The 60,948-nt window shown below is 43.1% G+C and overlaps 5 protein-coding genes and 1 non-coding gene across 8 annotated transcripts; 1 reads left to right on the plus strand and 5 right to left on the minus strand.

The window, feature by feature from the left end:
- Window positions 1-2,487: 2,487 nt before the first annotated feature.
- LOC110535565 (CKLF-like MARVEL transmembrane domain-containing protein 6) lies at window positions 2,488-13,551 on the minus strand. Its single transcript, XM_036966773.1, has 5 exons — window positions 13,322-13,551; window positions 12,787-12,916; window positions 4,490-4,666; window positions 4,202-4,300; window positions 2,488-4,011 (listed from the first exon to the last, which is right to left on the minus strand). The coding sequence occupies exons 2-5, from the start codon at window positions 12,907-12,909 to the stop codon at window positions 3,847-3,849; spliced, it is 564 nt and encodes a 187-aa protein (XP_036822668.1). The 5' UTR covers window positions 12,910-12,916; window positions 13,322-13,551; the 3' UTR covers window positions 2,488-3,846.
- A 12,696-nt stretch (window positions 13,552-26,247) lies between these two features.
- On the minus strand, window positions 26,248-37,787 carry LOC110535576 (cytoplasmic dynein 1 light intermediate chain 1). The gene is made up of 13 exons (XM_036966782.1): window positions 37,633-37,787; window positions 37,390-37,463; window positions 33,838-33,954; window positions 33,426-33,656; window positions 33,037-33,206; window positions 32,691-32,784; window positions 32,309-32,444; window positions 32,071-32,182; window positions 31,540-31,599; window positions 31,294-31,338; window positions 31,004-31,094; window positions 29,085-29,195; window positions 26,248-27,158 (listed from the first exon to the last, which is right to left on the minus strand). Exons 1-13 carry the CDS (start codon window positions 37,719-37,721, stop codon window positions 27,076-27,078), a joined length of 1,413 nt encoding a protein of 470 aa, XP_036822677.1. The 5' UTR covers window positions 37,722-37,787; the 3' UTR covers window positions 26,248-27,075.
- A 107-nt stretch (window positions 37,788-37,894) lies between these two features.
- Window positions 37,895-44,676, minus strand: LOC110535585 (H-2 class II histocompatibility antigen, E-S beta chain-like). Of its 3 annotated transcripts, none has more exons than XM_036966801.1 (4): window positions 44,574-44,676; window positions 40,139-40,411; window positions 39,731-40,012; window positions 37,895-39,616 (listed from the first exon to the last, which is right to left on the minus strand). In XM_036966801.1, the coding sequence occupies exons 2-4, from the start codon at window positions 40,386-40,388 to the stop codon at window positions 39,354-39,356; spliced, it is 795 nt and encodes a 264-aa protein (XP_036822696.1). In that variant the 5' UTR covers window positions 40,389-40,411; window positions 44,574-44,676; the 3' UTR covers window positions 37,895-39,353. The 3 variants fall into 3 exon arrangements, with proteins under 3 accessions (XP_036822696.1, XP_036822689.1, XP_036822687.1); XM_036966794.1 differs by lacking the exon at window positions 44,574-44,676 and adding an exon at window positions 42,830-43,408; XM_036966792.1 differs by lacking the exon at window positions 44,574-44,676 and adding an exon at window positions 42,603-42,789.
- LOC110490516 (H-2 class II histocompatibility antigen, A-Q alpha chain) lies at window positions 44,346-46,444 on the minus strand. The gene is made up of 5 exons (XM_036966803.1): window positions 46,229-46,444; window positions 45,743-45,913; window positions 45,266-45,529; window positions 44,865-45,146; window positions 44,346-44,676 (listed from the first exon to the last, which is right to left on the minus strand). The coding sequence occupies exons 2-5, from the start codon at window positions 45,798-45,800 to the stop codon at window positions 44,546-44,548; spliced, it is 735 nt and encodes a 244-aa protein (XP_036822698.1). The 5' UTR covers window positions 45,801-45,913; window positions 46,229-46,444; the 3' UTR covers window positions 44,346-44,545.
- A 1,860-nt stretch (window positions 46,445-48,304) lies between these two features.
- Window positions 48,305-48,377, plus strand: trnat-ugu. The gene has a single exon. It is a non-coding gene; the product is annotated as a tRNA-Thr (tRNA).
- A 231-nt stretch (window positions 48,378-48,608) lies between these two features.
- Window positions 48,609-54,388, minus strand: LOC110490524 (INO80 complex subunit C). Its single transcript, XM_036966808.1, has 6 exons — window positions 54,075-54,388; window positions 51,399-51,621; window positions 50,089-50,205; window positions 49,868-49,979; window positions 49,587-49,654; window positions 48,609-49,400 (listed from the first exon to the last, which is right to left on the minus strand). Exons 2-6 carry the CDS (start codon window positions 51,615-51,617, stop codon window positions 49,269-49,271), a joined length of 648 nt encoding a protein of 215 aa, XP_036822703.1. The 5' UTR covers window positions 51,618-51,621; window positions 54,075-54,388; the 3' UTR covers window positions 48,609-49,268.
- Window positions 54,389-60,948: the final 6,560 nt, after the last annotated feature.

Genomic DNA, 60,948 nt, shown 5'->3' on the forward strand with positions numbered 1-60,948 from the left:
CCAGAGTGATCATGGGCCTCTTGGCTGCATCTCTGATCAGTCTTCTCCTTGTATGAGCTGAAAGTTTAGAGGGACGGCCAGGTCTTGGTAGATTTGCAGTGGTCTGATACTCCTTCCATTTCAATATTATCGCTTGCACAGTGCTCCTTGGGTTGTTTAAAGCTTGGGAAATCTTTTTGTATCCAAATCCGGCTTTAAACTTCTTCACAACAGTATCTCGGACCTGCCTGGTGTGTTCCTTGTTCTTCATGATGCTCTCTGAGCTTTTAACGGACCTCTGAGACTATCACAGTGCAGGTGCATTTATACGGAGACTTGATTACACACAGGTGGATTGTATTTATCATCATTAGTCATTTAGGTCAACATTGGATCATTCAGAGATCCTCACTGAACTTCTGGAGAGAGTTTGCTGCACTGAAAGTAAAGGGGCTGAATAATTTTGCACGCCCAATTTTTCAGTTTTTGATTTGTTGAAAAAGTTTGAAATATCCAATAAATGTCGTTCCACTTCATGATTGTGTCCCACTTGTTGTTGATTCTTCACAAAAAAATACAGTTTTATATCTTTATGTTTGAAGCCTGAAATGTGGCAAAAGGTCGCAAAGTTCAAGGGGGCCGAATACTTTCGCAAGGCACTGTATATAGATATATATATATATAGATATATAGAGAGATATAGAGATATATATAGATATATATAGAGAGAGATATGTAAGCTTATAACCAGTAATCCCATGAAGCTAAATACTTCAGAAAATTGATGCCATTTATTGCATGACGAATTATTGACACAGTATAGACGTTTTTTAAATTACAAAAATGAAGGCATAAAACATTGAGTAGATATTGCTATCTATGAATATTACTAGTCAGTATAAAGGCACAAGTTTAGATAAGGGCTATGTATTTGCCCAATTCCAAGTCAAACCTTCAACCCTTACACCAAGTTATTTAATGTACTGTGTATCTGATAGGATTAGGAATAGGGCACTAGTAGCACATTGCTTTCATCGACAACACCACATGAACAACATTAACCTTTTACAGTATTTGTCCTGAGAAAACACTTATTGTACTGTACTTGGATGGGAATGTCTTGCTTATAAGGGAATTATAACAGCAGTCGCTTCAATACTTATGTCTTATTCCAACACTAGAAAAAAGGCGTATTATAGATGTCTACCCTATTACTTTCTACTATCACCTAAGACATTTCAGATCAGCTGTTGGATGAATCCAGCATATCATTTATTTCACTGTTGATTGACTCCGATGACATTTTTTAAAGAAATGTTTTAAGAAATCTGGATTTCTGACCCTAACCATGCTACTTATCAAGTAAGTAATTCATTGGCCAATCAAATGTGTATGAACTTTTTGGGGGAAAAGAGGTGTCCATCAGTACAATCCCAGGATATTCTCTGAAACAAACATTTCAAAACTATTAATCTACAACCTGGGAGTTAAAGGTCAGCAAAATGACGTTGCACAAGCAACCCTGCAAGACTTTACTCTCACACAGTCACACAATATCTGCACAGGTTCACTCAAACCTCTTACAATGTGGTAGCCACGGGAACAGAACAGAGAAGTTTAGACTCGCACGCCAACGCTCTTAGTTGTGGAAATTGACCCACTATGCTGTTCACTTTGTGTATCTACGTCATATCGCTGACCTTTAAGTTAGCTGTTGACTAAAATATGAACATTGAGGTCTCATTCTAAGCTGAAAGTAACTAAATTCATTACACACAAGGTCACCTGACTGAACAGAAGAAAAACTGAAAGATAAAATCCATCCAGGACAATAAATAGTTCAATCTTCCAAAACCCTGACCCCTCCCTCCCTCCCTGACCCCTCCCTCCCTGACCCCTCCCTCCCTGACCCCTCCCTCCCTCCCTGACCCCTCCCTCCCTCCCTGACCCCTCCCTCCCTCCCTCCCTGACCCCTCCCTCCCTCCCTGACCCCTCCCTGACCCCTCCCTCCCTCCCTGACCCCTCCCTCCCTGACCCCTCCCTCCCTGACCCCTCCCTCCCTGACCCCTCCCTCCCTCCCTGACCCCTCCCTCCCTCCTTGACCCCTCCCTCCCTCCCTCCCTGACCCCTCCCTCCCTGACCCCTCCCTCCCTCCCTGACCCCTCCCTGACCCCTCCCTCCCTGACCCCTCCCTCCCTCCCTGACCCCTCCCTCCCTGACCCCTCCCTCCCTGACCCCTCCCTCCCTGACCCCTCCCTCCCTCCCTGACCCCTCCCTCCCTCCTTGACCCCTCCCTCCCTCCCTCCCTGACCCCTCCCTCCCTGACCCCTCCCTCCCTCCCTGACCCCTCCCTGACCCCTCCCTCCCTGACCCCTCCCTCCCTGACCCCTCCCTCCCTCCCTGACCCCTCCCTGACCCCTCCCTCCCTGACCCCTCCCTCCCTCCCTGACCCCTCCCTGACCCCTCCCTCCCTGACCCCTCCCTCCCTCCCTGACCCCTCCAAGTTACTTCTGAAATAAAGAAAAACACATACAATTAAAATACATAAACTGCGATTGAAAAAGCATTTAAAAACATTACAGATATAGTCAGTTAGTTTCATTGATTGCTATATTTAAAATGAATCTATATGGTATGAACACCAATAAGGAACGTGGAGTTGGCCTCATATAGAAATACTGGGGAGCTTGCTTGCATGGACTGAAATTTTAAAACCATAGAAATCAATGACTTGGGGATACTTGTGAGAAATAGGTCTAAAATAAAATGACAGACATAGGGGCCCATTAAAAAAGATATATCATATTTCTGTAAAAAACGATTCTGGCATTACTGTTCCCTTTCCTTACTAAAGAGTTTGAATTTAATCATATTGTCATTCCTTAAACTGGCTAATAAATGATGTCGACTTTTAAAACGATTTCTTCCGGTTAAATAATGTAACTGTACTTGGGTTTGACTGTAAATAACTGGATAAATATTGTTCTTCAACTCCCAAACCATTTTTTAGAGAGAGATTAGATACAGCATTTTGCATAGCTGGAGCCATCTTGATAAGATGCAAGTACAGATAGGTGCTCATCCCAGTAACACTGAGAAATGCAGGAATGACAGTCAGTGGTAAGGCAATACAGTGATCTTAAAATCTCATAATAGTCTATTCCAGGACTCTCCAACCCTGTTCCTGGAGAGATACCCTCCTGTAGGTTCACTCCAACCCCGTTCCTGGAGAGATACCCTCCTGTAGGTTCACTCCAACCCCGTTCCTGGAGAGATACCCTCCTGTAGGTTCACACTCCAACCCTAATCTAACACACCTGATTCTAATAATTACATGGTTATAAACTGAACCAGATTAGTTACAACTGGGGTTGGAGTGAAAAGCTACAGGAGGATAGATCTCCAGGAACAGGGTTGGAGTGAAAAGCTACAGGAGGATAGATCTCCAGGAACAGGGTTGGTGAAAAGCTACAGGAGGATAGCTCTCCAGGAACAGGGTTGGAGTGAAAAGCTACAGGAGGATAGATCTCCAGGAACAGGGTTGGAGTGAAAAGCTACAGGAGGATAGATCTCCAGGAACAGGGTTGGAGAGCCTTGGTCCATTTCTATCAATGAGTGGTCCCATTCCAAGCAGCTCCATGGTCCAAGGAAACAGAATGTATACAACACAGACCATGTCTCCTACAAAAATGGTCCCACTGCTAAGAATAAAAGCTCTGAATAAGCTGTTAAAACTACTGGAGATTCCTTTCCTTCCTTTAAGCAGATATAAGGTGGCCCTCTGATAGTCTTAGTGTGTTGCCTGTTTGCGTGTGTAAATGTGGGAGAAAGAGACACCAGTGTTACACTCGTTAGGTATCCCTGGGCCTAGTCTGCTTCGTTCTGTTCCCTGTTGAGTTTCTCGGCCTCTGCCACAGGGGCCCCACCGTTGCTTGCGGCTTGCTGGTTGGTCTTTTTAAAAGGAAAACCCCTGGTCTTCACAAACCAGCCAGCATCCACCAGGAATGCCACAGTGGCCAGGAAGCCAAATGCCTGAAAATAAATAGTAATAAGTTATTACTAAGTATTAACATTAGTAAAACATCTTGTAACAAACAAACAAAAAGGTTATCCTTTCAATCTAAACCCAGCTTGGTTTGGGCTGATATTTTGCCTTCATTTGAAAAAACAGTAACCAGGACCCTGAGGTATGAGGACAGTCTGAGTGAAGATGTTCATTTACCACAGCAGCATTCTCCAGGTCAGTTCCACCATTATCTGAGGCAAACACAATGGAGGCGATGAGGAAGAATGCAGCCATCAAAGCTGTGTACACAAAGTCCTGCAAGAGACAAGTCAGCATGGTTATATACACCAGCATACATTTAAATGGGAATACAAGTATCCTCACACACACACACACACACACACACAAAGTCTTATGAATGATAAACATACAAATGTTAGGCAGGTCAGTGGGCCTCATGTATCAACATATGTGTATATTCATACACACACACACACAACTCACCAGGGAGGGCCAGCAACTGATGCCCACTCTCTTGTGCAGGGTGGTAGCGAGGAGGATGAGGAGGAGAGCTGTGAAGAGGAAGGCTGTGCAGCTGACAAACTCAAAGAAGTACAGCGGAGAGCAGCTCATACAGTTCGTCACTACCTCTTCAAGAATGAAGGCCACAAACGACAGGAGCTGAGGACACACAAGTCAAAACTAACTGACTACCCCAGTCTCAACAACAGATGGCACTGTAGTACTACCAGAGCTAAAAAATATATATATATATTTTTTTTTAACTAGGCAAGTCAGTTAAGAACAAATTCTTAATTTCAATGACAGCCTAGGAACAGTGTTCAGGGGCAGAATGACAGATTTGTAACTTGTCAGCTTGGGGATTTGAACTTGCAACCTTCCGGTTACTAGTCCAATGCTCTAACCATTAGGCTACCCTGCCGCCTACCCTAAATGGGAAGTTGTGTTTTTTGTCTCAGATATAAAACAGGTTAGAGGTAATTTAGTGTCGTCAAACATGCTTGAGTACTGATGAACTCAGGATTTTGTCTTCTGATGCTATATTTATATGTTGTGCCAATATAGTGACATCAGTAGAGTTGACTGAAGAATTGAGTGACTATCATAGCCCTATGTAAATGAGGGTATATGTAAATGTCTATATACTTCATGTGTTGTTCAGAGTTGGGCTTGGAGGAAGGGACAACTCTTTAATGTAATCTCCACAATGAGAGGATTCTTCTGGTGTGACCATCACAGTGTTCTTAAAAGCTCATCACAGCGTGATGGAAGCACCACATACTGGCTCTATTCATACCGCACCACACACAAAATAGCTTTTTCATGTTGCCATTAGAACGGTGACCAACTAAAGGATCCACCCCTTTACAACACCCACAGACCCCATTTTGATTTCTCAATAGCCACTACTAATAAATATTCCTAAGAAAGGCCACAAGGCCAGCAAAAACACACTTGAACTGACTCATGCGGTTCCTGCTTTTTGTTTTCGTTTCCTTATCTATTGTTTGGAAGGAACAGGCCAGACAGCATACTGCTCTGAGGATCTGTTCCCACGCCAGACAGCATACTGCTCTGAGGATCTGTCCCCACGCCAGACAGCATACTGCTCTGAGGATCTGTTCCCACGCCAGACAGCATACTGCTCTGAGGATCTGTCCCCACGCCAGACAGCATACTGCTCTGAGGATCTGTCCCCACGCCAGACAGCATACTGCTCTGAGGATCTGTCCCCACGCCAGACAGCATACTGCTCTGAGGATCTGTCCCCACGCCAGACAGCATACTGCTCTGAGGATCTGTCCCCACGCCAGACAGCATACTGCTCTGAGGATCTATCCCCACGCCAGACAGCATACCGCTCTGAGGATCTGTCCCCACGCCAGACAGCATACTGCTCTGAGGATCTGTCCCCACGCCAGACAGCATACTGCTCTGAGGATCTGTCCCTACGCCAGACAGCATACTGCTCTGAGGATCTGTCCCCACGCCAGACAGCATACTGCTCTGAGGATCTGTCCCTACGCCAGACAGCATACTGCGCTGAGAATCTGTCCCCACGCCAGACAGCATACTGCTCTGAGGATCTATCCCCACGCCAGACAGCATACTGCTCTGAGGATCTATCCCCACGCCAGACAGCATACTGCTCTGAGAATCTGTCCCCACGCCAGACAGCATACTGCTCTGAGGATCTGTCCCCACGCCAGACAGCATACCACGCTGAGGATCTGTCCCCACGCCAGACAGCATACTGCTCTGAGGATCTATCCCCACGCCAGACAGCATACTGCTCTGAGGATCTGTCCCTACGCCAGACAGCATACTGCTCTGAGGATCTGTCCCCACGCCAGACAGCATACTGCTCTGAGGATCTGTCCTCACACTATTCAGCTAGACAGTGCTAAATGGCTACCGAAAACTAAACGATAGACAGCAAACATGTTCTCACTGTAATACGGTGCTGAGCAGAATGTGCCATATGTGTGTGTGTCTATAAAAACAGTGGCTAAACTGTACAGTATGTAGGCCTTTGTTCCATATTACAAGGTAAAATGCACCATGGTCTGTTTCCCCCGGCCATAGTGTTAATGAAGCCACAGCTCTATATCTGCAGTTTATTACATGACCCTACAGTCTGACATCAACACTGTTATAAAGACTGGGCCTCCTACTCAAGAGGACATCTTCTGCAGCACCTTTAACACTTTCTTTACAGTCTGTTGTGTGTGTGTGTGTGTGTGTGTGTGTGTGTGTGTGTGTGTTTAACTATTCTTGTGGGGACCAGTTAAATAAAGGTTAAACCAAATTGAATTTTTATTTTTAAGTACCCACAAGAAGAGTAAATAAACAACAATTTTGACCAATTGGGGACATTGAATGTCCCCACAAGGTCAAATGCTATTTCTACGGGGTTTAGGGTTAAGGTTAGAAATAGTGTTCAGGTTAGAATACGTTAAGCGTTAGGAGCTAGGGTTAGGTTTTTGGGATAAGGTTAGGGTATGAGTACAGGTTAGGGAAAATTAGATTTTGAATAGCACTGAATTGTGTGTTCCCACAAGGTTAGCTGTGTAAGACTGTGTGTGTTCCCACAAGGTTAGCTGTGCAAGACTGTGTGTGTTCCCACAAGGTTAGCTGTGCAAGACTGTGTGTGCTCTCCACAAGGTTAGCTGTGCAAGACTGTGTGTGCTCTCCACAAGGTTAGCTGTGCAAGACTGTGTGTGCTCTCCACAAGGTTAGCTGTGTAAGACTGTGTGTGCTCTCCACAAGGTTAGCTGTGCAAGACTGTGTGTGCTCTCCACAAGGTTAGCTGTGTAAGACTGTGTGTGCTCTCCACAAGGTTAGCTGTGTAAGACTGTGTGTGCTCTCCACAAGGTTAGCTGTGTAAGACTGTGTGTGCTCTCCACAAGGTTAGCTGTGTAAGACTGTGTGTGCTCTCCACAAGGTTAGCTGTGTAAGACTGTGTGCTCTCCACAAGGTTAGCTGTGCAAGACTGTGTGTGCTCTCCACAAGGTTAGCTGTGTAAGACTGTGTGTGCTCTCCACAAGGTTAGCTGTGTAAGACTGTGTGCTCTCCACAAGGTTAGCTGTGTAAGACTGTGTGCTCTCCACAAGGTTAGCTGTGTAAGACTGTGTGCTCTCCACAAGGTTAGCTGTGTAAGACTGTGTGTGCTCTCCACAAGGTTAGCTGTGTAAGACTGTGTGTGCTCTCCACAAGGTTAGCTGTGTAAGACTGTGTGCTCTCCACAAGGTTAGCTGTGTAAGACTGTGTGTGCTCTCCACAAGGTTAGCTGTGTAAGACTGTGTGCTCTCCACAAGGTTAGCTGTGTAAGACTGTGTGCTCTCCACAAGGTTAGCTGTGTAAGACTGTGTGTGCTCTCCACAAGGTTAGCTGTGTAAGACTGTGTGTGCTCTCCACAAGGTTAGCTGTGTAAGACTGTGTGCTCTCCACAAGGTTAGCTGTGTAAGACTGTGTGCTCTCCACAAGGTTAGCTGTGTAAGACTGTGTGCTCTCCACAAGGTTCTATGAACACACAACTCTAGCAAAGTGTTGTGTTGCAAGAGAAAGAGCAGAGAGTTAAAAAGCATTAGATTTGAGGGTTCTTTGTGGCTTTAAGCGGGAAATGCTTTAAATGACATTAAAATCCACAGATATTTATGTCCAATGAGCTTGCCAAGCATTCTTGCAATGTTGATCATATTTGGAGGAATCCATCGTTTCTCTCACACACAGTAAGAAGGTCAAACAGCAAGGCTTAAAATAACCCTGGTAATGACATTTTGCATCTGGCTGCTAATTTCATTTGCAGTGCACCGCTAGATGGTATTGCTAACACCTGACTCTGATTAGCTTGACTAAGGACCCAGTGATCTGAGGAAGACAGAGCCGTGTCATCACTGTCTGTCTCCAGACTGCAGTTCCACAAGAGACAAACTCTGAACCAACTCAGATTTCCTGCTTCAGAAGGAGATGAAATTAATTTAAAAATTGCCTGGACTAAGAGCTCAATCACAAACTATGGCAACTAGTAAACCTCCACCCCTAACCTGCTTACTCACAGGCCAACCTAATAGTACAAGAGGTGCCCTCACCCAAACAAGCCCTCCCTCTGCAGGGAAAGAGTTTGTTTCAAGATCTTGTTAACTGGGGAGAAATACAAGATAGCAGCCATAAACCATGTGATTTGAATTCAATTGAAGATCACATTTCACTGCAGTTAGGAAGGCAGTCAAATAGTTGAAGCCTTGACATTGGGGTCTAGGAATAAGAGTAAGCCATTCATGATATCCAGTTCAAATGTAGACATGTCACAGCTCTGCCACTTGTGATGACCAGCGGGACACAGAAAGGGGTCAAACATGAGTCAACAGCAGTCTCCTGTAGTATCCTCATCCAATTCAACAGCAGTCTGCTGTAGTATCCTCATCCAATTCAACAGCAGTCTGCTGTAGTATCCTCATCCAATTCAACAGCAGTCTGCTGTAGTATCCTCATCCAATTCAACAGCAGTCTGCTGTAGTATCCTCATCCAATTCAACAGCAGTCTGCTGTAGTATCCTCATCCAATTCAACAGCAGTCTGCTGTAGTATCCTCATCCAATTCAACAGCAGTCTGCTGTAGTATCCTCATCCAATTCAACAGCAGTCTGCTGTAGTAGCCTCATCCAATTCAACAGCAGTCTGCTGTAGTATCCTCATCCAATTCAACAGCAGTCTGCTGTAGTATCCTCATCCAATTCAACAGCAGTCTGCTGTAGTATCCTCATCCAATTCAACAGCCGTCTGCTGTAGTATCCTCATCCAATTCAACAGAATTCCAAGCTGTAGTATCCTCATCCAATTCAACAGCAGTCTGCTGTAGTATCCTCATCCAATTCAACAGCAGTCTGCTGTAGTATCCTCATCCAATTCAACAGCAGTCTGCTGTAGTATCCTCATCCAATTCAACAGAATTCCAAGCTGTAGTATCCTCATCCAATTCAACAGCAGTCTGCTGTAGTATCCTCATCCAATTCAACAGCAGTCTGCTGTAGTATCCTCATCCAATTCAACAGCAGTCTGCTGTAGTATCCTCATCCAATTCAACAGCAGTCTGCTGTAGTATCCTCATCCAATTCAACAGCAGTCTGCTGTAGTAGCCTCATCCAATTCAACAGCAGTCTGCTGTAGTATCCTCATCCAATTCAACAGCAGTCTGCTGTAGTATCCTCATCCAATTCAACAGCAGTCTGCTGTAGTATCCTCATCCAATTCAACAGCAGTCTGCTGTAGTATCCTCATCCAATTCAACAGCAGTCTGCTGTAGTATCCTCATCCAATTCAACAGCAGTCTGCTGTAGTATCCTCATCCAATTCAACAGCAGTCTGCTGTAGTATCCTCATCCAATTCAACAGCAGTCTGCTGTAGTATCCTCATCCAATTCAACAGCAGTCTGCTGTAGTATCCTCATCCAATTCAACAGAATTCCAAGCTGTAGTATCCTCATCCAATTCAACAGCAGTCTGCTGTAGTATCCTCATCCAATTCAACAGCAGTCTGCTGTAGTATCCTCATCCAATTCAACAGCAGTCTGCTGTAGTATCCTCATCCAATTCAACAGCAGTCTGCTGTAGTATCCTCATCCAATTCAACAGAATTCCAAGCTGTAGTATCCTCATCCAATTCAACAGCAGTCTGCTGTAGTATCCTCATCCAATTCAACAGCAGTCTGCTGTAGTATCCTCATCCAATTCAACAGCAGTCTGCTGTAGTATCCTCATCCAATTCAACAGCAGTCTGCTGTAGTATCCTCATCCAATTCAACAGCAGTCTGCTGTAGTATCCTCATCCAATTCAACAGCAGTCTGCTGTAGTATCCTCATCCAATTCAACAGCAGTCTGCTGTAGTATCCTCATCCAATTCAACAGCAGTCTGCTGTAGTATCCTCATCCAATTTAACAGCAGTCTGCTGTAGTATCCTCATCCAAGTCAACAGCAGTCTGCTGTAGTATCCTCATCCAATTCAACAGCAGTCTGCTGTAGTGTCCTCATCCAATTCAACAGCAGTCTGCTGTAGTATCCTCATCCAATTCAACAGCAGTCTGCTGTAGTATCCTCATCCAATTCAACAGCAGTCTGCTGTAGTATCCTCACCCAATTCAACAGAATTCCAAGCTGTAGTAGCCTCACCCAATTCAACAGAATTGCTTTTAAAGACACCCCCACCCCGAACATATGCGCACCACACACACACGCTGACTTAAGCACGGCTGCTCTTTCATATAGGCAAACACGGTTTTGTCTAAAATGGTTTCCGACCCAGTCTCCTCTTTAATATGTGAGCTAGGTGATATGTCCAACTGTCCAATTGGAGTGCTGTTTTAGACAAGCTATATAGAGCTAAAGATACAGGATCTGATGTCAGCTACCCTCAACTGGTTACAGCAGCTCCATAGTGACTGATCTGGACTCTGAAATCTGAAAAACAACTTAGCTGTCTTAGGCCTGACAATCAGTTAAAGGATCCTGAGGGTCATCTCTATGCTGACAAATACCCCAGGCCATCATGAAGGGGATGTGGGAGGACTGGTGGTGGTGTGATGAGTGTGTTCTGATGGGTGCATCATCGCTGTTGCAACTGTTCTATAGAATGGTCTGATTTTCACATTTCAAGGAATAATCAAGAAAAACAGCTGACAATGGTCACACCCTAAGAAAGACAAAGGTTATGATTTACAAACTGGCCTGTTAATTGTGGGATAGACAACCCCCAGTTTCTGGGAGCCGGATCCAGTTACATACAAAACAATGGTAGCATTTGAAAATCTGCATATTCTATTTACTACACGCAGACCATCCACTTACAAGGAACGTGGTATCATAACTGGCAAGGGAGATAGTATGTAAAATGTCTAAGTATAAACACCTAACTTGTTCATCTGGTCTTATCTGGAGCACAAAGTAAACATGTGATGACACCACTAGATAAATGTCATATTGTCACCAGAGTTGATCTAACCCTGTTTTACTACTTGGTGCCATCAGAACAGACAGACAGATAGGAAGACAACCTTCTGGTCTCTCCTCTGAAATACACAGAGCAAAAATATAAAATGCAACCATTTCAAAGATGTTACTGAGTTACAGTTTATATAAGGGAATCAGTCCATTTAAATAAATGCATTAGGTATGCAGCTGTTGGTCACAGATACTTTTTTTTTTTAAAGGTAAGGGCGTGGATCAGAAAACCAGTCAGTATCTGGTGTGACCACCATTTGCATCATGCAGTGTGACATCTCCTTCACATAGAGTTGGCCAGGCTGTTGTGCGAAGTTGCTGGATATTGGCGGTAACATGAACACAGTGTCGTGCATGTCGATCCAGAGCATCCCAAACGTGCTCAATGGGTGACGTCTGGCCATGGAATAACTGGGACATTTTCAGCTTGCAGGAATTGTGTACAGATCCTTGCGACATGGGGCCGTGCATTATCATACTAAAACATGAGGTGATGGAGGATTAATGGCACGACAATGGGCCTCCAGGTCTCGTCCCGGTGTCTCTGTGCACTCAAATTGCCTTAGATAAAGTGCAGTTGTGTTCATGGCCCACAGCTTATGCCTGCCCATACCATAACCCCCCCACCACGGGGCACTCTGTTCACAATGTTGACATCAGCAAACCGCTCGCCCACACCATAACCCCCCCACCACGGGGCACTCTGTTCACAACGTTGACATCAGCAAACCGCTCGCCCACACAACGCCATATACAGGACAGGGTCTGTGGTTTTGAGGCCGGTTGGACGTACTGCCAAATTCTCTAAAACGATGTTGAACATTCAATTCTCTAGCTACATTCCTGCAGTCAGGAATGTCCACCAGAGTCAGTCAGCATGCCAATTGCACACTCCCTCAGAACTTGAGACATCTGTGCGATTGTGTTGTGTTACAAAACTGCACATGTTAGAGTGACCTTTTGTCCCCAGCACAAGGTACACCTGTGTAATGACTGTGCTGTTTAACCAGCTTCTTGATATGCCACACCTGTCAGGTGGATCAATTATCTTGGCAAAGAAATGCTCACTAACAGGGAGGTAAACAAATTTGTGCCAAACATGTTAGAGAAATAAGCTTTTTGTGCATAAGGAAAATGTCTGGGATCTTTTATTTCAGCTCATGAAACCAACACTTTACATTTGTTTGTTCAATGTTATGCTTGGATTAAGACTTGCCCAACACAGTAGAACATTAACAATAACAGTATCATAACAAGAACTATGACAAGAATATGACTTACCACTTCCACCACCTTTATCAAACATCTGACTTTATCCAAATTATCTGTTGGTACAATTAACCACTTTTTGGATTTGGTCTCTGAAACTGTTGTTGGACTGTAGACTGGTTCCGCGGCAGCCATGGTGTGACTGAAATGAATAGATTTGAAGAAAAAAGTACAACTTCAATAAGACTGCAACTATGTACTTCATGTTACAGTGTAGGCCTATAATTTATTAACAGTATCAGACCCGCGGCAAACTACAGAGCGAAAGCGAAAGCGTGGCATTTTGTTAACTTCAAAAGTCACGATGGAAGAAATAACTTGTTGTTAAATTTAGGGTAGCCTGTCACTGGACATTTACAAGTATCGACTGATACTGACTCAATGTAGTCGAAAATTCATCGCCTCCGTACTCAACTCCATCGGGTATCTTTGCTAGGGTAGACTGCATCAAACACTCACATAAGTGAGAACATGCAGCTAATAAAGATTCAATCAAATTGAAAGGGGAAACTAATAAAGGCTATAAAAGTATAAACGATGGACTCACGTGTCAAATTTGGAACAACCAACTGAATAGGTATGCCTTGGCGATAGATATCGTATTTCCACGACTTTCCAAAGCAATGCCCTTTGTTGTTGCGTTCTTGTTTAAAACCTAGATCCACACTTCCGCAAATGAACGGCTTGTCTACACCCCTGTCGTTAACAGAAGAGTATGGGGGGTTACAAGTGCCAGAATTAAGCTTAGGCAACTGTACCACCGTGTGGCTGTTGCCTACCATTGAACGTCTGACTGACATTACATGATACCAACGCCTTACTAACGTCTGCGTGACGCCTACATGTAACTAACATGTCGTCAGGATATATAGTATTTCACATTGTAATACATTACTCCTAAATGACATTGTATTATAGGATATATACATATTTTACATTGTAACTACATGCCATTCTGTGCTGGAGCTATGGGTTTATTTTTCCACTGACACTAGGCCTACACATTCACACTCAAACTGAATTGAATGGGGAATGCATAAGTACTTTTCATTGAAGAAGGGAAACGAGGTACAACATACAACTTTGATCAAAAACCTAAAATCATGCCTGACAAGGCCAATGAAATAACGGTATCCTAATATAGTCTGGATACAGGAGCAGCCTATTCTACAATAATGTAACTGTATATACTAGTATTATTTATCAAATTGATTAATGAAATTGTAAATGTGGGTGAGTACACTACTTCAATCAGCCTCACTGCAGCTGTTTTACCCACCACCCACACTGTTCTCTGGACTGTACATACAGTACCAGTCAAAAGTTTGGACACACCTACTCATTCAAGGGTTTCTTTATATTCATATTTTCTACATTGTATAATAATAGTGAAGACATCAAAACTATGAAATGACACACATGGAATCATGTAGTAACCAAAAAAAGTGTTAAACAAATCAAAATATATTTTATATTTGTGACTCATTAAAGTAGCCACCCTTTGCCTTGATGAAAGCTTTGCACACTCTTGGCATTTTCTCAACCAGCTTCATAAGGTAGTCACATGGAATGCAATTCAATTAACAGGTGTGCCTTGTAAAAAGTAACTTTTTGAATTTCTTTCCTTCTTAATGTGTTTGAGCCACTTAGTTGTGTTTTTTTATGGCAAGAACAGCTCAAATTAGCAAAGAGAAATGGCAGCCCATCATTACTTTAAGACATGAAGGTCAGTCAACACGGAACATTCTTAAAGTTTCTTCAAGTGCAGTCACAAAAACCATCAAGCGCTATGATGAAACTGACTCTCATGAGGACCGCCACAGAAAAGGAAGACCCAGAGTTAGCTCTGCTGCAGAGGATAAGGACATTAGCATTGCCAGCCTCAGAAATTGCAGCCCAAATAAATGCTTCACAAAGTTCAAGTAACAGACACATCTCAACATCAACTGTTCAGATGAGACTGCAGGAATCAGGCCTTCATGGTCGAATTGCTGCAAAGAAAATACTACTAAAGGACACCAATAAGAAGAAGAGACTTCATTCCATGTGTTATTTCATAGTTTTGATGACTTCACTATTAATCTACAATGTAGAAAATTGTTTTAAAAAATTAAAACCCTTGAATGAGTAGGTGTGTCCAAACTTTGGACTTGTACTGTACATACCCCTGTGCCCATCTCCTTGCAACATGATCCATCCAAGGCCTCAGCTGGACACCTAAAATGTGAAAATTGTAAACAAGATGCTACAGTTGTGTGTGGATGGAGTTCCAAGAAAAGACATGAGAAGATGGCAAAGGAGATAGTGATGAGAGTGAGAGCATACAGTATGAAAATAAAGACCCCTTGGGATCTAAAATGAGGGGTGCCTCTTGTGTCTCCTTTTTGTCCATTTGAGGATACTACAGTCACCCCTAGTGGAAGATCTTGGAACACTGCTATTTAAGTCTGAGCAGAGGTTGCTGAAAACGTTCAAAGTTGCATGTTATCTTGAATACCAGGCAGATGTTTGAGTACAGAATTAAATTGTGTAAATTTAGGCTAAACTTGTTGAGTACACTCTTTTAGAAAGGGGTTCCAACTGGGATATTTCCCAGTCACCAAAAGAGAACCCTTTTTGGTTATAGGTAGAAGTATTTTTGGTTCCATGTAGAACCTGCTTCGGAATGGAGCCCAAAAGGGTTATACCTAGGCACAGAAGGGTTTCTACCTGGAACCAAAAAGGGTTATCCTATCGGGACAGTGGAAGAATCCTTTTAGGTTGTAGATATCACCTTTTTGAGTGCAGGCCTATATTGCAGTAGTGGTTCTGTTTTTTTGTAAAAATAAATGCAACAGGCCCTGTGCGTCTCTGGAGGATCTAGCAAGGTAGCGAAAGAATGCATCACCTACTCAGTATGACTATAATGAACATGCCTAATCTGCACCATTATGCAATTATTAAGAGACTAGATACACATAGCTAATCCTGGCGACCAATGTTCTAGCATTAATGAATTGAGGCAAGCAGAGATGTCAGAGATGTCAAGGTGGTACCCAATAATATGCTACAGTATGTGTATAGTGTAAATAATAACTACCAATAGACCTTCTAAATTATAATAATTTAGTCAATCAAATAATGACTCTGTAAACAAGGAATGAAGTTACTCTATTTAACTAATAGCATGAAATAATTGACACAAAAAATGACAGTGTACATGAAATACATTATACATTACACAATAACACAAAGTATATGACTATCACCAATAGGCTAAAACAACGTGGTAACTAACACGTGTCTTCAGTTCAGAATAGGCTCTAAGAGAAAACACAATGTGTGTCTGATACACACAGGAGCTTGGTAGCAAGTTCTCAAATTATGAACAAATTCACTGTCCTTTAAACCAAATTCAAGCAGAAACTGATACCCAACCTGAATTAACATTTCTTTGCACTTTTGACTGCTTAAAACAAAAGACAGGAAGACAGACAGATTCAAATCTAATCAACTCAATGTAAATGATAGGAGTGCATCCTTGTGTCGCTCCCTCTTTAAACTATACGCTGCCGACGAACAAAACAACACTCCCTGTAACAATACATCCCATAGCACTTACACTACAATAAAATATATACACATGTGTAGCTCTTTGTGAACTCTTGAAAAATTCAAACATGGCAATTCAAGATGCTTTTCTTTCTCAGGCCCCAGATCCTGTAGGGATGGGTGTTGGCAGTTGAATCTGACTAAAGGATTATGTTGGGTTTTGTTTTTGTTTACTTTGTTAAGTATTTGGGCTGATATACAGCCAGGGCAGTGGATGGCAGCATGCGCCTGTGACATTTGTTTGCAAACCGCCATAGTATCAAAGAAGAAGACTCCGTATGTAGTTTGACAAATGTTTTCTTTACCATATATTTGTCTTTATATAACAAAATATTAAATAGGGGAAAAATTAAGCTGCTTTTGGATTGAAATTGCTAGCTACTGTAACGTTACTTATTTACTTACATCAGCCTCCCTAGTCAGTTAGCTAGCTAGCCAGACAGATTTGTTTAGCTAACGTTAACTAGCTAGCTAACTGTTTTTGTAGCTTTCTGTTTGTATGTAGCTTGCACTTTAATGGCATCCCTCAAGGAGATGTTATTTTATCTTTCCAAACAGGTGAAGTACTATGAAGGCACCACTGATCTCGACAAGAGGCGCAACATTCGTAGGAGGCAGAAATTCACTATTCAGGGTAACGTAAAGCGGTTAACTTCTATTACATAACTGGAAGGATTCAGCTATGAACAACCATTTTCCAACAACCATTTTCCATCTAGAAGTTGCTAGTTATACATTTAGTTAAATGTCTGTCATATTGAGGTATCTAGCTATAAGTTAACCCTGATCAATCAAATGGATAGGTCTTACCAATTATGGTCATTCCAACTAGGTGTCTTAACTAGGTGTCTTTGCTAGACAGACACACAGACAGAGATGGGGGAGGGGATAAAAAAGCATGAAAGTGAGAGTGAAAGAGAGAGGTGGGAAGAGAGTGAAAGACAGAGAGAGATGGGGGAGAGAGACAAACAAAGAAAGACAGTTGTGCAAAATTACTTGGACTTGAGTATTTCAACAACTCTTGTATTCAAACCTGTTAGGCAATTACATGTACCTATGGGGGAAGGGTGGCCAGCCACACAGGAGGATGATTTTCACTGAGATGCATGGTGGCCATTTCAGTTTGAAGCGCATGATTTCCAAAATCAACATACGCTTCTTTTTTTCCCTAATTTTTACTCCTTTTTCTCCCCAATTTCGTGGTATCCAATTGTTTAGTAGGTTACGACAGAGCCTGGGCACGAACCCAGAGTCTCTGGTGGCACAGCTGGCACTGCAGTACAGCGCCCTTAACCACTGCGCCACCCGGGAGGCAACATACGCTTCTTTTGGCATGGGATTGTCAAGGATGTGGACAGCTGGGCAAGTAAAATAACCTTTTGTTTATCGATCACGTTCTATTATATCTGAAATTATTATGATTTCAATGAATATCATACCAGAGACAACACAATGTTTGTCACCTTGTGCTTAACGGTCTAGCTTGACAGAAGTTTGAGAGGGTGAAGACTAGCGTAAGAGTTGAAGCCCATCAGTTGTTTTACCATGGCACATGATCGGCAAGTGTCACAGTACAAATTTTGCCCTGATAAGTTGTTTTGTAATGGTTGCTTTATTTGACCAAAGCAGAGTTCAATAATATAGATTGTGTGTTATTATTATTATTATTATTATTTTACCCTTACAAAAATGAAAATCTGCATACTGAACGACAGATATGGGTTAGAATTAAGTAATCTTCTCTCTACGACTTTCTATGTTTGGGGTGGACCTCATTGGACCCTTGACGAAATCCAGGAATGACAACAGCTGGTGTCTGACGGCGACCGATTATTTTACCATATGGGGGGAGGCAATACCCATTAAGGTCTGTAAAGGAAGAGAATGTGCTTAACTCTAAATTCCCTTCTGTAACCCATTTAAAAAGGGTGCTTGGAACCAAACATTTAGTTTATTTTGTATGATACCCATCAAGGACAAGACTGGCGAGGCCACCTCCAAGGTGATGATGGACATCTTCAACACCTACGGTTCTCCTGAGGTCATCTTGATTGACCAAGGTCATGAACTCTGAAACAAGGTACTATTAGTATTTGTTTTTCCATGGTACAAAATCAGACATTTCAATATCTTCCATTGTCAGTAGATATCCCTTTCCTAGCCTCTCCTCTAGGTTTTGATGAACAGACCAACCACACCCTCAAGACTGCCATGGGCAAGTCCCTTGACGGGTTCCAGGAAGGGTGGGAGGACAACCTGAAGGTCATTCTCTTTGCAATTCGAGCCCTGCTTTTAACCATAAGACATCTCCACAGAAACGTATAGCCTAACGATGGTGACAGTGATTGTGTCTGTTAAACAGGAAACTCAGGGGGAAAAAACTAGTTCAAGTCATGATATCAGGGATTTTCAGATCAGAGAAAGATGCCAGAGTTTCTGAATTGGAATTCCGAGTTGGATGACCATTCAAAACTCTTTTTCCCAGTCTGAGCTTGCTTTTTTGCGAGTTCCCAGTTGTCTTGAACACACTGAAGATTGCAGAGTTCTGAGTTTTTTTGAATGGCCACTAGAGAACTAGGCTACCTCTTATTTCTGAATAGGGCTACCTCCAACAAAGAAGCACTTGTGTCTGTATTGATGTGAGAAATAGGCATATCTTCACAGTCATAGTGGCTGGCTGCGATATCAACTAGCCTAATCATTTTTGTATTGAGGTGATATTCAATTGACAAATTTCAATTGAAATTGATTAGATTACTCTGGCAATGAAAAATATTTAGATGTAAGGCGTTCATGGTGAGATCTTTAATAATAAAGTAAACAGACACAAACTAACATGACGTGTAAAACATGTAGACTTTTAATGCGCTCATGGTAAGATCGTTCATAATAAATTTACAAGCAAACTGACACATGATGTATCAGTGCCACATTACATGGCGTGAACACTACGTCTGTCTACATGACATGTACGTGTCACGTGACATGAACGTGAAGTGAACACGTCAGCAGTTTGACTTCTTAGAAAAAAACTGTCTCCATTGACAGTCCATGTTAATTCATGGTGGTAGTTTATGGCGCTAGGAAGACATTAAGTGACTTCGTGAAAGGTATCAGCAGCTTCACAAGGCTTAATTCTGGCACTTATCACCCCCCATAGTAGAGTAGTCTAGCCTAGATAGACTACAGTCTAGTCTTCATACAGGATACTGTGACGCAACAATATTGTGAAACAAGTCAAAAGGCTTCTTCTTCTTCTATGCTATAATGGCATTCGCAACAATTAGATGTGCATTCCGCCACCTACTGTGAAGGTGGATAATAAGGATCCCAAAAAGGAAAACATTTGGGTAAAAATAAATAAAATATTATACAAACTATCAAAAAAGAAATTAACTAAACAAAATCAACATGCTTTTCTGTAAAAAACTAATTCTAAATCAGGTCCCAACACAGCCTCAGAAGCCTCCGGTGAGGGCGGGACATTTCCTAGCGACAAAAGTCCTTGTAGTGCTTCTGCTGTGAAGTCTTGGAGCCCCCAAAACTTCTCGGCGATCCGCTGGCAGCCCTGATCCTTGACACCTCGACCTCCTTCACCCTAACAGGGCACTCAAGGAAGTACGGAGTATGATCCCCACCACAGTTGCAACATTTTCCATTCACAAATTCTTCAATATCATACTTCTTCCGTCTGCAAAAATGTAACCCGTGCCCATGTGACCGATGTGAAATGGCTAGCTAGTTAGCGGTGGTGCGCGCTAATAGCGTTTCGATCGGTGACGTCACTCGCTCTGAGAACTTGAAGTAGTGGTTCCCCTTGCTCTGCAAGGGCCACGGCTTTTGTGGAGCGATGGGTAACGATGCTTCGTGAGTGACTGTGGTTGATGTGTGCAGTGGGTCCCTGGTTCAAGCCCAGGTTGGGGTGAGGAAAGGGACGGAAGCTATACTGTTACACCCATATCCTTTACCATTTCCACACTGTAATGGTTTGGACACAAATGTTCTCACCACATACCTCACATATTCAGGTAGAGTCTCCTCAAACAACAATAATATCGACAGGCTTTTCTCCCTTCCATTTACCATACGGGTCAGGCGACGTGCACAGGCCACTCCTTGGATTTTCTGACTACGGTACTCATTATCTACATCCAACGAGACTCCAGCTATAACTCCTTTGGCAGGTGCCCTGCTCCGAAGATCAATACATCTAGGCAGATCCAGTGCAAGATTCTTCTGTTCTTCATCAACACAATTAACCAAAACAAGGCCGCTTCTAGTCACCTTTATTGAAACCACCTTTCCCACTGCCTTCTTCACAGTACTCGATATTAACAAATGGATTTCCAAAATGAATCTCCTTGTCCAAAAAATGCAGTCTAATAAGAAATGCCTTATTTGACCGGTCCTTGTCTTCTACTACAACTTTTGCTTGTTTTGTTCCATTCTTTGATGTCACTATTTTCCATTCATTATTACACACTTTACTTGCCGTACTTTTGGATTCAAGCACAGTCGCCATTTCCTCCTCCTGTCCTACACCAGATTCACAGGCTCATTCCCCTTCCGTATCAAGGCTCCCCTTGCATCCCTTGAACAGAAATAAAGCATTCAGGATACAACTCTTCTTCGTCTTTTGGATTTTATATGGCGGTTGGCAACCAATGTTAAGGTGCATTACTGCCACCAACTGGACTGGAGTGTGGACCAGAGACAGTGAAGGTCTAAATCCTACCCAATAATCTCTTCTCCCTAAGGAAATGAAATACATAATTAAATAATACATCCCCTGAAGATTTCCCCAGCAGTTCACTTAATACTGACTCTTCAGCCCCATTACTCCTAAAATCTAATAACAATCACTCCCTTTCTCTCACATATTTCTGGCACTGAAATAGAACATGTTCCACTGTCTCCATCTCCTCTTGACAATGATCATCTCCTTCTCTCTCTCAACTCTCGCAGGACCTGTGCCCTAGGACCATGCCTCAGGACTACCTGGCCTGATGACTCCTTGCTGTCCCCAGTTCACCTGGTCATGCTGCTGCTCTGGTTTCGGCTGTTCTGCCTGCGGCTGTGGAGCCATGGACTGTTCACCGGACGTGCTGCCTTGTCCTGGACCTGCTGTTTTAGACTCTCTCTCTCTACTGCACCTGCTGTCTCGAACTCTGAATGATCGGCTATGAAAAGCCAACTGACATTTACTCCTGAGGTGCTGACCTGTTGCACCCTCTACAACCACTGTGATTATTATCTGACCCTGCTGGTCATCTATGAACGTTTGAACATCTTGGCCATGTTCTGTTATAATCTCCACCCGGCCCAGCCAGAAGAGGACTGGCCACCCCTCATAGCCTGGTTCCTTTCTAGGTTTATTCCTAGGTTCTGGTATTTCTACAGAGTTTTTCCTAGCCACTGTGCTTCTACATCTGCATTGCTTGCTGTTTGGGGTTTTAGGCTGGGTTTCTGTACAGCACTTTGTGACATCGGCTGATGTAAAAAAGGGCTTTATAAATACATTTGATTGATTTATTAACCCCTTGGCTTTACCGACTGACAATTTTATCGCAACATTAGGATGTTTAAGAGCCTGCTTGTTTATAACATCCACCACCTCATTCCCCTCTATCTCAAGTGAGCTGGTACCCAGAGGAAGATCACAAATATGCCGCCTCTTTCAACCTATACAAGCAGTGCAAAACCTCACCCGTGCTGCACAGGAGTCAGAGCAGATTACACCACCTCCACCCACTCTGCAGCCAATAGTATGGCCAACAACTCCATTGTGTAAACAGATAAATGATCCGTTGCTCTTTTCGTCACAGCCACCTTAAACCCAGGAACACTTAAAAGCTGCTCCTGTCCTTCCTGTTTTAGGGTATATTCAAGAAAGCATAGTATTGTGTTCTTAAATGTTCCCTTACAACTGAATCTACTCCTTCCTCAACATCTCTTACCTTCTCAAGCAACCCTAGACCTATCACTGGCTGAGGGAGAAACCAAGGTGGGATAGCAGGAAGAACCACAGAGGGGCTAAACTCCCTCCTAAACAACCCCATCTCTCTCGCCATGTAATTGCCTATCCACCCAAAGTTGTATTCAGATTTCTATTCATGTTCCCAGCACTCTAGGAGCACCATTTTTGTAGGATGTGTAACCTCATGTCCTTGTAGATTTACCCAATATGTCATGGCTAACTGTTGTTTTCTTAACTTTAACAGCATCTCTCCTAAATCTACCTGCATCGCTGCCACCAGGAGGTCCTAAGGGCTCCACAACATATTCTTAGCGCTTTTTTAAAGATGTCTGAGCTGGTGATCCATATGCTATACTTCCATAATCCACTGATGACCTTAACAGCACTATATATATATATATATCATTTTCAACACCATTCTATCTGTTACTCCATTCCTGACAAGCAACTCATCACACTCAATATTTTCTTTCCTTTGACAACTACTCAGTTAATATGCTCCGCCCATGTCATTTGAGTGTCAAACCAGACCCCCAGGAACCTAAACACCTACCACCCTCTCCAGATTCCTTCCATACAGCTTCAAGTAAATTTCCTCCTTCTAGAAAAAAACACAGTCTGTGTTTTCTCAACTGAAAACTTGAGGGACCACTGCTCTACTTTACGAATCACTTCTTGAACTCTCCTGGCTGTATGGGTAATATTTCTCCCACTCTTCCACAGTGCCCCATAATCCGCAAACAATGACCTCCCATTATCAGGTCTCACCTGGGAGAACACATCATCAATCATAGCGGAGAACAACAAAGGACTAATGACACTTCCCTGGGGGGGCCTTCCCTCCACATCATAAACCTTCTCTACATCGAAGAAAACGACTACCACCACCTCCTTATTTCCCTGTGCCTTCTATATGACTGACTCTAGGCACAGTGCAGGATCCATCGTTCCCCTGCCTTTCCTGAACCCACTTTGATCTGGTGACATTAGTCCTCAACAGAACGTACGTTAGCCTTTCTATAGTTTGCATACGTGAGATGTCAACGCTATCTGCCTATAGCTTAAAGGACTAGTAGGGTCTTTCCCTGGTCTCCGTATTGACACCACTACCACCTGCTTCCAACTTCCAGGCAGTTTCCCTTCATGCCCCACCTTATCGTAAAGGCCTAATACTTTCCCCATTGCAGTGTCACTGAGATGAGCCATCATGATGTAACACATCCTTCCCAGGAGATGTTACCCCAGCTTTAGCTAATGCACTCATCTCAGCCAACGTAAAAGGGCCATTCAATGTATCCCCCACCATCTCTCTCTGATCCAGGACCCCCAGATGTTCTCCTCTGACCCTCTCTCTCCCACCCTACCCCTCTTCTGTCAAATTATTTGAGTTGTGCACCTTCACAAATGCCTGGGCTAGCATCTCCCCCTTTTCACACAGGGAGATCCCAATCTCTTCTGACCCCACTCATCCTCTTAATCATCCACCATACCTCTCCCACAGGAGTGGTCCTGCCTTTGTTTCCACAGAACTGGCGCCAATACGCCCTCTTAGCTGTCCTAATGATCCTCCTTAGTACTGCTTGTTTCTACTGTATCAGGTGCTGGTAATTATGGGTCCTTTTCAACATTCTGAAAGCCCTGTTCCTACTCTTCACTGCTGCTCAACACTCCACCAGGGGACTGTGTCACTCTTTCTCCCCCCTGTACCCATAGGAATCACCTGCGTTACTCTTTCTCTCCCCTGTACCCATAGGAATCACCTGCCTTGCGACCCCTACTATTGCACCTCTTACTCTACATCATTGCCTGTTTCTATATCTGAACTGAGATCAACCTGAGAGAGCTCCTGTTCACTCAACTCCTGAAACTGATCCCACTCCGCTTTCCCAAATATCCTACTCCTCAATCCATTTCCTACTGATTCTTCCTCCCTCAATCCTACAGTCAACAGGACAGTGATCACTACCCCCTGTAGATTCCTCCAAAGCCTCCCAACTACATCTGCCTGCCATTCAACTTGAGAATAAAGTAAGATCCAGAGCTGATTCAATCCCAGTTACTGGGTCAATCCTGGTTCCCCGGCCGTCATTAAAACTCACAAGGCCTTTCTCATCCAGTAGTTCCTCCAACACTTATCAGTCTGTAACCCTCCCCAGAGCGTACTATGAGCATTAAAATCCCCCCATCACATTACCTGTCTCCTATCTTTACCTTCTACATTTCCAAGAGCCAGAAACTCTTACACAGCTTGTAAAAGTTGACTATTACCATATTCCCCCCTCCCTCCCAACCACAACATACTCCTGTCCCACAAAACTATATGGGATCCCCTGCATTATAAAAGGTATCACCCCCCCCCTCCCCCTTATGTTTACAGACTGCAACATAACCTTGTAATACGACATCTAGACAAGGTTTTAGCCATGTCTCCTGGAGACCTATCACATCAGGTTGGCTGGTAACTCAAGAACCTGTTTGAACTCCTGCCCATTCACCATCAAACTTCTGGCGTTCCATTGAAGGATTAACACCATAATGAAAATTAACCAATACATGATTCCTGGCTGGACTGATTCTCAATCTTATTGAGGTCATCTTGTACATTTTCCCCTGTCAGTCCTGTGATCCCAAGATACCTCACTGCCTGCTCCATCCACTATGATCTGTATCTGCATAGTCTTTGATTGTCCTTTTTCTGTGCAATTGATTGCTGCGGTCACAAATGTAACAACCTTCCTCATGTCTACTACCATTCTTGTGTTCTCCCCCATTCTGCTCTCTACATCTGGCCCAACCTGCATCCCAATCAGCCCTGGCATACCTGCTCTCATCAGTGCCTCGATTGTTTCTGCCTGAACTACCTTCACTGCTTCTGCATATGAGATGTTACGCTCACTCCTCACCTGCTGCCCTTGCACCGGTCTTTACACCACTGAACAAGCCCCATACGTCACACTATGGGCGCCTCCCCACAGTTCCAGCACTTTAACTGGACCGTCTCCACGTATGCATGTCCCCCCCCCACATCTCCGTTTGCCTTTACACACCACACGCCCAAACCTTTGACAGTTACAGCAACGCATTGGTGTCGGAACATATGTTCACACATAGTAACTCATACCGAATCCTAACTGTTCCTGGCAATACCAATAGTAGCACTGACAAGCTATCCACCTTGCTCCCATCTGGAGGTGCTTTGCCTCAATAAGAGAGCCGACCTTCAAGTGGTCCTTTATTTCTGGCATGTTCACAATTTCTGGAACTCCGGTAATAACTCCTGTAATAACTCCTGTAATAACTCCTGTAATAACTCCTGTAATAACTCCTGTAATAACTCCTGTAATAACTCCTGTAATAACTCCTGTAATAACTCCTGTAATAACTCCTGTAATAACTCCTGTAATAACTCCTGTAATAACTCCTGTAATAACTCCTGTAATAACTCTTCACCCACTGCCGTCCAGTTTGATCCAGCAGGCTACTATCAACCACACTTTACATATCTGCTGGAGTTTGAGCACCTTCTCATACTGTTTAACATTGAAACACACCAAACTTCCATCACAAACAACTTTAGCAGACAACCTCTCCTACTTCCTCACTCAATCCTAACCTCCCGACCTTCCTATCCATCTCTGCTCCAATCACAGCCCAGTGTTGCTCAACCACCTCCACTGGATTTCTCCCCGTTTCGGCAAGATCTTCTCCCTATTTGAAACTGAACGACGATGATTTTGTTAAGCACCCCGTTCCACGACCTCGTCTCCTTTTCGTATTTCAGACTTCCCGGCCAGTACCAGGATACAACTCAACACTAGTGGTGTAAGTTACACAATACCATTGGCTATTGCACCATGCAAGAGGTACCGTAGGCCTAAAGAAACATGACAGAGACAAAAGCAGAGTCCTGATTAGTAAAACAGCTTTATTGAATAATGGCAGATTTAACAGTTGAATAGTTCATGAGAACTTGACTACTTTAAGATTGTGATAGATGATTCCCCTATGCCAATAAAACACTCCAGAGGTCTGCCTATTCCCTAATCCAAACCAAGCAAATGAACACACAAGTTTAAAAAAATAAAGAATAAATAATTTCCCTGGTTTTAGAGCATCATCCTTGACTCTGGATTCTTGAGTTCTAACAGAACCCTTGATTATGACCATTATAAGCACTAAAACACCAACTATTTCCATCATTCTGCCTGATTGTACAGCAGTCTTCATCCATCAGCGTTCCAGTGCATTATGACGTCACATAACAATGGAACTGCTGTCTACCAAAGACCCATCTCCACAAATGGCAAACATCAATCTCCTCCACTTTGAAAACACCTCGCAGACAGCCACAGTGCTCAGAGTGATATCAAGGATGTGCACTTGTCACAGTGGCTTCAAGACCACCTGCAAGATATCCAGTTCCTCTCATTTTAATGTTGCTGTAAAATAAAGCAACAACGAGTCAGACTTACTCCATTTCCCTCCAATATCCTGTCAGCTTATCTTCTATATAATACATTGATGGTTTCCAGTAAGTCCATGTTGTTTTGCTTTGGTGGTGGTTCCACGGATTGGCATGCAAGGCTCGGTCTCACGGCAACCGCTCCAAGACCGCTCTGTTCTGTTTCCAGTCCAGCTTCTGATCCATCTGACAGTCGAGGGTCTAAAGAGCGAGAGGACCCAGCGAGTGTGTGTGGGTGTGTGGTGGCGGGGAGGGTTAGGGTTTGGGGGGTTCAGGACTCCTCCATGTCGGCTGGGGGTGAGGATGAGGTCGGGGAGGACGCCTCTGGCTCACCGTCAAGTCCCACCTTTGATGCTGGAAGATTTGCAAAATAGGTGTAGGTGTTAAAAATACACTTTCACCCAATTACTAGTATCGGGACAAAGATCAGTCTGCAGTTGTACTCTCTGTGGCAGCATTTGAAAACGACAAATAAAACACACATTTGAAACAAACTGATACATTCAATTCTGAAAACAAAGAAATTAGTTGTGACCAACTACTAAGGCCGTGAAGACCCAGAGACATACAAAGACCCAGAGACATACAAAGACCCAGAGACATACAAAGACCCAGGGACATACAAAGACCCAGGGACATACAAAGACCCAGGGACATACAAAGACCCAGGGACATACAAAGACCCAGGGACATACAAAGACCCAGGGACATACTAAGACTCAGGGACATACTAAGACCCAGGGACATACTAAGACCCAGGGACATACTAAGACCCAGGGACATACTAAGACCCAGGGACATACTAAGACCCAGGGACATACTAAGACCCAGGGACAGGTCTACAACCAGAGAGGATATGGAGGACATGAGCTCTGTGCTGTCTGTTAGTGGCAGACCTGCCTGACGTCTGGGGAGCCGATGGAGCACCCAGCCACTCATTTGGGCCAGGCAGGCTCTGTGTGCGCAGGCATTCAAATAAGGCAACACAAGGGCAGGGAAACAGGTCGTTCGGTCTAATTGACCAAGTACAACATAAAATAAGGGTTTGTTCAATGGTAATATGGCAACAGAGTGAGCACGCTCCGTGAATATGAACGCATGCAGGAGAGTTACATGATACACCGAACTGGCAGGGCCAGCATCCACTAACACACACATACACACACACACACACGGGGGGCTCTAAAATACAATCCGTATTGACAACTCAGTTATGATCAATTGATCTACCCTCCACATCATTAGACAAGTATAGATTACGTCATGATTATTAAAAGAAGGTTGAAAACCAGCAAAAACAAAAAAAGGTTCATTTAGGACAGAAGTATTAACTACTGTGACCAACAGATGTATATCTGTATCCCCAGTTATGTGAAATCCATAGATTAGGGCATAATGCATTTATTTCAATTGACTGATTTCCTTTTGTGAACTGTAACTTTGTAAAATCTTTTAAATTGTTGCATGTTGTATTTATATATTTTTGTTCCGTGTAAGATTGGTACATCCATCCATCTCTGAACTTATGTCCAGTTTGATCCAGCATATGGAGCCATTTGTAATGGGAATATTTCAGATGAATAAAGTTCATATTACCACAATACTTATTTATATGTTCTCCCTTTATGTAAAACACATGATTTAGAGTGTTTTATTTAGGACACTCGTTGTTTATGGGTTGCTGGTCACTAGACTTGATACTGAATGTTATGGATGTGCTCATATCTGTTGATAGTGATTGATGCCAGACTGGAGGTACGAGGACACTGGTTGTTATTGTATTCTGTAGCACTAGCAGATGATGCGGTGACTTCCTACAAGCCTCTCGGCGGTGGGTGTTCACAGAACACTGGTGTTGTGAGGTTAGAACATAGGGCCTGCTTAGAGAAGGCCAGATGGAACTTGTATTAAACAGGATTGATTTGATCAATGACTGCTCACCTTCTAGTTCTCATGGAAATTCTCTATTACACCAACAACTCTTAAAGAATATAGCCTTATGAGCTTAGTTACTGAGGTTTAGAACCGCTAATAAAGACAATGGAAGGAGTGCGAGTCAGTCTAATAAAGGAGAGATCAGGGGGACAGAACACACACGTGCACAGTGCACCTAAACAACCACACAGTGACGGACTTACAGTGAGATGACAGAATGGATGTTTTCTATTTCAAGTCTTTCTGTGGAAATTTTGGGAAGAATACCTGTCACTGTGCTCCCTAGAACTTTACTAGAAGGTGTATGACAAAAGAGTTACAGATCTTCCATGTGTGGAGCAGTACCTGACTTCCGGACTGTTCTGGGCGTGTTGTTGGCCCCGCCCCCTTCCCCGGTCTTCTTGCTCAACAGACTGTTGAAGAAGTTAGCCAGCACGCCCTCGCTGGTCTGCCCACCTAATGGCACAGCGAAAACAAAGAGACAAAACATCTCAGTTACTCTGCGAACTTGCACACACAAGGTTGGCAGGTATTGTTTGTAAAAAATAACAGTTAGGCTAGCAGTGTTATTCCCTACGTACAAAATACACAGTGCATTCAGATTTCCATGTTTTGTTATGTTACAGCCTTTTACTGAATAGGCTTGAATAAAACAAATCCTCAATCTACACACAACACCCCATAATAAAAAGTGAAAACTGGTTTAACATTTTTAGCAAATGTAATCAACATTAAAAAAACAGAAATACCTTATTTACATAGGTATTCAGACCCTTTGCTATGAGACTCCAAATTGAACTCAGGTGCATATTGTTTTCATTGATCATCCTTGAGATGTTTCTACAACTTGGAGTCCACCTGTGGTAAATTTAATTGATGATTGGACATGATTTGGAAAGGCAGACACCCGTCTATATAAGGTCCCACAGTTGATAATGCATGTCAGAGAAAAAAAACAAGCCATGAGGTTGAAGGAATTGTCCGTAGAGCTCCGAGACAGGATTGTGTCGAGGCACAGATCTGGGGAAGGGTACCAAAACATTTCTGCAGCATTGAAGGTCTTCAGGAACACAGTGGCCTCCTCCATTCTTAAATGGAAGAAGTTTGGAACCACCAAGACTTCCTAGAGCTGGCCGCCAGGCCAAACTGAGCATTCGCGGGAGAAGGGCCTTGGTCAGGGAGGTGACCAAGAACCTGATGGTGACTGACAGAGCTCCAGAGTTCCTCTGTGGAGATGGGAGAACCTTCCAGAAGAACAAACATCTCTGCAGCACTCCACCAATCAGGCCATTATGGTCAAGTGGCCAGACGGAAGCCACTCCTCAGTAAAAGGCACATGACAGCCCGCTTGGAGTTTGAACAAAGGCACCTAAAGGACTCTCAGACCGTGAGGAACAAGATTCTCTGGCCCGATTAAACTAAGATTGAATTATTTGGCCTGAATACCAAGTGTCACATCTGGAAGAATTCTGGTACCATAAAAACAGTGAAGCATGGCGGTGGCAGTATCATGCTGTGGGGTTGTTTTTCAGCAGCAGGGACGGAGAGACTAGTCAGGATCGAGGGAAAGATGAACAGAGCAAAGTACAGAGAAAGCCTTGATGAAAACCTGCTCCAGAGCGCTCAGGACCTCAGACTGGGGCAAAGGTTCACCTTCCAACAGGACCACATCCCTAAGCACACAGCCAAGACAAATGCAGGAGTGGCTTTGGGACAAGTCTCTGGTTCCACTCAAGGACACTCTATATGTCTTTGTATGGCCCAGCCAGAGCCCGGACATGAACCCTATCGAACATCTCTGAAGATACCTAAAAATACGCTCCCCATCCAACCTGACAGAACTTGAGAGGATCTGCAGAGAAGAATGGGAGAAACTCCCCAAATACAGGTGTGCCAAGCTTGAAGCGTCATATCCAAGAAGACTCAAGGCTGTAGTCGCTGCCAAAGGTGCTTCAACAAAGTACTGAGTAAAGGGTCTGAATACTTATGTAAATGTGATCGTTCCATTTTATTTATATACATGGGCAAAAACTTCTACAAACATGTTTTAGTTTGTCATTATGGGGTATTGTGTGTAGATGAATTAGGATTGAATTATTTTTAAAAAAAATCCATTTTAGAATTAGGCTGCAATGTAACAAAATGTGTAAAAAGTCAAGGGTCTGAATTCCAAATGCACAGTAGGTGCAAACTTAATACTGGTGCTAAAGCTAATCTTTGTCATTTCAGTAGAATGAGTTATCGGGGATCTATGGTCTCAGTACCTGGTTGCATGGGCATCACATTGGCCACGTTTGCTGTTGCCGAGCGATTTGACACCCGTGGAGAGCCAGTGGGTGCTCTGTTTGTGGTGTCCTGAGATGAAATGGAGGAGGAATGAAGGAGGGATGATACAGGAACAGTAGAGAGGAGAAGAAGAGGATGAGAAGGAAGGGGAGAGAAAGAGAAGAGACAGGAAAAGAAGAAGGAGTAGAGGATCATTAATTGCATATATCAGAAGATTTACATGAACTCTTTAGGTCCTTTACAGTAGCATGTTTCCCCAGACACTTACCACTGGTCTGCCTGCTGCCGCTGGGGGCTGCTTAGACAACAGGGTCTGTTAATAGACAACACAGAGCATGTAGTGTGAGAGTCCAGATAGTCCTATTAAGGGCTTCAGACTCTAACCTAATTCATATGGCAACTGGCAGAATTCAACTTATCACAGCTGAGGTCAGATTAGCATTATGCAATATTATCAAAGTAATGTTTTGGGTCATACCAGCTGTACAAATATAAACGGTACATTCTCCCTTACCTGAAGCTTTAGCAGAAACACTTGGTCGTCCTCCGCACCTAGTTCCTTTTCATGTACAAACTGCACAAAAAAAAACAAACATCATAAACAAACACACACCTATATACCGTTTCTCCACAAAATGACATGCAAGTCATCCTAATGTGTTAGTTTAGTATACATCCGATTAAGTACATATTTGCCTGGCCTTGGCACTGTAATCTGAGTACAGGCAGGCTCATCCTGGTAATCTGATGTTATTTGAGATTAATGGGCCCCTCATCCCAGGGCCCATTAAAGTCCAGAGGAGAAGACTGGAGAGAGCAAACACCCAGAATCCCCCAGTCCACCCAGGCACAGCCCCAACCCTGCATGCCAGTAGTAACCTCTGACCCTGCTCAGGGCTAACGATTTTGGATTCAGTCACAATTTGAATCAACTCCAAGATACTACCCCTGGAGTGTAGGTCAGTTAAAAGGTCTGTTACACTTGTTTCTAATACTTCATGTCTGTGCCAAAAATAAGAAGGAGAAGATCTGGGAGTGACATTACCTTTCTAACAGGAGGCTGGACGATAACCTCCTCAAACTTGTCTTCCCTTTTCAACGACTGAAAGTTTTCATATAAAATGGCAACCTTTTTTTCATTATCCCATCCTGATGGGCTGGAAGACAATGAACCACAGAAGCATACACAATATATATATAAAAAAAACAACTAATGTCATTGTGAACAGCACATGAGAAAAAGGCTAAATGTTTCATTAGTGAGAACACAGAGTCACACTTACATGAATACTGAGTCTTTGTCCACCACCTGGGCCAGCATGTCAAAGGGAAACCCGTATAATCTATGGACCAGGTATTTATACAATAGGTCTAGGTTTTTGTTTTCCTTCATTGACGTGTACAGCAGCGCTGCGCCATCTGAGAGACCACCACTTGTCAAGGATGGTATTATTGCTAGAATGGCCAACGATATCTTAAAGACCCCTCTACTACCTAGCTCAGAAAAAACATGCTCACTTCACACAAGAAAGAACAACCTGAAACTGGTGCCTGCACATTGTTGGTACATCTAAGAAAATATGAAAATCCATTAGTTTGAAAGAATAACGCCAGAGGAATGCCAACTCTTAGGGCAGAAAAGCAGTCGGTGAGGCAGAAGGATACACTGCAAGCAGAAGTGTCGGATGTGAGACTGGATGAAGTCAAAGTGTTCTTCCCGGTAGTCATGCTCTTTCTCTAGACTGAGAAACGTGTCACACTGCAAAGGAGGGAAGTGAAGAGAGGGAAAGAGAATACTGAGAGACAGAGAGGGTAAGCCACACAAGACAAGAATGAAAAAGAAATTGAAAGCGAAGATGAGAAATAGTGTAAAACAAAATGACAGATTTTCCGTCCTTTATACACATGAATAAAGAAACCATACCACTGCCACAGAAAGTCTCCTTTGATAAGTTGAGTTAACAAGGCAAGTTAATTTCTTTCCCTAATGCCAGAGCTTTGCTCACCTTACCTTTGTACACACCACCATAACAGGCACGCCCAGGTTGTGTGTGAGTGTGTTCTCTCCCAAGGGGAGCACCACACACTCCTCCTCAGCCTCCCCAGCCACGGGGTTCCTCCTCTTGGGAGAGGCGCTGTGGTCGCCCCCTGGCTCTGTGTACTCCTGGAACTGTCGGACCACTAGCGGTAGGGGAGATGGTGGAAGAGATTCCGTTTTACAGCGATTGCTATTTTACCCTTTTTATTTCAAACTCCGAAAAATTAATCTCAATTAACTTTATAGTTTACAGTATAGTTGCATGGCTACTTAAAGTTTTAAAGAAATACTGTTGAAGTAGCTATTTCAAGTCTTTAATGTTATAAAGTAAGAACGTCTCTCTCTCAGATTCATAGACGTACATCTCTGTTCCATGTCCCTCAGTGTCTCTGGGTTGACTCTGAGCTTGTCGATGTGTTCTCGTAGCACACTGGCCCACTTCTGCAGAGAGTCCAGCACCGTCCACGGCCTGGACATGTCCACTACCAGCAGGGCCATAGTGTCGGCCATGTTCTCCCCACACACAGCAAACTTCTGGAGGCCTTTGTGGTACAGGTCACCGTCCAGAATCCATGCGTTACACATAGCATGATCTGCACACACACACACACAGTTTGGGGTCAAATCACACCAAAAAGGAGAAATTGTACAAGGCTATCCTATTGATCGTTACTGACCCATCATACACTGATGCCCAAGCTATATTATGAACTAAAACAAATCATCAAACTTGATCACCTTTGTTTTCTCATTATGTCCAAAAGACACACTTACCATCGATGTCATCATCGTGAACGTTAAAGTACAGGTACTCCAGTCCTCTGCCTTTCATGTATTCTTCAACTCCCTGCAGTTTGGCTATGAGAGTGGTCTTCCCTGCCCCCGTCTCACCTGTAGCATACATGAAACGCATACGTGCAGGTAAACTGCATGCTAAGCAAAATCATTCAAATCCGTTATAGCCTACATTAGGCCTTTAGGTCAGCTGCCTGCTGTGGCCAGTGCTCTAGGCCTATAAAAGTATATCATTTTGCATCAATGCAGCTATAGCTCACAAAATCAGTTAGGCCTATATGCAGGGCCAATACAATACCTTCAGAAAATACTCACACCCCTTCATCTTTTTCAACATGTTGTTGTGTTACAAAGTGGGATTAAGATTGATGTAATTGACCTTTTTTGTAAACGATCTGCACAAAATATTCTGTAATGTCAAAGTGGAAGAAAAATTCTAACATTTGTAAAATAAAAGAGATATATATATATATAAATAAATAAATAAATAAATAAATCTCTTGATTAGATGTATTGACTCAGTGGGTTGAAAACATGTTAGAATCACCTTTGGCAGCGATTACAGCAGTGAGCGATTTCAGTTTAAGAATTATTCCCACCTGGATTGCACAACATTTGCACATAACTATTTTTTAAGTTCTTCAAGTTCTGTCAAGTTGATTGTTGATCATTGGTAGACAGCCATTTTCAAGTCTTGCTAAGTCAAAACTTTAACTAGGCCACTCAGTAACATTCAATGTCATCTTGGTAAGCAACTCCAGTGTATATTTGGCCTTGTATTTTAGGTTATTGTCCTGCTGAAAGGTGACCATCTCTCAGTGTCTACTGGAAAGCAGACTGAACCAGGTTTTCCTCCAGGATTTTGCCACTGCTTAGCTCCATTACATTTATCTTTATCATAAAGAAAACTCCCTAGTCCTTGCTAATGACAAGCATTCTCATAACATGATGCAGCCACCCCTATGCTTGAAAATTTTAAGAGCGGTACTCAGTGTTGTGTTGGATTTGCCCCAAACAGTGCATTATTGCAAACAGAATGTAGGAATATTGTTATTCTGCAATTTCCAAATGCCTGAAGGTACCACGTTCATCTGTACAAACAATAGTATGCAAGTATAAACACCATGGGACCATGCAGCTGTCATACGTTCTCCTAGAGATGAACGTACTTTGGTGCGAAAAGTGCAAATAAATCCCAGAACAACAGCAAAGGACCTTGTGAAGATGCTGGAGAAAACAGGTACAAAAGTATCTATATCCACAGTAAAACGAGTCCTATATTGACATAATCTGAAAGGCCGCTCAGCAAGGAAGAAGCCACTGCTCAAAAACCGCCATAAAAAAGCCAGACTGCGGTTTGCAACTGCACATGGGGACAAAGATTTTACTTTTTGGAGTAATGTCCTCTGGTCTGATGAAACAAAAATAGAACTGTTTGGCTATAATGACCATCGTTATGTTTGGAGGAAAAAGGGGGAGGCTTTCAAGCCAAAGAACACCATTAAAACGAGGTTGGGATTCAAACTTGGATTTAAATGTCAGGAATTGTGAAAAACTGAGTTTAAATGTCTTTGGCTAAGGTGTATGTAAACTTCCGACTTCAACTGTAGCTCCGCATTGACATGATTGTTTGACGATAGGCGAGGGTGGGAGGTCCTGTAAACACAAACTCACTTCCTTGACAACTTCCTTCACAACAGGTCTGTGCTGCTCGGTGAAGCTCAAGAAGTATGAATGCCCTGACTTCTGCAGAGGCTGTGTCACCATAAATGCTGCAAGGCCAATGCAGACGTCGGAATGACCAAGCAGCGCCTTTCATACACGCTCCTCCGGCTCAGCAGCTCCAGAGACGTGCCTCCAACCCCCAACTGTCTGTCATACTTGCACAGGAAAATAAATCCTGAGCACAGAGAAGACAGACATGTCTAGAACTGATAATTGGTCGTATGGTGCAAGAATGACTGCATTGAATTGATTTAATGTTAAGATGGACACAGCTTAGTAGAACCAAACCATACACAGCCTCTGCTCAGCAAACTCGAACTTGAGAACGAATCGTTTGGTCGGCTGCAGTTCGTGAACGACTGAACTCTCACGGCAGTCAAGCAATGCATCCCGCCAAGAGTCGTTCACAATCTAGTCCGGTAGCAGCCACAGCTAGATGGACCTCGTTTCAAATGTATCAAGAAATAATGTAATTTGTATGCCTAGCAATTAACAAAATGTACATTGTTTAAAAGCACACATTTACAAGTCTCAGTCACAAATGACAGCTCCAGTAAGCCCCCTACTGTGAATGACAGTCTTCAGTTCATCGTTTGTCGTAGAGCTGTTGTTAAGGATGTGAGTTTGTGTATACACAGGACTTATCGCCCTCACCTACCGCCAACCAATCACGTAAATGCGGAGCCATCCACATAATTACAGAATTTGAGCGGAGCACGGCGATGCGGTACAGAGCTCAATTTGGCCTCTGCGGGCCTCCGGAATTTCCATATTTGAGTCACAAATATGCCTCCGACCATATTTGGGATAAAGCATAAATTGGCTCTTACTGACTCAAATGAACAAAATGATTGTTCATCTGAACGGGTCAAAGATCGGAGTCAGTAAAAAGAGACGTCTTCACCATCACTGAGTTAGGAAGGACGCCTGTATCTTTGTAGTGACTGGGTGTATTGATACATCATCCAGTAATGAATAACTTCACCATGTTTCAACGGGATATTCAATGTCTGCTTTCGGAATTGGAAAACCTTTGTGTTTCTGTATTTGAATCTGTGTTTGAAATTCACTGCTCAACTGAGGGATAATTGTAGGTGTGGGTTACAGAGATTCAAAAATCATGTTAAACACTTTGCACACAGAGTGACTCCATGCAACTTATTATGTGACTTGTTAAGCACATTTTTACACCAAAACTTATTGGTCATTTTTGGTACATTTCAAAAAACATACTTCCACTGTTACATTATGGGGTATTGTGTGTAGGCCAGTGACCAACAAATTTAAATGTAATCCATTTTAAATTCAGGCTGCAATAACAAAATGTGGAAAAAGTCAAGGGGTGTGAATACTTTCTGAAGGCACTGTATACCACTAGTCGACCAGATAAGAAATATATGTAATCTCATTTGCTTGTTGAGGGATTTATTTTACAGATAAAACTAGCAGGTGTTGATTATAATCACTCTTTCAATGTGATCGGATCAGATCCGATCTGACCTGCAGAAATTGCCATTTTTAGTCGTCTATGAAACACTGTCCATATTTTGTTGGACAATTATAAGCGGTGCTGTTATAAATGCATTCAACAATAGCCTGCCATAATTCGGTTAATAATCAATTGGTTCTCAAACCTCGCAACAATGGTCCAATACTGTCTGTTATTGACATTGTAATGGAATACAGAACGCGTGGTGAGAGGCACTCCTTGTCTAGCATCCCGCACACTCTGAAGTAGCGGAGGGAGCAGGTGGTCCATCCCGTGCCAATATTACACAACGCAAGCAGAAAATTAAATAGGCTTACCCATAATAAGAACATTTTTCCCAGACGGCAATTTTGACCGTGAACGCGTCGATACCTCACTCAAAATAGAGGACCTGCAAGAGAGACAATGACATCAGACAAATACCAAGCACCCGTATCCCTGCTATTCAGATGCGCTACTCCCTAGAACCAGATTTTTCTAAAACCATTCAAAGTGGCTCTGACAGGCGAGCCAGGCCTTTCTTAAGACATATTATTGTATAGTTCAGGACCAATATTCACCATAAATTCTGGCCATCCTCGTCGCTGGTTTGATTTTCTATAGAATTTAGTGTATTTGCAGTTGACGTAATTCTCACTGTCGAAGCCATCTTCTATCAGCCTTGAATGGATTAAGTGCCCGGATGTTTGAATTGGCATAATAAAGGGCGCGTTCCAGATGCCCTCATTTATAAGCGCTGCGGTCACGGCAAGTTCAAAACAAGGAAGCCACGCAGAATCACTGATCTAAAAATAATCAACTTCCAGCAGATCTGTGCAGCACCATGCACAGAGTGAAGGAGACATTTTAAATACGGGTATGTACAAAATGATAAATGATTAAATTATGCAGTTATACAATCTGTGTCTGCTCGGAATGGAAAAAGTTGCATTGATATATTTTTTGAAATTGACATTTTACTTTCAAGTTGTCTTCCAACTTGTATGTCATCTTTTTCTGCAGTCACGCTTTTTAGATGAGCGTCACAACGTCTGGACTGTAGAACTACAGGAACAACGTCTGGACTGTAGAACCACAGGAACAACGTCTGGACTGTAGAAAGGATCAGGAACCACATGAATAAGATACAGCAATCTTATTGAGCAAATTGTGACTGCAAAAAAAGATGACCTGGAACGCAAACCAATCCTCTGGCACGGCGTGTCTGCTGGTGCTAGACTTCTGTGTCCTAGCCTCCTTTCCTGTGACCTAGCCTAACCTCTTTTCCTATGTCCTAGCCTAGCCTCCTTTCCTGTTTCTTAGCCTCCTTTCCTTGATTTGCACTGATCTGAAAGCAAAGGATGAGTGAAAACAATATGGAGGATGTTTACTTTCAAATGGCTTTCATTATTTTATTTTATTTTTTGCATAAGTGTCCATGAAGGAAGGGAAAGCATGAGAGGAAGTAATTTGACTTATAGCCTTATATAGCTTTTCACTAATATAGACATTTATAAACTGGGTAGTTTGGCTTCTGGATGCTGATTGGCTGAAAGACGTGGAATATCAGACGGTATGGTTGCTTTCCACTGCTAAGACGTTGCATGAATCAACGAACGGTTGCATGCCACGTCATCGACTGTCGACTGTGTCCATCGACTTGTCATCGACTGTCAGATTGCTATAACATATGTGGTTAGCTGAAAGGTAAAATACCTATCTAGGTGTTGTAAGATCTGGCAGCGTCTAGCCTACCCCTTGCGAATCTATCAACAAATACCCAAACAAATGAAAACTGCAAAATAAAACTATTTTAATAAAAGACAAAGCCAAGTTAACAATAACATCAGTTGCCAATAGAAACAAGAATTAGAATCAAAACCTAAGGATGAACAATTCCATAAACCAATCTTGTTTGTCGCATCTGAAAATTCCTTACAAAATCATATCCTAGATCTAACGTCTCAAACGCACAGGATGTGGACATAGATTTGATCAAGTTGGCCACTCGGTGGTAAACTCTTGATCAGAATGCCGGGATTCTGATCCCCATAGAAGGGCCTTGGGAGTTTCTGGCTGCAACCTCTCCTCCAATGCAAAAGGCCTGGGAGACTGAGAAGACATTGTGCTTGGAATGATTAAGTGGTAGTCTGGGTACCAGTCTTTTTAGCTGACATTCCACTACTTGACCTCCTTGGCATATGTCACGGAAAAGGCAACAAGGAGTGGAATGTTAGCTAAAAAGACTGGTACCCAGACTAATTAAGTGGGTTCAGATCACAACCTTCAGAAGGCAGAACCACTAGATGGTGCCATAAATTTCTGGCAGCGCCATGGTCGGCACCAACACTCGTCCTTCTGAAAGAGAACGAAAAAGATAAAGTTGCATTTCAAATTTGGACTTGAAAAGTATTTGGTTGTTGTGACATAGAATAGCCTGTGTCTCCTCGCCAGTAGATTTCTTCCTGTAGTAGATCAGTCCAGCTGCTATAAAGACCACCCCCAGCAGCAGCCCACAGGCCCCGATCACCATCTTATTCTTCTCAGGACCCGGCATGGAGGGGTCTGTAATCACACAAACAATTAAGACATACATCTAATAATACATAGACTTATAAACCCTCCCTCCCAAAGCACTCGTATCTCATTCAGACACTCCAAGTCCACACACACACTTACCCCAGTCATACAGTTTGGGCTCAGTGAGGCTGAAGTGCTCCACCATACAGGCGATTCTCTCTCCAGGTGTGGGTGTGTACTCCAGGTGCGAGTGGATCTGGTAGGTCCAATCCCCATTGACCAGCTCCTCTGTGGAAGTCACATTTGAGGTCACTTCCTGTCCGTCCCTCAGCCACGTCACTCTGATTGGTTTGGGGTAGAAGTCGTAGGCGCTGCACACGAGCATGGCCAGGTGTCTGGTACTGAACGGCTCGACTGACCTCAGCCTGACGTAGGGCTCAACTGGAGAGGGAAGAACATACTGGGTTCTTCAGGGCTCGCCTCATGCTCTTTTCATGATGTTCATCTATCTCATCTAGTATGTACTCCTCCTTATCACTACCATTGAGTATGTACTCATTCACTCACCTGCCTTATCTAGTAAGTACCCATACACCACAGGAACGTTGCTGCTGCAGTATTTCTTAATTTCGTCTCTCCTCGCGGCCAGAAAAGCAGGGCCTTTGCAGGCCGTTTCAGTGAAGTTCTTCATCCATTGTGTGTAGACCGTACATTTCTCTGTTGTGCTGTTGTATTGTCCCAGTAACTTCTTGTTGCCGTAGACCTGCAGCAGAAACTCAATATCACGGGGCTCCTCGGAGCTGAACCGACACCTCATCTCAAAGTGTCCAAAATAGCCATCTGTCAAATAAACAGTCACAAACAAGATGAGATCTGGAGGTCTCCTTTTTCTTCTTTCATAATATCATCTGATCAACAGACCAGAGAAAACAAATACATTCTGTGGATTTCACTCTTTATGTATCTTTGTCTATAGAAATATTATAAGATGGAATAATTCTTTATCAAAATACAAACATGTTTAGTGCACGATTACAAGAACGCAGAGGATGACACACTTTGGCCACTATATACTTAAATCAAGGGTGAAATTGTAGTGTAGTTATTGGAGGGGGAGGGGGGGGGGCGAACAGCAGACCAGGGGGTCCTCCCCTGCAATGTTTTTGGACATTTTAAAATGCATTTCCTGCGATTGTACACAGCTTGACATCACTTATTATGCCTCTCTTTAGGGTTATTTTGAGGGATATTTGGAAGGGTATTTTGAAAACACAGTATAAGTGGAAAGTTGAAGGCCCCTCCCCCCAAAATAAAAAAAATGAATATAATTTTTAGGGAAAACAAACTTTGGGGGGGGGAAACAGCTAAGAGAAAAAAATTGCAGCTTTATACTGCTATTCTACACATTTTGTCATAAATCAGAGACAATGTTGAAGTTAGTAAGGTGATTTCTTGCAATTCTACACATTTTGGGCAGAGAAAAAAAATGCTCTTTTATAGCTCACCTCATGCTATTCTTCAGATTTTTTCCCTTCAGTTTTAAAGCAGGTTTCCTGCTACTCTACACATTTTGACATGAGGCTGAGAGAAAATGTTGCCATTTTAAAGTAACTGTCCAGTGAAAATCTCCCTTTTAAAAGTGAATATTCTGTTAACTCATTCTGTTGTTGGGGTACACGCACACCATTCTGTTGATGGGGTACACCCACACCATTATGTTGATGGGGTACACCCACACCATTCTGTTGTTGGGGTACACCCACACCATTCTGTTGATGGGGTACACCCACACCATTCTGTTGATGGGGTACACCCACACCATTCTGTTGATGGGGTACACCCACACCATTCTGTTGATGGGGTACACCCACACCATTCTGTTGATGGGGTACACCCACACCATTCTGTTGATGGGGTACACCCACACCATTCTGTTGATGGGGTACACCCACACCCTTCCAAAACTGTATGGAAAACGATTTCACACTTATTGTAATTAATTATATATCATATTTGATAGAAATCTGGAAACACTGGACAGTTACTTTAAAAGTCAAATTTGGGCAAAACCCCAGGCAAAAACAACAGCTTTAAACTGTATAACTGATCAACCCACCATCATACCAGGTCATGTAATGTTAAAAAAAAAAAATGGATGAATAAGATATTTGGCTACATTTGGCCATTTTTTACCAATCTCTACAGCTTCCATCCAAAAACAAATCCTGTGAAATTATATCAATACATACTGGAGTTATTCCTAAAGAAAATAATGTACTTTTCACTCCATACATTTTCCCTGACACCCAAAATTATTCGTTACATTTTGAATGCTTAGCAGGACAGGAACATGGTCCAATTCACACACTTGTCAAGAGAACACATGGTCATCTACTGCCTCTGATCTGGCAGACTCACTAAACATAAATGCGTCATTTGTAAATGATGTCTGAGTGTTGGAGTGTGCCCCTGGATATCTGTCAATTTTAAAAACAAGAAAATGGTGCCGTCTGCTTTGCATAATATAAGGAATTTGAAATGATTTATACTTTTACTTTTGATATTTAAGCATATTTTAGAAATGATATTTACTTTGATACTTAAGTATATTTAGAACCAAATACTTTTAGACGTTTACTGAAGTAGTATTTTACTAGGTGACTTCCACTTTTACTTCAGTAACTTTTTATTAAAAAGGTATCTATATTTTTACTCATGTATCACAAGTGGGTGCTTTTTCCACCACTAGACTTCAATCCCTTCAGTCTCTCTGTACAGAGACCACAAACAACAGCATTAATGTTGACTATCTCACCACTAGACTTCAATCCCTTCAGTCTCTCTGTACAGAGACCACAAACAACAGCATTAATGTTGACTATCTCACCACTAGACTTCAATCCCTTCAGTCTCTCTGTACAGAGACCACAAACAACAGCATTAATGTTGACTATCTCACCACTAGACTTCAATCCCTTCAGTCTCTCTGTACAGAGACCACAAACAACAGCATTAATGTTGACTATCTCACCACTGGACTTCAATCCCTTCAGTCTCTCTGTACAGAGACCACAAACAACAGCATTCATTTTGACTATCTCACCACTACAAGTGTCTATAATGGCAGTCATTTTGCAAAGCTCAAGACGATAACTGAGACTTTGGACTGACTTTGTGTACCTTGATCAATTCAAAGTCATTCTGTGGTTCCTGTCAAACCTGATCACAACTATAGGACAGGAGCAGATTTTTACTCACCTACTCCAGACAGAGAGGAGAAGAGAAGCAATAGGTGGATGGACGAGAGATTCAGCACAGACATGTTTACTTCTCAGAACAAGAACAGAGTTAGATACCTCCTTCTGTGTCTCTATGTGGTTAATGTTGGCCTGTGTCTATAACGGAACGGAACAGAATGAGGAATCAGATTGGATGGACCAATGTCAGTCCAGTAGTGAAACAGCTCTAATGTCTTTCAGGAAGTCATTTGTTATATTGTTATGCTCTCTCTCTCTCACTAAGCATATCACAAAGCACTGCAATTCATGACTGATGTGTAATTACATTACCAGCTAAAATATTGCAATCAGATTACAGATTATTTTGAAAAACTAGATTACTTCTCAAATTACTTTTAAATTCAGAATCGATGTTTGTGAAAAAATATATTGACACTTTGTTTTCTCAATTTCATTCAATTCAGCGTTGAAGAATTGTGCAAGTTTAAGTTTGTCCGCCTGAGCGAGAATGACCAGAAGTCAGAGACCACTATGACACACCAAATGTGTTGGATGGATCCTTTGTATTTTTCTAACGCCTCTTTATTAAAGGGAAAGTAATGCAAAAGTAACTGAACGTAATGTTAGTTTGGGTAACTCAAAAGTTACGCTACGGATTACAATGACACTTATCTAGTAACGGATTACATTTAGAAAGTAACCTACCCGACCCTGTTTATGATTATTGATTTGACACCAGGCAAAGTCCCATACCAATTATTGCATACAATAAAACTCTTATTCCTGTCACTGTGTGTAAATATTAACCAACCTACTACTTTACAGTCTTGTTTGAGTTTCTATGGTATTGGTCCCACAAGCTCAGACATGCTCTCCCATTCTCACTCAGTTTCAGTACATTGTATAAAAACTTCATACTTCCTCCTGTTTACCACACAACTGATAGTTAGTAGTAAATGGTGAAATGACATTAAAGTTTGTGATCATGTAAGTATTGATGACAGAGGGGGGAATTACCCACTTGCAGTGTACAATGTAAGACGGGAACGATTAATGGCTGTGATCCATTTATGTGTCTATTATTGTTAAACATCCCAGGTTGGGTGCATATTTATGATACCTTTGATTGTTCCGAAAAAATATTTAATATTTTATTGACAGGCAAAAAATTAAACCGTTACAGAGTAGTTCATATTTGCACTGGCGTACCCCCCCCCCCCCTCTCTCTCCAAAAGAAAAGGTGGGTACTTCCTGGAGGTCAGCCACCCCCTCCTCCTCTCCAAAAGAAAAGGTGGGTACGCCCTGAAGGTCAGCCCCCCCTCCCCAGATAACATATGAACATGTCATAAGCCATGGCAAAAAAAATTAAAATGACAGGAAATTAGCTGCTAAACTTCAACCTTTTCTCTCAGCCTCAGAGCAAAATGTGTAGAATAGCAGGAAATGTGCTTAAAAAATGCACATTTCTCTCTGTCCCATGGCAATGTGTGTAGATTTGCAGGAAATTAGCTTTAAAACAGCAACATTCTCTCTCAGCCTCATGGCAATATAGCATGAGATTAGTTATAAAACTGCCTATTTTTCTTTGCCCGATGGCAAAATGTGTCAAATTGTACGACATTAGCTGTTTCCCCCCTCAACAAAAAATATGCAACTGCGGTACGCCACTAATTTTGTCACATTGTTTACCTACAACTGCAAAAGACGATTTTTTAGATTTCATATATGTCACAATTCAGTTAAACTGTTGTCCTTTGACGTACAGGAATGTTCCGGTAGCCACTCCCAACAGTCCCAGAGTCAGGCCCACTCCACAGAATACAGCAGGACCAGCACTGGACCCACTCACCTCATGTATCTTATACTCTGGGGGACAAGAGGAGAGCGGTGCCATCAAAACATTGAAGAAATACATATTTCAACTATTATATATTACAGTGGCAATAGTTTATGAGGAAACATTACCCTGAGTTTCAGATTTTATTATATCTGATAGGCTTCCAAAGACCCAATATAATTTAATAAATACCCTATTTAGAGAAACAGTTTCTCACCCCAGAACCTGGTTTTGGGGTCCTCCAAGGCTGTGTGCTCCACAGTGCAGGCATAGACATCCCCCTCCTGTGGAGTGAAACTCAGGCTGGAGAACTGGTGGAACGTTCCATCTTTATTAGGATAGTACCGACTGAGAGACGCTCCCTCAGTCACCTCCAGGCCATTCTTGGTCCAGTTGACTTTGACAGGCGGGGGGTAGAAATGATTGGCAAAGCAGATAAGGGTGTTCTCCACCCCCAGCACCTCCTCAGCCCTGGGGTAGATGGTGCTCTCAGGGGCATCTGGGGGGGGGGGGGGGGGGATACAACCACTAGCTTTAAAATCAATCTCTCACTGTAATAAATAAATGTCACTTTTATCTTCGTTTTAATTATTGTCATAAAGTTGATTTGCTCTTTACCTTTTACCTCAGGTGGACACTTTTCTTCTAATATCCAAAGAGCCAAGGCATCCTGACACAATCGTCTGCCTTTAACGGCATTCTTGTAGAAGTTACGAACAGTGGAGCTTGGGAATGGCCCCAGGAACTCAGGCAATGTCCAAACTTCCTGTCCACTCTGGAAGTCAGCATATACCACTTCCTCCCCATCCACCTGAAGCTCTGCCTCCGCCTCCACCTTTGTATTCTCAAGACAGCCCTGCACATAGACGGTCTCATGAGGAACTGGAAACCCAAACAGATAACATACAAGTTCAGTTGAGTGATAAATACACCAAATCATTTACATCAGCTTCAATCTTTACAAAGTGATTGAACCAAATATTGGTTCAAAGTCTATTTTAAACCGTTATCACACTTCATATACCCAGTACCTTGAATAAATTAATATGACCCTGGCCCTAATTCAATTGGCATTAAAATCAATAAAAGACTTACTTTCTGCCGAAGTGCAGACGACCGCAGTAAGAACGACAATAGCCACAGAGAGGTTCATCTCTCAGTTCGTGAGCGTGTGGGAGAACTCTGCCGAGAACAAGGCACTGACAACTCCAGTGCTGGTTCTTCCTCTCGTTTACAGATACTACTGCTGAACATGCATTACCTAGACTAGAACCAATCAGAACATTTATTTCACTCTCACTCTGTATCCAGGAGGAAACAGTTTACAGACCAGATGCCTCATTTATAAAACTGGGCGGGGGATTCACGTCAAAAGGTGGCGTACGGACAAAACACAGAAAGTGTTTACATACAAAAATATTCAGATTTTTAACAGTGCGTATGCACGTCCCACGCCGGTTTTCCGTTAGAAATCACAATCAACTCGAAATTTTTACATGTGGCGGACGCTGTGAATGCTACTGGCTCAGAAATGAAAAGGTGGTCCGACAAAAGTGGAGGTCAAAAGGTGCATCGCCTTACAGTGTTCTGCCACGGCGGAGGAAAGGACACCGGAGTTCAACCCCCTTGCCGGTATTATAGGGGAATCCCCCCTGAGTAGTGACGGAGGGGGACACGGACATGCAAGACGCACCGGATGATTCAGGTACGTAAATAGTATTCACACGTTTGAAAATAATAAAGCAGATGCATTCAAGTTGTTTAAACATTTACACATTCTATTGTTTTTAGTCTGCGTGTTCCAGTGGGGTCGGTCGGTGGCGGAGCAGGAGCTGAGTGTTCCAGTGGGGTCGATCGGTGGCGGAGCAGGAGCTGAGTGTCCCCAGCCCCGGCGTCTCCACTGCACCTTGTGCGTCAACCCTCCAGCGGCCGTGTCCCCACAGATGCAGTCCTGCAAAAGCAAACAGACACCATCAACGCTATTAACGAGGTTGCCAAGGAGTTTAAGTGCAGGCACGGCTTTGTTTCTGCTGGTGCTTCTCTGTAAAGCTGGGCCCACTACAACACAGATCCAAGAGAACAGCTCTTGGTAATGGGAACCAGCTCATAAGCCATTCCTTATCATTGGCCAGTAGATCTTGCTGGTCTCTGATAAATCGCTCTCGCCAAATCTTCCAACAGGGCCAAAGCAGCCATTGTGCGTCATTACACATTGTAATTGCATGCGTTTTAATACCCATCCATTTGATTGTCAAAGCTACCCAATTGCGTAACACCTTCAGGTGTGGTAATTACCCTGATTGTAACTGACAATGACAGGGCCATTATCACATGGACAGTTCTGCGCAACGAACATGTGATAACAATATGAAACCGTGTACTCGTATCTGCCCGACTGAGGCATCGTGAACGGCTTCAGTTTAAACAGAATTTGGACTGTTTCCATTAGTATTTATGAGAATACATTTCATAACATGCATGTATTGTTTAATAATTACAGATCCAATTAAATGATTCCCGATTAAACTGGACAACATGAGGGGTTCTTTGCAAAAACATATCTCCGTTTGTATTTATCCTAAATCGTGTCTTTCGTGTGTGAACTCCAGGTAACTCATACCATGAGGTAATATTTCGATTTATTTCACACATTGGTATTAATTTTAAAGCGTTTCTTGAGATTCCATCCTTCTGCCATCGGAGTCGCAGTTTCTCATTTCTCGAGTTAGTGCGTGTACATGTGGGCCAAAGTGTCCATTGAGGACCGCACATTCTCCCGTCAAGTTTGTTTTTTTATAAATCAAAGTTTGCTTAAAGTGACGTACGCCTTTTGTTCGTAGCAACGTTTATAGAGGACTATGGCACTATATTTAAGCAATAAGGCACAAAGGGGTGTAGCTTATGGCCAATATACCACGGCAAGAGCTGTTCTTATGCGCAAAGAGGAGTGCCTGGATACAGCCCTTAGCCGTGGGATATTGGCCATATACCACAACCACCAAGGTGACTTATTGCTATTATAAACTGGTTACCAACGTAACTCGAGCAGTAAAAATACATGTTATCATACCAGTGGTATATGGTCTGATATACCACAGCTGTCAGCCAATCAGCATTCAGGACTTGAACCACAGTTTATAATCTTGTTCTAAACACTTTATACCACCAGGAGGCACTGTCACATCACCTACTGTATTTCTCTATTTTAGAAGGCAGGATAAATCCAGTCTTCTATTAGCTTTTTGATAAACCCTTTGAAATCTTGTTTGTTTTTCCTGAACCAGACAAGAATTTCATAATCAAAGCTGTCTGAATGGTCAAACACAGTTCACGGTTCAAACTAGACTGAACGATAACAGAAAGACACAAGCAGAGATCCAGCATAATCTTGTGTCTCTCTGGGTAGCTCGGCGTAATCTTTCTGCCCAACTGTCATTGATAAGCCTAAACCTTGTCTTGGGTCTTAGTATATCTCAATGTGGTACTCGATATAATTTACAATGGCGGTTCGGAAGGCTTTGTGGGATCATACCGGCAGCTATCGTTACTTGTATTTATATAAGGAGTCTGACATATTACTGAGGTGTGGCATCTGCATTGTAGCCAGTCAGGGTGTGGTAATTAAATAGCATATTCTCTGAGTTGCTATACAAGAAAGGCTCCATAGCTCAGTGGTTAGAGCACTGGTCTTGTAAACCAGGGGTCGCGAGTTCAATTCTCGCTGGGGCCTGACATATTTTGGCCCAGCTGATTTGTGACCCTGAGGCCAGTAGCACCTGTTGTCACACAGCAGCAGCCATTTTACTGTTGCTCTCTACAGTTAGCCAGCAACTCAAACTAATCCAGCCCTGGAAAACACATCATCTCCCAGTCTTGCTCCCAAGCAAACAAATAACAGCATCCGAAAGAGAAAGTCCTCTTTTAAAGCTGTCAAATCTCATTACAGCAGGTGATTACAGAATGTGGCACAACTAGTTTATTCAGTAAGGATGATAAGTATTTTGTTTTTTATATACATTAAAAAACAGGTAACAATATGTTGAGTGTTATCTTACAGAGGGCAGATAAAACAAGTAGCAACACTATCATCATACAGCAACATAACAAACAAATATGATTACAGACAGATCAAGGAGCAATCATCATAGGAAGGTCAAGTTATTCACTCTATTGTTTTTCCTGTAGACAGCCAACTCAGATGTGTAGACAGGTAGCTAGCTCAAAAGGTCTGTGTAGACAGTAGCCAACTCAAAAGATCTGTAGACAGTAGCTAGCTCAAAAGGTCTGTGTAGACAATAGCTAGCTCAAAAGGTCTGTGTAGACAGTAGCTAGCTCAAAATGTCTGTGTAGACAGTAGCTAGTTCAAAATGTGTGTGTAGACATCCCCATCATGACGTTAGCCAGATTGGGAGTGATAGTCTCTCGACACTAGAGGCGCTTCCTTTGTTGTCGAAAGGGGGCCAAAGGTACCCATTGGATCCCTCTCTCTGTAACAGTCCCTGTTGGTCCCTCTCCCTGAGAGTCCCAGACACCTCCTAGACATTGTTCCCCATGATGGTTTAATGTCCCTCCCAGGCCATGACAGACACGCTGAACTCCCATCTCCCAGCAGGCCTTGCGGTCAGGGTACAATGCAGGTGGCCTTGCGGAGCGCCAGGTAACCGGTGACGGCGTCAGTGGGGAGCAGGCGCAGGAAGGAGAACTCCTCAGATGACGTGAACCTCAGCTTGGTCTGGGGGTCAGTGTAGTTCGCCTGACACATGGACACATAGCATAATGCAGAGTGAGTGTGTGTGTGTGTGTAGTTCACCTGACACATACAAAATGACAACAGCTCACAGAGAGTCCATAAACATGTGTGAAGACTGTGTGTGTGTGTCAGTTACTCACAGAGAGTCCATAAACATGTGTGAAGACTGTGTGTGTGTCAGTTACTCACAGGGAGTCCAGAGATGTCTGAGTATTTCTTGGCTGGCTTCAAGGAGGGAGGGGCATCGATGCTGTAGTCTGAACACAGCAGGCTCAAAGGTCAAATTCAGGCAATCAGAGAAGGCTCAGAAAGAATCAGGTCATGTGTAATACTGCACAGAGAAGTAGCTTATAGTTACACAGCCATCTGTTAAAATCCCCAAAATGGGTCTTCATTTTCACAGTAAACATCTGTTAAAGCAGAAACATTGACCCAAAACATCTTTCATACACAAAGTCAGACACACTCACAATTGGGGTCATTGATCTTCCAGGGTAGAGTCCGTTCCACTGCCAGAATCTGTTTCAGGTTTTTCCAGGTCCGGTTCTTTTTTCCTGCTGCAGCTCCCCCTATCCCTGAATGCTGTAGAAAGGGGGGAGAGAGGAGTGAGGCGAAGACAAGTGAGGGAAAGACAGAAAATGCTCTATCAACCAGTTATCATTTCACAAGTGTTCCCCCCCAGTCTGCTCACCACAAATATTGGGTCTTTGAAGGGCAGGGGTTTGGCTGCTGGTTCCGTTGTGGCTGGACCTACAGCGTCAGACACGCCCACTGCCTTCCCCTCAGACACCGCCTCCACTGCAGTCACCTACAGGGTCAGTTTAGCAGAATGCAACATTTTGGAATGTTTAGATAGAAATATGCCAATGTAACAGATGTGAAATGGCTAGCTAGTTAGCGGTGGTGCACGCTAATAGCGTTTCAATCGGTGACGTCACTTGCTCTGAGACCTTGAAGTAGTGGTTCCCCTTGCTCTGCAAGAGCCGAGGCTTTTGTGGAGGGATGGGTAACGATGCTTCGTGGGTGTCAGTTGTTGATGTGTGCAGAGGGTCCCTGGTTTGATCCCGGGTATGGGGGAGGGGACGGACTAAAGTTATACTGTTACACTATGTTTATACAACATGCCTCTCTGACATGTAAATAAGTGATCATGTAGGCTCTATTCATGGCATTTCTATCTGCAACGTTGTTTGGCAACTGAACTTGGCCCAGGGGACAGCTCAGCTGTTACATAACTAGCTAGATCAACCAGTTTGGACAAAGTGCAGCCAGCATTACAACCATTATGTAATCTCCCTACTTTTCAAGTTTTTGAGTGATCTTTGGTGTTTAGAAAAACAAAAAAGAGATTAGAGTTTTTGACTGCAGAACGTAGATCATAGTTTTCACTGGGACTGATCTGGAGATGATGAATAAGAGGTTAAAAAGTGGTGAAGTGAGGCTTTAACCGGGCACCCTGATCATGGACTGTTCTCTCTACTACCTCAAGCCTAGGTCCAAAAGGCTTCTTAACAGCTTCTACCCCCCAATCCATAAGACTCCTGAACAGCTAATCAAAGGGCTACCTAGACCCCTCTTTTACACTGCTGATACTCTGTTTATTACCTATACATAGTCACTTTAACTCTACCTACATGTACATATTACCTCAACTAACCGGTACACCCTGTATATTGTTACTTGTTATTTATTATATTGATATTTGACTGCTGCGGTTTAATTATTTGTTACTTTGATTTTCTATTTTTTTTAACTTAACTTCTTAAAGCATTGTTGGTTAAGGGCTTGTAAGTAATCATTTCACTGTAAGGTGAATACCTGTTGTATTCGGCGTATGCGACAAATACAATTTGATTTAACTGTATTTTTTGTAATGGGAGGAGGACCAACAAAATTATTGTTACTGTATCATCGAAATCAGATCAGCATTTTAATTGGTCTGTCTATTCCTCTGCGTATGTAGTAGCTAGCTAACTAACTAACTAGCTTCGGGGAAACTACCTGTGCTTGTGTCGGGTTTGCGATGGGCTGAAATTTCTTCTTCTTGCTGTTGTTCCCACTGGCCAGTACAGCAGGAGAGATGGCGGTGTTAGCAGGTCTCTTCTTACCGCGGAGCCCGGCCAGGCTAGAAGCCAAAGCCAACGTCTGTGTTTTACCAGCTGGCGAAGCAGTTACCCTGACCGCCCCTTCTACACCCGGGCTATGGTTCGGAGAAGCCATTTCTCTGTAAATGATTTACGCAAAAAAAACGGTTAAAATGTTCATAAACACATGTTCTATTATCATTGAAAATATTTCTCGCGTAATCGTAATCACTTCCGGGTCAAAACTAGTTAGAACGGCCTTCTTCTTTAATGTTTTATGGCAGACTACAACCTACTAGTGTTTTTTGCCGCCACCTAATGTTTGGCTTTTTGTCTGTTTGTCAGCCTACTTACTATTCTGCATTATTAATTCATTGCGCTGTGAAGAATTTCCCTACCAACTAACCCAACAACCTCACCACCACCACAGGACCCATTTCCCCCCAGCCAGCTTGTCTCTGCCTTATATTATTGTGTGGCCTACGCAGCATTCATTATATCCAACAAAAACAGCTCCATATCTACACTATAGGTAAATAACTTAGCAATATTTAATTAAGTTTTGCCAGAAAGATTGATCTATTAGAATATTCAGGAAGATGGTCAAGCAAGACTGATAGAGGGATAGGTGAACATACCAGGGCAGGTAGGCTACAGGTAGAGATGCAGGCAGAGGATGACGATGTAGGTCTACAGCAAGAGGTTTAAAAAGATCGCCCAACTAGGTAATCAATAATGATCAATTATTCCATTATCATTCTGTCACTGCATGACAATGCACATTTGTTACAGCCAACAATCATTTGTTATTGTCTTTGAAGCCAAAAACAAGACATGCATTTGTGGGAAATGCTCTAAATAGCAAGTTGTTCAGTTGTTTTCATACCAATAGGCTTACGTGAAACCAAAATTGCACTAGCCTACTGGGTGAATAGATGAAAATAACAATTAGGCATACAGTTATCACAACAGATATTTTTAAATAGCAACAAAACAGCTTTTGGTTTCGAATGGTCACCATCAATGAAGGCCCCCCACCTCCCAATTCATTTAACCTCTGGCAATCAGATTAGAACAAGGTTTACATACAAGGCCATGTTCAAATGCCAACGTCAAATCCAAAGCAATTGGCGCACTGCCTAATCAGCTGACAGGCAAAGAAAATGGCACTGTCTCTGCACTCTGTTTTCTAAAAGTGACAGAAAATGGCACTGTCTCTGCACACTGTTTTCTAAAAGTGACAGAAAATGGCACTGTCTCTGCACTCTGTTTTCTAAAAGTGACAGAAAATGGCACTCTCTGCACTCTGTTTTCTAAAAGTGACAGAACATGGCACTGTCTGCACTCTGCTTTCTAAAAGTGACAGAAAATGACACTGTGTCCTGGAGGACATCTAGGAATCTCCCACCTACACACTGCTGCAACATGAGCTTAACATCTGAAATAAACTTAGTGGGTTCTGCACAAATGGTCTCACAGGATAACTGACACATCCTAACTTAACTTCATCAGGTAAAGACTCTGCATCAAAACTCAGCAGGACAGACAGTCCTGTTTCACCATGCTCTCCACCGGCTATGAGTCACACCAAGCGGTGGGCGTCATACACGGGAATCTTCCATTTCAGTTGCTCCTTCTAAACACAATGCTACCCAGTTATCACTCCTTTCAACGGCTCCAACCTTTTGGATATGGAGGTGTCATAATACCCATAAAACCTAGCGGTCAAACACGGAAATGGTTCCAATTGTTATGTTTCACTATATTGGATCACTCCAATATATTGGTATCCGGTATCACTCCGCGGAGGAGGGATACATCGGAGGTGAGGATTTACAGATTTACTCCCGTGTACACCGGTGTCACGGCTGGGGTCCGTACCTATATATAGACCCCATTGCCTCGGCACACGTTCTCTACATCATTTTTGAGGCGCACCAGCACCGTAGAGGATTGGAGTGATCCATATAGTTCACATAACCGTGGTTACATACGTAACCTTCGTTATGTTTCACTATATTGGATTACTCCAATATATCGGTATACCCGTACCAGATTAGTCGGTGCTAGAGGGACCTGGCCAGCCAGCAACGAAGTCCCAGTGCGGGACCGAGACGCATGGGCCGTCAGTGTGGAAGGGGGGTCCCGACACAGTCCCCGGAAGGGGAGGCAACGCCCAGGACCGTTGAACCAACCGCAGAAGGAGGTGCCACATTTACCCGATAGTACCTAGAAAAGGTGCAAGAGGAAGCCCAGCTGGCCGCAGCACCGATCTCATCGAGGGGCACTCCTCTCAGTAGAGCCCAGGACGCAGTCACACCTCGTGTTGAATGTGCCATTACAGATCCCAGCACTGGCATGCAAGACAGATTTTAGAAACACTTAAAGTAAGGGCTGTATTTATATTTGGCTCTATTTAGGCTACGATTCAAAAATTCTAATTAGCGTCAAAGTAGACATAATATAAGACTACAAATCCCTGCAAGCTCCTGCACGTCATCTCTAGGAAGTCACCTTTGCTAACAGGTACATTTAAAGAAATGTAGCCAATTTACTCATTACTACATTAGATAGTTAATCCAGAGATTCTTACCTTTGCCTCTATTCAGCAGTCTTGTCCAGATCTTGATGGCATTTGTAGTTCTTTGTGATGGCCACATTATCAGCAAATTAACATTTCATTTGTTGGGGGTAAACACAGGCGAATACACTGATAAAAGCTTGTCCAAGAGACATTTACATGGTTATTAAAACGTCATGCCAGGGTAAGCCTACACAAAACATAGTTCTTATTTTGTGTTTCTAAAATCTCCTGTGAGAAAAATGAATGGTGGAAAAAAATGATTGGAACCATTTCCTTGTTTTGTAGGTTTTATGGGTATTATGACTCATAATGTGGTACTCTATTAGCATCTCCCTAACACAGGGGTAAACTACTCCATTTATACTTCCGCAAACTTTCCAAGAGGCCTTCAAAATAAAAGTATTCTTTTTTGTGTGAATTACTGGCAGACTAGAGGCTGTGTTGCGTATTGCTGCATTTTGCAGGCTGTTGTGCACATTTTGGTCCACAGAAAATGGAGGAAGGGGAAATGTTACATTTCACCACCATCTAAGCCTGCACCTATACACTTGCCGCATTCAAAACAACTGTGAATTGGGAACTCTGAAATCTCTGACTTTAGACTTCGTTCAAGACAACTGGGAAGTTGGGGGGGAAAACAATCTCAGACTGGGAAAAATAGTTTGGAATGGTCCAAATCAGAATTCCAAGTCGGAAACTAGCGCTCCGACTTCTAGCGCTCCGACTTTCCGGCCTGAAGATCACTGACGTCATGATTTGACCTTTGAGTTCCCAGTTATCTTAAAGCACCAACTATCCCGCCAAAAAAGAACCCACCACCCCATCACACTACTTTCACACTAAACGATCCTACATCAGGCCTGGGAGGATGGAGCCCCTTCTTTCAAGACTCCCTGTAGATCTTCTGCACTAAAATCTATCACACCCAAATATTTATCCCTGCTGCAACTACCACATCTATCTTCTGTGATTTCTGCACCATCAGCATAGAGCGGTTGATCACAATGGCTAGAAATGCTAGAAATCCAACCTTACTAAAACTCATCCTCTCTGGATCTCTCTTCAGGCCGACTCACTGGGGGGCTCCCAGTCAAATCACTCACCCTTGGGCTCTTCCCCCCAACTCAAACTCTGGTAATCTCAACCCTTCGCTCTCTCACAGGGCTCTTTGGATCCCCAGCTGCATGGGAACATAGTCCCTTGCAAAAGTATTCATCCCTCTTGGCGTTTTTCCTATTTTGATGCATTACAACCTGTCATTTAAATGTATTTGAATTTGGATTTCATGTAATAGACATACACAAAATAGTCCAAATGGGTGAAGTGAAATTAAAAAATAACTAGTTAAAAAAAATAAAAAACTGAAAAGTGGTGCGTGCATATCTATTCACTCCCTTTACTATGAAGCCCCTAAATAAGATCTGGTGCAACCAATTACCCTCAGAAGTCACATAATTAGTTAAATACATGATCTGTCACATGATCTCAGTATATGTTCAGTACCTGTTCTGAAAGGCCCCAGAGTCTGCAACATCTCTAAGTAAGGGTAACCACCAAGCAAGCAGTACCATGAAGACCAAGGAGCTCTCCAAACAGGTCAGGGACAAAGTTGTGGAGAAGTATAGATCAGGGATGGGTTATAAAAAAATATCTGAAACTTTGAACATTCCACTGAGCACCATTAAATCCATTATTAAAAAATGGAAAGAATAAGGCACCACAACAAACCTGCCAAGAGAGGGTCGCCCACCAAAACTCACGGACCAGGCAAGGAGGGCATTAATCAGAGAGGCAACAAAGAGACCAAAGATAACCCTGAAGGAGCAGCAAAGCTCCACAGCGGAGATTGGAGTATCTGTTCATAGGACCACTTTAAAGCCATACACCCCTACAGAGCCAGGCTTTACGGAGGAGTGGTCAGAAAAAAAGGCATTGCTTAAAGAAAAAAATAAGCAAACACGTTTGGTAATCGCCAAAAGGCATGTGGGAGACGGCCTGGCCTGGCCTCGACAGTCTTGGGATTTGGGATGAGTTGGACCGCAGAGTGAAGGTAAAGCAAACAACAAGTGCTCAGCATATGTGGGAACTCCTTCAAGACTGATGGAAAAGCATTCCAGGTGAAGCTGGTTGAAAGAATGCCAAGAGTGTGCAAAGCTGCCGTCAAGGCAAAGGGTGGCTACTTTGAAGAATCTCCAATATAAAATATATTTATACACGTTTAACACTTTTTTGGTTAATACTTAAACCCGGTGGCAATGTGTTATTTCAACAGATGAATCATGAAAAGACCAGTGTTGAATATTGTGTTTTATCAATGTGAATGGCAGAGGTGGAGTCTGACAAATTAGGTGAGAGGTGGAGAGGCAATCAGCTGGCAGCTGTCCAAGTGTAAACAGCTCTGGTGGGAAATGTTTCCTACTGAAAATTAGATTCATTTTTCCACCTGGCAGAGGGAGTGTGTGTCTGAAGGCAAACAATGTTGACGTGTTTGGTTATTTTTAATTACAGTATATAGAGAGAGGGGCTATAACTCCTCAAATGCACTCCTCCAATAAAGCCCTAGTCTCTTTTTCACACACACATATACACTCCTCGGTTGAAGTTTAACACTATATCTGTGTTGTTTTGCATTACAAAGATGAACTGTGTTAGTCCATGTCTAGTCAGGCGTATGCTGTGCTGGTGATGTTCCATAGAACCTTCAGTGTTCTCTCGGAGTGTTCTCCCTCATCACAAGACTCATGCAAAAACCATCAGCTCCTGGAGAGGGGAGTAGGAATCACATTTGGGCTAAGCAGTGAGTACCTGCATCCCATGAGTCAAAAACCTTGGTCCAGTCCACTTTTCAGGGCATATACTGTACAGGTGTAATTTGAAATGTCTGCTAAGAAGTTTGATGGATATTCACAGAAAACCACCATGTTATTCTGTTTGTTCCATTCTTGTTCCTTTAACGACAGTTTATTAGAGAAAATGCCATTCCTTTGCCACTTGTCAGCCAGTTATTGCCATGCAAAAGACTGCCGGTCTCACAGTAATTGACTTATTTATTTAAACACATTTAGCATCTCCTGATCTCCCCACTGTCACGGTTTTCTGTATGGGAAGGAGAGTCAGACCAAAATGCGGCGTGGCTATTGCAATCCATGTTTAATAGGACAAAGTAAACACGATCAAATACAAAAACAAATAAACACAACACGAAAACCTAAACAGCCTAATACTGGTGCAAAGCAACAGAACAAGGACACTAAGGACAATTACCCACAAAACCCAACACCAAACAGGCTACCTAAATATGGTTCCCAATCAGAGACAATGACGAACACCTGCCTCTGATTGAGAACCATATCAGGCCAAACATAGAACTAGACAAACTAGACATGTAACATAGAATGCCCACCCAGCTCACACCCTGACCAACCAAAACATAGAAACATACAAAGCAAACTATGGTCAGGGTGTGACACCCACCTACAAGCTGCTGATGCCTGCTTTAAGAACAGCTACATTTTAAAAAGTATAATAAATCAATTGAATATACAACGTCACAATAAATCAATTCTTTATTTTAGGCAGGTCTAAAGAAACAGAAGGACAGAATATGAGTTGACCTATCTGGCTTTGTGTCACGACTTCCACCGAGCGGCGCTCGGCGGTCGTCGTCACCGGTCTACTAGCTGCCACCGATTCCCTTTTCCTTTTCTGTTGGATATGTCTCGGTCAGTCTGACCTTGGGTTATCACCCCGAGAGTAATGGGCAGGTGGAGAGAGTGAACCAGGATGTGGGTTGGTTTCTGCGGTTGTATTGCCAGGACGGTCCAGGAGAATGGGCGAGGTAAGTCCCATGGTCGGAGGTGGCTCAGAACTTCCCACCACAAAAGGACCAAGCAGCGTGGTAAGGGGGACTCATGGACTTGGGAGGAAATCCTGGACGATAAAGGACCCTGGAGTCAGGCTGGGGAATATCACCTTCCCAAGGAGGAGCTGGAGGCAGCAAAGGCGGAACAGCATCGTTACGAGGGAACACGGCTAGCAAGGAAGCCCGAGAGGCAGCCCCAATCTTTTTTTGGGGGGGGGGGGGGGGGGCACACAGGGAGATTGGCAGAGTCGGATTATAGACCTGAGCCAACTCCCCGTGTTTACCGTGGCGAGCGTCGTACTGGTCAGGCACGGTGTTATGCGGTGGAGCGCACGGTGTCTCCAGTGCACGTTCACAGCCCGGTGCGCTACATCCCAGCTCCCCGCATCTGCCGGGCTAGGGTGAGCATCCAGCCAGGACGGATGGTGCCGGCTCAGCGCGCCTGGTCTCCAGTGCGTCTCTTCGTCCCAGGATATCCTGCGCCGGGTCTGCGCACTGTGTCTCCGGTACGTCTGCACAGCCCAGTGCGTCCTGTGCCAGCGCCCCGCATTTGCAGGGCGAAGATAACCACCACAAAAGGAATATGTACGCTCCCCACGCTGCACCTTGGTCCACTTCCTTTGACGGCCGTGACACTATGCGCCATGCCATAGGCTGTAGGCTTGTTCATTTAGCAGACAAGACATGCTTATAAGTCCCATGCCATTATTTTATATTATATGATTTTAAAGTAAGGACATTATAAATTAACTTAGCTGAATACAATATAAATTATTTTTTTCCCATTCAGAGCTAAAGTGCGCCTATGAAGTTGGTATGTTGACTATAAAATGTATAATTTGAAACAGGTACTATATGCTAGTTATTTGGCAACTTTAGTTGTGAATGATACAAACCCTAGAATGTCTTACCAATCAAAAGGTGGTGCTTTGTTCCTTGCATCAGGCAGCACTAGCTGTTCTCTCCAGCTCTCATCAAGTGATAATTATTTCACCCATTAGACAATTTTTAATGTAATTTTGTCTTTACTACTATGTAAAATGAGTTTAGATTTAGAATGTCCCATTATGAAATGGGCAGAAACAGGGGCAAGAGGGAAATACATATCATCCGTATGCAATCGAATAGCAAATGGAGGCTACAGGTTCATTCCATGTTGGGTCGGCTACAGGTTCATTCCATGTTGGGTCGGCTACAGGTTCATTCCATGTTGGGTCGGCTACAGGTTCATTCCATGTTGGGTCGGCTACAGGTTCATTCCATGTTGGGTCGGCTACACAGGTTAGTTTTCCACGCAACAGGTGATATTGCACACAAACTCTGTATGTCATGGGCTCTCCAACCCTGTTCCTGCAGCTACCCAGTGCTTAATTTGTGAAACCAAGTGAAATCTGTTCTGGAACATGATAGTAACATGTTCTCCCAACTAAACATATTTCATTAAACTGTTGACTGCCCCTCTCTGTGTGCTGGAGAAAGGAATGAAGGAGAGCGGGGAGGAGATGGAAATGCATTGGTTCAGATATTGTGTAGCTAAAGGTAATGTGTCAGCCTATTGATTATTTAAAACATATTTAAATATGCCCTTTTACTAGGCTTTTCAAAATCATATAGAAATTCACTATAATGTAGTCTAACTCTGAATGTGTTTAATATAGACTAGACAAATGATGTACCATAGGTATCTTCTGTAATATGTGGCTAGGCTATGTACTGTATAACAGCACAATCATTTCTTAAATTCAGATTTTATTTTATATATTCAAATGGGTGTTTTGAATGAATCATCACCTTAGAAAGCGCTGTCCATTCCGTTGTGTTAGGCTTTGAAACAACATCCACAAGACCATGTTTTCCATTCAGTTTCAACCTGTTGTTGAACTTCTTTCTTCAAATTGAGTTTTAAAAGCACATAGTGTTTTGATGTGATTTTCCATTGCATTTGCATTGATGTCAGAGTGGTTGGAGGGACGGTAGATCCCTGAGTACCAGGTCATTAAGACCTGATGGAGGGACCGTAGAGCCCTGAGTACCAGGCCATTAGGACCTGGAGGGACGGTAGAGCCCTGAGTACCAGGCCATTAGGACCTGATGGAGGGACCGTAGAGCCCTGAGTACCAGGCCATTAGCGACCTGATGATCGTTAGTGAGTTGGGTACTACTAACACATGTCCAGAGTGCATAAGAGGAGATTACACACACACACACACACTAAAAAGCAAATGGTCCTATTAGTAACTCAGGGAGACTAAGGCCTGTCCCCATTCTACCCTGGTATAGAGTTTCTATCCACCTCGGTGGCATGATATATGTCTTAGTGTTCATGACCATCTGAAAACATTCAGTGAGGTTATTATCTAATCTTCTTTGCCACTGCCCTCCGGCAGCAGAGGAGTTCCTCAGGCAATACTAAAGTCAATAATCCCCTTTCCACTGTACCTAACAGGTACCTGGGGTTAATGTGCCAACACGGTAAAGAACTGAGTCAGGGCTGTGGTTACTACTGTGTAATGACTGTGTTACTAAGGACTGTGGTACTGTACATGCTTATGCTGTGGTAGTTCAAACAGACTTATGCCTTTCACAAACATCTGTTACAGAGACTTGCCTGCAGGAGAGCCATCAGCTCACAGCAGCTCCCCCAGAGAAAGACCTGTCAGCATCCAGACGTCAACACAGGATGAAGATAATATAATAATATATACATAATATAATATATACATGCCATTTAAATAGGCCAGATGTGCAGTAGGGTTTGTGTGTGTGAATGTGTGTGCACAACAGTGTTGCCTGTTGTGTATCTGTGAAGGAAGGAATCTGTTGAGACAGGGGAAGCCTCTGACATCTCATCCATATTACATCCCCAGCAGGATGCTGCTACATGTTACACATAAATAAGGCATTTCGGGAGACTCTGGTGCAAAGAGGCATGAATGTTTTATGAACAAGGTTAAACTGTGAGCTGTAACTGTGGGGCACTGGACCCCAAAACTTCCCTGTCTTTAACGGACACATCAACTG

This window comes from Oncorhynchus mykiss, chromosome 3, assembly GCF_013265735.2.
Source record: "Oncorhynchus mykiss isolate Arlee chromosome 3, USDA_OmykA_1.1, whole genome shotgun sequence".
NCBI classification, from domain to species: Eukaryota; Metazoa; Chordata; class Actinopteri; order Salmoniformes; family Salmonidae; genus Oncorhynchus; species Oncorhynchus mykiss.

Coding starts and splice junctions, on each gene's coding strand:
- LOC110535565 (XM_036966773.1), bottom strand. CDS start 12,909: ATGGCTGCCGCGGAACCAGTCTACAGTCCAACAACAGTTTCAGAGACC. Junction 4,301..4,489: donor TCAGTTGCTGGCCCTCCCTG/GTGAGTTGTGTG, acceptor TGTCTCTTGCAG/GACTTTGTGTACACAGCTTT. Junction 4,012..4,201: donor ACCTGGAGAATGCTGCTGTG/GTAAATGAACAT, acceptor ATTTATTTTCAG/GCATTTGGCTTCCTGGCCAC.
- LOC110535576 (XM_036966782.1), bottom strand. CDS start 37,721: ATGGCTTCGACAGTGAGAATTACGTCAACTGCAAATACACTAAATTCT. Junction 29,196..31,003: donor TGTGATGCCCATGCAACCAG/GTACTGAGACCA, acceptor CTGTGCCATTAG/GTGGGCAGACCAGCGAGGGC. Junction 27,159..29,084: donor CAGAACAGTCCGGAAGTCAG/GTACTGCTCCAC, acceptor CAAATCTTCCAG/CATCAAAGGTGGGACTTGAC.
- LOC110535585 (XM_036966792.1), bottom strand. CDS start 42,702: ATGACTGCCATTATAGACACTTGTAGTGGTGAGATAGTCAAAATGAAT. Junction 40,412..42,602: donor GAAGGGATTGAAGTCCAGTG/GTGAGATAGTCA, acceptor TTTATTTGACAG/ATGGCTATTTTGGACACTTT. Junction 40,013..40,138: donor GTACTTACTAGATAAGGCAG/GTGAGTGAATGA, acceptor TTCCCTCTCCAG/TTGAGCCCTACGTCAGGCTG.
- LOC110490516 (XM_036966803.1), bottom strand. CDS start 45,800: ATGAACCTCTCTGTGGCTATTGTCGTTCTTACTGCGGTCGTCTGCACT. Junction 45,530..45,742: donor CGTCTGCACTTCGGCAGAAA/GTAAGTCTTTTA, acceptor TTGGGTTTCCAG/TTCCTCATGAGACCGTCTAT. Junction 44,677..44,864: donor CCCCAAAACCAGGTTCTGGG/GTGAGAAACTGT, acceptor CTTGTCCCCCAG/AGTATAAGATACATGAGGTG.
- LOC110490524 (XM_036966808.1), bottom strand. CDS start 51,617: ATGGCTTCTCCGAACCATAGCCCGGGTGTAGAAGGGGCGGTCAGGGTA. Junction 50,206..51,398: donor CAAACCCGACACAAGCACAG/GTAGTTTCCCCG, acceptor CTGACCCTGTAG/GTGACTGCAGTGGAGGCGGT. Junction 49,980..50,088: donor TCAAAGACCCAATATTTGTG/GTGAGCAGACTG, acceptor CCCTTTCTACAG/CATTCAGGGATAGGGGGAGC.